General features: G+C 39.0%; 4 protein-coding genes across 6 annotated transcripts in view; 2 read left to right on the top strand and 2 right to left on the bottom strand.

Moving 5' to 3' along the window:
• The window catches only part of LOC5502890 (THO complex subunit 6 homolog), a 12,974-nt gene extending 4,105 nt beyond the window's left edge, over positions 1-8,869 (bottom strand). Inside the window, exons 1-10 of one of the 2 annotated variants that reach the window (XM_032371186.2) lie at positions 8,777-8,869; positions 8,407-8,478; positions 8,181-8,296; positions 5,834-5,898; positions 5,352-5,403; positions 4,901-4,955; positions 3,808-3,845; positions 3,446-3,494; positions 2,968-3,039; positions 2,396-2,522 (exon numbers count right to left, since the gene is read on the bottom strand). In XM_032371186.2, coding sequence (XP_032227077.1) covers positions 2,396-2,522; positions 2,968-3,039; positions 3,446-3,494; positions 3,808-3,845; positions 4,901-4,955; positions 5,352-5,403; positions 5,834-5,898; positions 8,181-8,296; positions 8,407-8,424 — 592 coding nt within the window. In that variant the 5' untranslated portion in view covers positions 8,425-8,478; positions 8,777-8,869. The remainder of the gene's footprint in view (positions 1-2,395; positions 2,523-2,967; positions 3,040-3,445; positions 3,495-3,807; positions 3,846-4,900; positions 4,956-5,351; positions 5,404-5,833; positions 5,899-8,180; positions 8,297-8,406; positions 8,479-8,776) is intronic. The other variant, XM_032371187.2, reaches the window with a different exon arrangement.
• On the top strand, positions 8,479-11,423 carry LOC116610350 (transmembrane inner ear expressed protein). The gene is made up of 3 exons (XM_032371188.2): positions 8,479-8,669; positions 9,261-9,435; positions 10,500-11,423. Exons 1-3 carry the CDS (start codon positions 8,607-8,609, stop codon positions 10,706-10,708), a joined length of 447 nt encoding a protein of 148 aa, XP_032227079.1. The 5' UTR covers positions 8,479-8,606; the 3' UTR covers positions 10,709-11,423.
• A 10,296-nt stretch (positions 11,424-21,719) lies between these two features.
• Positions 21,720-63,800, top strand: LOC5502884 (centrosomal protein of 112 kDa). The gene is made up of 26 exons (XM_032371183.2): positions 21,720-22,114; positions 27,104-27,170; positions 27,367-27,484; positions 29,831-29,890; positions 30,167-30,221; positions 30,717-30,762; positions 30,910-31,195; positions 31,661-31,709; positions 33,345-33,403; positions 33,549-33,635; positions 36,259-36,358; positions 38,466-38,584; positions 39,263-39,406; positions 40,433-40,528; positions 43,468-43,526; positions 43,598-43,727; positions 44,682-44,774; positions 46,433-46,492; positions 48,332-48,411; positions 50,343-50,478; positions 51,044-51,151; positions 52,049-52,276; positions 60,361-60,609; positions 61,063-61,212; positions 61,949-62,104; positions 62,865-63,800. The coding sequence occupies exons 1-26, from the start codon at positions 21,985-21,987 to the stop codon at positions 63,015-63,017; spliced, it is 3,018 nt and encodes a 1,005-aa protein (XP_032227074.1). The 5' UTR covers positions 21,720-21,984; the 3' UTR covers positions 63,018-63,800.
• LOC5502885 (PHD finger-like domain-containing protein 5A) lies at positions 63,641-71,269 on the bottom strand. 2 transcript variants are annotated; one of them, XM_001623972.3, is made up of 4 exons: positions 71,184-71,269; positions 71,078-71,101; positions 65,710-65,876; positions 63,641-64,654 (listed from the first exon to the last, which is right to left on the bottom strand). In XM_001623972.3, the coding sequence occupies exons 1-4, from the start codon at positions 71,233-71,235 to the stop codon at positions 64,565-64,567; spliced, it is 333 nt and encodes a 110-aa protein (XP_001624022.1). In that variant the 5' UTR covers positions 71,236-71,269; the 3' UTR covers positions 63,641-64,564. The 2 variants fall into 2 exon arrangements, with proteins under 2 accessions (XP_001624022.1, XP_032227075.1); XM_032371184.2 differs by lacking the exons at positions 71,078-71,101; positions 71,184-71,269 and adding an exon at positions 66,765-68,005.
• Between the last annotated feature and the right edge of the window lie 820 nt (positions 71,270-72,089).

Below are 72,089 nucleotides of genomic sequence, written 5' to 3'. Positions count from 1 at the left end.
TGCCGGCTTTTATGTAAATAATATCGCACTCTCGAGCGAAAAAGACCCCACTATTCGAAAGCGCCAGGCGTTCCTCGTTGATTCAGGAATCCTGAAGGGCACATTTTCTATTATTTTCGGGCATTGTTTTACCCTGTTACCAGAGCAATATCATTATTTTTTTCTTATTCAAAATGATCATCTGTATAATTATAAATTAAATATTTCTTACATAGGAATTAAATTGTGTGTGTTTTTTAATTACGGCATTTCTAAGGAAAAATGTTCGTGAAAATGTGTGGTCTCTAGCGGGAAAAAAAGAACAATGCATATGCAATGCCCTGATATATTGAACCGTGTTCGCTCACCCAACCTAATATTACTCGTAGTCGCGATTTTATTTCCTCGGTGATCATGGTATTACAAAGTTAGAGCATGGCATATCGGGGAATTTAGTGATTAAACGTCCCCTCAACCTCGGGATAACTAGTTAAAGTCTACTTCTTAAAACTTCAACTAATCATCCCTCGGTTGCGGGGACATTTAATCGCTAAATTCCCCTCGTGTCATGCTATAACTTATAATAATCAACCGCAAACATTAATCTATCTAATTTGAAATTTAGAGTTCTTTTGCTCAGCGCCATAAAAAAATGACCCACTTTCAAAAATGAGCATTCTATTTTGTTCGCGTCGAATCAAATACTTTTTTATCGCTGTGTATACTTGCACGGCTTCCGGTAAAGGAGGAAATCAAAGGCTCTTTGAGCAAACTCGTGAATGCAAATTTATTTTCTTAGTTATTTTCTTGTGTGCATAAAAGATATACACGATACTGAACAAAGCATGAACACATCCAAGATGCTGAGAGTACATAAAAAATGTCCTTTTTGGGGGGGAATCAAACCCCGTTCGCTGCGGTCGGAGACAAGTGTCCGCTGGACTAACGTGGCATTGCTGAGTCGACATGTAACTCAAATTAATTTTAATACTATTAGTCTCGTACCGTCCGAAAAGTTTTTGCTAGCATGTCAAATTTCAGCGTATTCTTTCCGGAAACTAATTAAAATACCCGCAATAATTGATCACACTACTGCCATACGATGTGTTTTATGCATGTTAACATTCTAGAAAGGCGCAAAATCTTTATTCGATGAACAAGCGAGGGCCATGTATGTTTGTAGGAGTTTTGTTTGATATTTAGTTTAGCGGGAAGAATTGTAAAAAATAAATTTGTGGAAATATATCCTCTTCTATTTTGTCCTTCTAACAGACGCTTTTTTACCCTAAAAACAAAGACCCCGCTAACACAGGTGTTTCTCGGACTTTAAAGTCGCAGTTTTGGCTAGTCGCTCTTTCAGCACAAACTTAAACAAACAACGCAAAAACCCAGAGACGCTATTCGGCATGTACTAAAACAAAGAGAATTAAAAGGTTTGCTACTATTTTACTTGTTTTGTTTGCAAACTAACAGCTTGAATTGGACTGAACCGTAGAAGACCGATTGACGTCAGTGACAAAGGCCACGCCCCTACTGGTCATTTCTTATACTAAATAAAATGCAGTGCACTTGCTTGATTGTTCGACTTATGTTAGGGATGGCACTTTTCTAGCTTGCATGAATTGTTTACCACCAATGACCAAAGATATGCGGACTCTGGGGACGAGATTGTCATCAATGTTGCATTCTGATCGACTAAGCTCCATACAATTTGGAAATAATGTAATACTGTCAAGTGCCAACATTGTACTCGCGCCAATTTCTAGAAAGTTTCTCTCTTGTACTGTAGGTCACATGTATTTTATGGGTACCTATTTTTTTCAATTGAGTTCCGTCTTTTTACGAATTTCCGAATCGCTGCTTCAATTACACCAGGTACCGAATAAATACCTTATTTTTTTCTCTGAAGTTTCCCATTTGCATCGAAGGCCCATTGGATAGCGCGCCTGAATTCGAATCCCTAGATCTGCAGTTCGAGTCTTACCCGCAATGTTTAACTTTTTTTTTTCGTTTTCCTTATTTCCTTATCCCTCTCCTTTTCTAGTTCTTTTCTTTCACAGCGAAGGGCTTGTTCGAATATTTTTTTATTGCTAACATACCCTAAAAAGCGTTTATTTATTTAAAACAATGCAAAACGTTATTTTCCCTTCTTGATAAAAAGTAGCAACACAGCGACAGCAGTTTTTCCCTGTAATGTTTTAGCGGCAAAAAAGGAATAGCGTTTTAAACTTAACATCTTAGGCCTCTTCAAAATGAAATAGTAATTAATAAGCTAATCGATTAGAAAATTTCTTGTAAATTTTAGCTTGATGCAAGGACCCGCTTCTCTCACTGCGCGCAGGCTCGTTTTATGGGGTCAACTTGTGAAAAGAAAGAGCGGTTTTTAAACGCTTGTGTCTTTGCCCACATGTCTTACCCCAAAAGCGCACCGTCCCATCCTCGGCGCCACTCATACATTGATTATGTTGCTGTCGAAGAGCCAAGCACTGCACGTAGTCTGTATGCCCTGACATGGTACTCTGCGACAATGGTAAACAGCCAAACTAAACCCGTCAAGTTAGAGCTCTTACTAACCGCTCAAATTGTACGTACACCTACTAAGGCTTGCAAACACAAACGGTGAATGCCAATTGTCAATTGGAAGCTCTGCTATCGAAAGATACCAGATGTCGTTATACTAAAAGAAAATCTAGAAATGATTTATAATGAATTAAGGAGGCTAAAACTGGAAACCTTCTCTACTAAAGCCAGGATAATCAATACTCATAAGCAGTGGCCTAGTCTTAGTACTACTATTTGCCATATGTATGTACTGACCCATTTTTCAATAGGTGTACGGTAAATAAAGTAACTGCAGAGATAATAAAGTAAGAGACTCTAAATGAAGATGCTTATCTTTCTCCCAAATAGACTGTTGTAATTTCAGATGTAAAGAATAACATAGGAGTGGCTTATCGGCATTCTTTAAACACTAACAGGCTTCCTCACCTTGCATGTGCCAGCTTCAAGGTCCCAACTGTAGATATTGTTATCCCCACAGCCTGTGAGTAGCACATTATCCTACGAGGCAGAAGACATGATACTACCTATGTCTGGACCAGGAATGAAACCTGTTTAAGCAGAGCTGAGAGGCCCTATAAACACAGTGACACAATAGGACAACTACTTATGGGTTCCACACGATCAATGGGTGTCATGCGAGCAGGAGCATTGGTGGGCCATCTTTTGAAGAAAGAGGGTGTGTTTCACAGGCAGAACACCATACAACAACTATATTATAGTATGAAAATTTCCCAAAACACAGGTGTGGATAAACTATTAGCCTACCAAAAGGACAGGAGTGGATAAACTATTAGCCTACCAAAAGGACAAGACTAGATAAATTATAAGCCTCCCAAAACGACAAGTGTGCATAAACTATTTGTCCTCCAAAAGCACAAGGATGAAAAATCACGAGTTATTATACCTGTTCACTGAAGGCAAGAGCATTGGTTTCTCCGATATCCATTGGGTTACTACAAAAAACAATATGTTATGGCTTAGTCAGACGAGAGTATTTAAATCATTGACGTTCTATGGCATCGAACGAAGAAGAAATCGGCCTGTCCAAAAGGAAAAGCTCAGATTTTCAAGAACATTTTCAGAATGATCAAGAAATTTCTTTAATATGCAAGAACTAGATTGGCACACTAGGCCAATCAAGGCAGTTTCATTGAAGCGACCTACCACCAACTTTGCAAATGTCAATCAAACTGAGAGTTATGTGATCTGATTGGCTAATTTTCTTGAAACATTTCCTAGTTACTACGGTTGTGACAGTTGCTGTACCTGGATGGAGGATTCAAGGTCCAAGCAGGAACTGTTTGCTATTGTAAAAAAAAATACTCAGGTAAGCTTTGCAAACTGTACACAATTTTATGTGCCTCAAAAGTGCCATATTAAAGTGAATATTAAACAAATGGTAATCTGAATTCCGGGTGTGGGGGGGATCTCCATGAAAGTAGACACATTCTAGCAATTGCTATTCCTTAGAAAGTGTTAACAGATTCTTTCAAATCTGCTATCAAACAAATATCTGTTGGCCACACCTAAATTGCTATCCCTTAGACTTAAAACTGATTTTGGTTACCTGTACCACAAGTCTCCGTGCGCGCTAGGATCTTGAGGGTACAAGCCACTGTGGCTAATTTAAACCAAAGGAATAAGCCTCTGATGGGGAATTAGCCACACCGAGAAGCTATAGCAAACAATTTAATCAAAATGCCTTATTGGTCTCTTTAATTTTGCGCCATTTAAGCCCCATGAAATCCTGTCCCTACGAACTTTAATATAGCAAAATTCAATACCCTCATAAATATGTTAGCATCAAGCACAATATGTTCTCTACAGTTTGGTTTTGTTGTAATGTTTAATCAAATTTTTGGAGAAATGCATTTATAACATATTTTTGCACCCAAATCACAAAATCTAACGAAATATGCCGACCTTTTATCTTGCAAAATAGTGCCCGCGAATTATAGTACCAAAATGGTAACTGGTGATTGTCAAGAATTATCCTCTTCGTGAAAATATTATGCTACCTGGAACTAGGAAACGCCGCAAAAAGAGAGAGAGAGTTTGTTTTTTGGCAGGTGTTTTTCCGATTTGCGATTTTAATCAGTACGTCATTTTTTAGAACGTTATCTTGATATATTAGAAACATGATTTAGAGGTGAAAGATTGTAATTCAATATTCAAGAGGAAACAGGCATTCACCACAATAGCGAACTAAGTTAGCAATAGAATTTGCCACATGGGGAAGGAATTCGTATTCTGTGAAGTGGCAACACTACCACTCACGGAGCAAGTACCCCCTATCCACCCTGGTCTGAAGTAAACAGAATGCAATTGAATATCTTCAGTACAGAAACAAATAACTTACCAACTGCTCCATGAGATCTGTCCATCTCCAGCCAGAAATCTCTGTAGATCCTCCACTAGTGAAAAATAAGATGTTTTGTTTTACACACACATATTTCAGGTGACTTGACCTTAAGGTGCTTGAAACATGACCAAAGTTTTTCTATGACGGCTGTAAGTTTTGTAGTAGAGCGTTTATAGTCAAACTCTCTGCAACAACTCACAACCTTGTTGCTGCCTGATACTATCCAATAATGCTGAGTAAATTTTATTTTACTGAGCAATCCCACCATACACTATAGTAGGAAAAAATTCAATTTCCATCAAACCCCTACAGCAGTATTTTTAGTATCGTACAGTAATAGACATAGAGTAATATCTGATCACTCTCAAAGGAAACACTAGATTCTGAGTAGTGGCAAGATTAATACACCTACTGTACATGTTTTGTATAATATTGCTGATTTGTTTACCTGATCAGAAATGTCTTGGTGGAAAGAAGACTGTAAATTGGACCCTTATGACCTGATAAATAAGAATCAAAATAAAACAAAAGATACAAACCATACAATGAGATCTAAGGAAATAATACAATCAAATAAGGTCAAAAGAAAAGATACCAAACAATAAGATTAAAGGAAAAAATACCAAACAAGGGGATAAAAGGAAATGCAAAGTTCTTTAAACTGTTGATTTTATATATTTTACTCTGCTTTATAGTAAGATATAACATATTATAGTGAATACCGTTTGACCCCCAGGTACTTTGATATAGCTCACTCAGCATAATGCCCTAAATAATCCATATTAAGAGATGTTGTGTCACTCGTTCAAGGCTTTTTGGAGATGTGTGAGTGTGGTTAATGTTTTACTTCCACTTGTGTTAAAAATGGCCATGAAACAAATGCAGCTCATAAATAATTTGCTGGCACTAAAAACATCATCTAACCTGTACCTTTGAATGTTAGAAGTGGTTTTCTACTTTCTGGGGGAGCATCTGGTACAAGTGCTGCAGACAGACTAGTGTATGAGATGTTAGTTAGAAGTACAGTGATACAGAGTTTCTACTAAGAGTATAAGAGATAGGTTAGGAGTACAGTGATACAGAGTTTCTACTAAGAGTATAAGAGATAGGTTAGGAGTACAGTGATACAGAGTTTCTACTAAGAGTATAAGAGATAGGTTAGGAGTACAGAGTCCATACTAGTGTATAAGAGATAGGCAGGAGTACAGTGATAAGTACAGAGTTCATACTAGTGTATAAGAGATAGGTAGGAGTACAGTGATAAGTACAGAGTTCATACTAGTGTATAAGAGATAGGTTAGGAGTACAGTGATACAGAGTTTCTACTAAGAGTAAAAGAGATAGGTTAGGAGTACAGTGGTAAGTACAGAGTTCATACTAGTGTATAAGAGATAGGTTAGGAGTACAGTGATAAGTACAGAGTTCATACTAGTGTATAAGAGATAGGTTAGGAGTACAGTGGTAAGTACAGAGTTCATACTAGTGTATAAGAGATAGGTTAGGAGTACAGTGGTAAGTACAGAGTTCATACTAGTGTATAAGAGATAGGTTAGGAGTACAGTAATAAGTACAGAGCTCATACTAGTGTATAAGAGATAGGTTAGGAGTACAGTAATAAGTACAGAGTTCATACAAGTGTATAAGAGATAGGTTAGGAGTACAGTGATAAGTACAGAGTTCATACTAGTGTATAAGAGATAGGTTAGGAGTACAGTGATAAGTACAGAGTCCATACTAGTGTATAAGAGATAGGTTAGGAGTACAGTGATAAGTACAGAGTCCATACTAGTGTATAAGAGATAGGTTAGGAGTACAGTGATAAGTACAGAGTTCATACTAGTGTATAAGAGATAGGTTAGGAGTACAGAGATAAGTACAGAGTTCATACTAGTGTATAAGAGATAGGTAGGAGTACAGTGATGAGTATAGAGTTCATACTAGTGTATAAGAGATAGGTTAGGAGTACAGTGATAAGTACAGAGTTCATACTAGTGTATAAGAGATAGGTAGGAGTACAGTGATAAGTACAGAGTTCATACTAGTGTATAAGAGATAGGTTAGGAGTACAGTGGTAAGTACAGAGTTCATACTAGTGTATAAGAGATAGGTTAGGAGTACAGAGATAATTACAGAGTTCATACTAGTGTATAAGAGATAGGTTAGGAGTACAGTGATAAGTACAGAGTTCATACTAGTGTATAAGAGATAGGTTAGGAGTACAGAGATAATTACAGAGTTCATACTAGTGTATAAGAGATAGGTTAGGAGTACAGTGATAAGTACAGAGTTCATACTAGTGTATAAGAGATAGGTTAGGAGTACAGAGATAATTACAGAGTTAATACTAGTGTATAAGAGATAGGTTAGGAGTACAGTGATAAGTACAGAGTTCATACTAGTGTATAAGAGATAGGTTAGGAGTACAGAGATAAGTACAGAGTTCATACTAGTGTATAAGAGATAGGTAGGAGTACAGTGATGAGTATAGAGTTCATACTAGTGTATAAGAGATAGGTTAGGAGTACAGTGATAAGTACAGAGTTCATACTAGTGTATAAGAGATAGGTAGGAGTACAGTGATAAGTACAGAGTTCATACTAGCGTATAAGAGATAGGTAGGAGTACAGTGATAAGTACAGAGCTCATACTAGTTTATAAGAGATAGGTTAGGAGTACAGAGATGAGTACAGAGTTAATAACTTACTAGTGTATAAGAGATAGGTAGGAGTACAGTGATAAGTACAGAGTTCATACTAGTGTATAAGAGATAGGTTAGGAGTACAGTGATAAGTACATAGTTCATACTAGTGTATAAGAGATAGGTTAGGAGTACAGTGGTAAGTACAGAGTTCATACTAGTGTATAAGAGATAGGTTAGGAGTACAGTGATAAGTACAGAGTTCATACAAGTGTATAAGAGATAGGTTAGGAGTACAGTGATAAGTACAGAGCTCATACTAGTGTATAAGAGATAGGTTAGGAGTACAGTGATAAGTACAGAGTTCATACAAGTGTATAAGAGATAGGTTAGGAGTACAGTGATAAGTACAGAGTTCATACTAGTGTATAAGAGATAGGTTAGGAGTACAGTGATAAGTACAGAGTCCATACTAGTGTATAAGAGATAGGTAGGAGTACAGTGATAATTACAGAGTTCATACTAGTGTATAAGAGATAGGTTAGGAGTACAGTGATACAATAAATAATACAATAAATAGATAAAAGTACAATTATCATGGAAAATTACAAACGGAATTGAATTACAAATGCGCGTTACCTGAATAGGGAAATGTCGCCGAAGTTATTCGCTGAAGCAAAGAAGTTGCCGCATGGCGAGAAAGCGACGTCAAAAACAGTCGTGTGGATTCGCTTGCGTTCGGCTAAAATTCGTTCCTTAATCATAAACACAGAAGAGACATTTATCTCATCTAACCATTCAACCACACTATGTCGTTTGAACGAGTAAACTATACAATATAGCAATCAAACTTCACAAACTTTACCTCATAACTTGCAGCCATTTTGAATTCTAGCTACAATGGGTAAATCCGCTGGTAACACAGGAACCCCGTCAACTGTTAAAAAAAAAAAAACCGCAAGATGGAAGTTTTGAATAATTGATCATGCAGTACATAAAGAAACTTCACCGAGAAAGATACTGTTTGAAAGAGTTTGCTAATTAGTGCAGTTTCTTTTATACACGATGCCTCCGAAGCTGACGGGAGAGCAATCTAGGGCTTGGGCTCTCTGTCTGTTCGTTATGTTGGTAAGTAGTAAGTACTTCTATGAGATAAACGACTTCTATGTGATATAAACGAAGGACTTAAAGTAAACCGGATCCTGTTTCACACGGATGATAGACACCTTACATACCTAGTTCTACCACTGTCACGCAGAGAAATCAGACAAAAGTAATCTCTTATTCACCATTTCGGCTCTCGTCCAGATAACATGGGGTTTTCATGCCAAGGCTATCCTTATCTAAAGGATGGAGGGGGGTGGGGGTGGGGGCCATCACAGGTATTATCATTGATATTATGGAAAAAATGAATTTTTTTTATAATCCTTTGATAAGATGTTACGCCATGTAGCAACTTTACGCGCGTGTATCTCTCTTTCCGAACCCTTAAAAATCCCCCCGCCCACAGTAGAGCAAGATTTAATTAAAGAATGATTGACCCTTCCCCCACGCCAAAACCACCAAAAATATTGTTACCATGGTTACTGTATATGCCCGCTCCTGCTAAAAAGACCCGTATGACGTCAAGCCCGGCCCAGGCCTTATCTCTTATATTGGAGATACGGTGCTCAGGAGGACAACGGAATGTTAAACCAGACTCTTTGCTTTTTGAGGCAGCTCTGGTCATCTGTGCTGGGAGTGGACGATTCTGCATATCTGCCAGTACTAAAGACGAAGATCGTAGGACCAATAGACCCCACTCCTACTCCGTTACCAGCGACCGAGCAAGCCATGTGGGGCCTGCGAATGTGGCAAGTCCTAGGCTTACTTTTGACAGGCACCGTTGTCATGGGTATGGGAATGATATAACTACGAGTTCGGGTTTTCTATGAGTCAATAGACAGCCAACGAGGCGCGTAGCGTCGTAGTGACGATTAAATAACCTCTTTTGTCGCGAAAAGCAACACGCGTGATGCACAATCGGCACGTGACTATCGCTGCTCATTATCTATGGCTCAATAGATAGGAGCCAATCAAATTGCGAGATTAAAAATAGAAATAAACTGTCAGCACGATAAAACCATTTACCGCTACATCACACCTCCTCAAAACCATTCACCGCTACATTACACCTCCTCAAAACCATTCACCGCTACATTACACCTCCTCAAAACCATTCACCGCAACATTACCCTCCTCAGAACCATTCACCACTTCCATACACCGCCTCAAAACCATTTACCGCTACATAACACCTCCTCAAAACCATTCACCGCTACATTACACCTCTACAAAACCATTCACCGCTACATTACACCTCCTCAAAACCATTCACCGCTACATTAAGCCTCCTCAGAACCATTCACCGCTACATTACGCCTACTCAAAACCATTCACCGCTACATTACTACATTACACCTCCTCAAAACCATTCACCGCTACATTACACCTCCTCAAATCCATTCACCGCTACATTACTACATTACACCTCCTCAAAACCATATACCGCTGCATTACAAATCCTCTAAACTGGAATGGTTAGCCCATATTTAGTTCGCTACATTATACCTCCTCAAAACCATTCACCGCTACATTACACCTCCTCAAATCCATTCACCGCTACATTACTACATTACACCTGCTCAAAACCTTTCACCGCTACATTACACCTCCTCAAAACTGGAATGGTTAGCCGATATTTAGTTTGCACACTTTTTCCTAACTATTGAATTTTATCTTATTTTTATTTAACAGATTTATTGGTAACTACTAGTAAGTTACAAGAAAACAAATAAATTATAAATGAATGTTACTATGGAAATTCTAGACAAATCGATGATAATGTAACAACAAGTTTACTGCACTAAACAAGTACTGTAACTCGTCATCTATTTTTTTTTTTTTATCTGCCACCAGTTGTCATTTGCTGTTGCCTTTGTGATTGTCGTGTCCCGAAAAAGAAAAAATTCGACCAGCAACCGCAGCTTGGATACGAAGATGATAGCGACGAATCGGCGAGTCCTCGGAAACAGTCGATAATCAGTCGAGATTCTTCATTCAGTAACGCAGGTCATGACAGGAAGCACAATAAAGAATTTTCAGTTTCTGATGCTAGCAACCATTGACTGATTTCGAAAAAAACATTATTCGCATAGAAGAAAACAACATTGAACTAACTTTTGTATGAAAGATCCGTCACAAATGTCAGGGTGGTAAAGAGGGAAGGATCACGTTTCACGAACCCGAAAAATGTATACGACAATACATATCTATCTATTTTGGAAAGGTCACATGATTCTCTATTCAACACACAACAAAACTAAATCTCGATTCACGGAGACTTGAAACTTCTAAATCACGTTTCACGGGAGAGTTAAATCACGTTTCACGGACGTCAAAATGGACGATTTCACGTTTCTCGACAGTCAAAAATGGCCAAATCTCGTTTCACGAATAAAACCTTTACCGCCCTGAAATTTATGAATTCACACAATGGTGGCTTTCACTCGCCTTACCAAAGCCACTAGTGTAGAGAATAACTTATCCAACATCGCCCGAATCTCGAAGCCGGTATCACAGTGATAAGGATGAAAAGAAACTGCGTTTTTAAAGCTTCCAATCCATATGCGAATTTGTGTGGGTTTGGATCAGAATGATTTTAAAGACTCGTCACAAAATGCAAGCGTTAGCACTAAGAATTGCACACTTACAATAATGGCGGCTCTCTTGTTCACTAAACCATGTAGCGACTAAATTAATCAAACTTCGCGCGCATTTTTAAAAACTTGTCAAGATAATTCGCATTATTAAAAAAACTACGTTTGCTGAGCTTTCAATCCATGTGCGATCCTTGTGGATTTTGGTTAGAATGATTTCAAAGACCCGTCACAAAATGTGAGAGTTCACACAAAGAACGGTTCTTCTCTATATTCGGTGGTTTCTGCTCCAAAGCCACCACAAGGCCCCCCCCCCCCCCCCCCCCCCCCCGTCACACACACTCTGGTATGTCATTAGTCAGACTTTATTTGTAGCCAAATCCGACAATAGACGTCCCGTGGAGATACTTATTTATGCAAAGGCATAAAAAAAACCCTCTTTGTTCAGATTTTTGTCCGAAAATTAACTCCCTTCTCCCCCCTCCCCAAGAAAAATTAGGTCCACTTTGTCGGATTTCGCCTCCCCCCCCCCTCCCCCCAAGAAAAATCCTGGGTATGGGCCTGACTACTGTGAATAACAATTTTTCAAACATCGCTCGCTTTATATCGCTCGCTTGTTAGCATCAAAATAACCTGCATTTTACAGGTTTCAATCCATGTGCGAAATGTTTGTCGTTTTGATCTAATGAATCGAAAGACCTATCACAGAATATCTTAATTCACACTTCAATAATGGGGGCTTTCTTGTTCACTAAACTACGAATCGAGCAAGGTATTCGATCTTCACGCGCATTTTTAAATACGTGTTTGTATAATTCGCATGAAAAGAAACTACGTTTTACAAGATTAAAATCCATATATGTTTTGTGTTGTGGCTATTATCAGAATGAATTCAAAGATCCGTCACAAAATGTAAGAGTTCACACTTACAATGGCGGCTTTCTGCTTATTAGCCTTACAAAAGACGCAAGTGTGGTGAATAATTTCTCAAACATCCCCCGCATGTCAAATCTCGCATCACAGTTATAATCATTTAAACGAAGTATGCTTTACAAGCTTTCAATCCATGTTGGATATGTTTGACGTGTTCTTCAAAATAACCTCAAAAAGACCCGGTTTACGCCTGTTCCCTTGCATGGCGTATCAAATACGTTTTAGTACTCATCTTTCTTGGGAGTTTATTATCAGACCGCACCATGACATTTGGAAACCTTTAAGTCGAATTTAAAGGATAATAGTTTCTTATTAAAAGAGAACACCATGTGCTGGAAATTATTCGCAATTCTAATACGCGATGCCGCGGGTTGTCAAAATCTTTTGAGATATGTAAGAAGCGTGTTTATTACACGCCCTCTCCGAACCTAACTATGTATTTAGGTTCTATATAAAATAGGAAGGCAGTGAAACAACGCTCGATTCCATTGTTCAAAAACCTGCCTAGTTACGAACAAATTTAAAATGTTGGTATGGGACATGATTGTTGAGTTGACGGTTCACTTTCTCTTGGCACTTATACCTCGACGGTATAAGTAGCGGTAATATATGGATGGAGGCATCGCCTGAAAGCGGGGCTCCAAACGACCAAATCTTTTCTTATCTTCCCTTATTAATTTAATAAGCTAATTCTAATTAATTTAAAAGATAATATATAGATTTAAGCATTGCCTAAAGGCTGAGCCAGCGCATTTGTATTCCAAATATTATTCATTGTTTTTTTAATTATAACAATAATAATAATAATAATGATGATGATGATGATGATGATGATGATGATACTAATAATACTAATTTTACTACTACTACTACTACTACTACTACCTACTACTCTCACTACTACTACTACTACTACTCTCACTACTACTACTACTACTACTACTACTACTACTACTACTACTACTACTAATAATAATAATAATAATAATAATAAAGTTCCTATCTAATTGCTCCTTCGGCTGTCTCGACATCTACATCAGAATTCCTTAAATCCCAGGACACTTTTCTAACGGATCTTGACCCTCGCAGACAGATCAACGCCGATCTCAGCAGTGCAAATGATACCCTTGCGCGGATCCAGGCGATTGTCCTAGAGTAGTCCTCTCCTTTCTTGATTGCTATTAGTTCGGCTAGGCGACTGTGGAACATCAGACATTCCTTCCCCATTCCTCCTGTGGTCGTAATTACCAGGGGTGTTAATGATCCCTGCTCGATATTAAGAACTCTACTTGTGTATTGCCGCTTATTCTCATTCTCATGCATTCGGTAGATCTGTTGTGGTTCCAGGTCCCTGTAGCTTTTAGCATTTGGGTGACAAACACTGACATCGAAAAAGGCTGATTGCTGTGGCTCCCAAAATCCACGTGCGTGTATATCCAGTCTGGCGTCTCTCGCTGTGTTAGACCCCCTTGTTAACTGCTCCCCTGATATATCTTGGAGCACTGGTTCAGTAACGACATCTTTACAAACTATGCTCACAAGCTCCGCCTCCAGATCCCTCAGTTCATTATGTCTCAGAATGACAAATCCGCCCCTCTTACAGATCATGGCGTGGTCAACATTGAACACTTCTCCGCACACACAGCTGGAAGGAATATCTTCGATTGGCCACCCATGGCGCAGCTTGATTCCGTCCTTGAATCGCCGTTTGTTGAGATTAAAGCCCAACTCTTCAAGAGGCAGCACTGTCAGCCACTTCGAAGATCCTTTTTCTGTGGCCAACTCTAGTGCGCGCCGAGTCTTCTATAGCGCGGCCTCCTTTATACTATTCGCCTTCTTTTCAAGATCGTTTGTTCGTCCTTCTCTCACCTCTTGCTGTGCTGATGTTGTCAGGGAGGGATCTGGTAGCTGATGTGTCTGTGACACAATCTGTGCCACAAGGGGGCGTTGTTACTTTGACTGATGACGTATGTTCACGATGTGCATCTTCACACGGGTTCTCCAGACCTAATCCTCTCAAGCGTACTGGTAACGTTAGTATTTCTCTGTCCAACTGGCTACATTGTCGATCCGTTAAAGCGGGAATGAGAACATGTGATATTGCGTTCTCTAGTGGCTCAAGCAGGTCCTGAATATCTGGGAGGGTTCTGAGGAAATACGTCCATCGATGTTTTAAGCCAAATGTGTAAGCAGCATAGCACGCTTGGGGCTGAACCGCAGCAAACTCGGCTAGTCTTGTCACTTCACTGACCCAGTTGGACACTTTATCACTCACATAGTCCTCCATATATTCTCGTGAACCTATCGCAGCTCCCAGATGTTTCTGCCCTTGTGTTGTGACTTTCACATCTGTTTCCTTGAACGTATCCTTCACGATACTCTCCTTGTCTGGCTTGTTTATAATCCAGCATTTCTTTGCGTTTGGGTAGTAACCGAAGTCCGGACCAAGCACGGTCATCGTGTCCCACCACCTCTTTATTTCTGAAACAGAGCCGGCTCCACTGGCATCATCCGCAAACCAGCACTGCTTGATGTTACATGCCCCCTGAAGGCTGGTAAGTAAGGGCTGCATACTTAAGGCATATAGACCCATTGCGAGGGGGTCACCCTGTGTTGTTCCTTCAGCTGTCAGAATCTCCTGGCCTCCAGTGATAAACAAACGTGACGGCAGTTTATAGGTGTTGATTGCATAGACGGCAACGAATGGACACAGAACCCGAATGTTGTGCAGTGACGCCGCTCGATTGAGTGAATTGAATGCATTAGACGCATTAATTAGCAGCACTGCATCGGTTTCGTCACACTCAAAGATGGCATGTATGGCGGATTCACTCCCGGATTTCTGTCCCACACATAGCTAGAGAGACCCGCTGGCTCCTGCAACATCCTTCTTGGCGATTTTCATTACGCACTTTCCTATGATGCGCCGGATCACCTCACCAACTCCTATCGGTCTGACTGCTCCTTCGTCTTTATGGAGGGGGATTAACCGGCTTGCCACAATTTTCATTTAATGGTACTTGGATCGATAAACTGTGTACACAGAATCCTCGTCATAGTGGCTATCGCATCACACAATCTTGAAGATGACTGAAACATTTGCTAGCCAGCATTCTTCTAAAACCGTTCGCATCAATTCCCGATGGACCCCCTGATCCCTTGGTTCGCAACGCAGCTTGTCTGACCATATCACTGTTAATTTCTGAATACAGTGTGTCTGGTATGGCATCGTCGATTGGCCCAAAAAGCAGTGAGCCCAATTTCGCTGGTTGAGGATCTGAATGTTTTTCCTTGAGTTGTGTCATTACGTCATCCGTCAGGCCTAGCACCCCACCACTAGATGTCTCACTCACAAAACGCAACGCTGCATTGATCTGACCCTCGAGAACGAGATTTGCAAAAACTCTAGATTTATCTGGCGGGTTTGACATTTTCGATTTTCCGATGCAACCTTGAATAACTCTCCCTTTTACTGACTAGTTTACTGATTTCCCCCTCTTTCCAGAGGGCAAGGCGCTTAGACAATGTATCTGTTATGGTTCTGGTAACTCAACCTTTTTAATAGAGCTTCTGGCTTTGTGTGTACCATTCAAGATGGCGGGTTCTAGCACATGTGTTTATGCTAATTAATGGATACCACAGGGATACCAGTACATCCCCCTTTTTCCTAAGAAAACTATTACAATCAATGTTCAGTGTCTCTAAACTGATAATGCTAATCAGGTATAGCAATGTCCAAGGTTAACAGTGTATCAAACAGTAGCAAGACAAAATAAGTGTTGTGAAATCATGCTTGCTTAAACATATCAAGTGTTCTACCGTTTAGTTTGCGGACCAATGGAAACTTGCTGTAGTAATCTGCGACGAGCAAGTACCATGCGTTGTTCCAGAAGAACAAATCCGAGCCAAGGGTGTGCCACGGCTTGGACGGCACGTCGTGCGGTGTCAATGGCTCTTTGGTGTTCATCCTTGCGTTTCTCTTACAAGGGGCGCAACTCTTCACCATGTCTTCGATGTCCGTGTTGATGTTTGTCCAGAAGACGGAGCCCTTTGCGCGTAGCTTGCATTTTTCAGAACCTTGGTGGGCGTAGTGGAGTTGCTTGAGGACGTCAGCCTGTAGGGTCTTTGGAATAATTATGCGGGTGCCCTTGAGGATCAGACCATCGGAGACTGTGATCTCATCACGATAGTTTCAATAGCCGTGAAGGTGGGGCGGACACTCTGATCTCTTCTCAGGCCAACCATTGCTGACGATCGATCGGAGTGAGGTTAGGGCTGGACCCTTCGCGGTCTCTGCCTGGATTTGTCGCAATCTATTGGGACTTGCGTTCAGATGCAAATGGAGCTCATGTACTGAGACATCGAGGTCGGGAATGGTGTCGGCAGGACAAGGATTCAGGCGTGAAAGCGCGTCGGCCAATGGTATCTCCAATTCTTTTATTATCGCTTGCGAATTTCTGACCGCCATAACTGCTGCTTGGGGCTCAAGTCGAGGGATACTTAGTGGCTTGAGGGGTGCTAGTCTGGCTTTTCCAAGAACAAATGAACATTCAATGTTACCACGGTAGAGCCTGTGTCGAAGGTATGCTACTGCTCCAAAGGCTGCTTCTGACGCATCTGCAAAAATGTGGATCTGAGTGCTAGTTGACTTGAGATAACACCGGGGAACAGAGAAGTTTCGTAGATCGGTCATCTCATGCTTCCAATTTTCCCAAGCATCGAGAAGTGGTCTGGTTATGCCATCATCCCAATCGCACTGCTGTCTCCAGAGCTGTTGCAGGATTAACTTAGCTCTCAGCACGAATAGAGACGCTAGTCCCTGCGGGTCGAACACTGACGCGACTTGCTTGAGGATGTTTCTCTTTGTCGGTTTGCTGTCTTTGGGGTCTACCTTTATCTCTAGCGTATCACTTTCCAAAGAACTCCGAGAGCTCTTCCGACCGAGAATTCTCCAAGCTTGCGCAATCTCGTGACTAGGTAGGGCATCGAGGACCTCGCTATTGCTCATGAACTTAGTTAAGTGGAAGCCACCTCTTGACAGGAGGTTGATAAGCTGCTTGGCGATTTGGATTGCTTCGTCTTTGGTAGGTACGGATTTAACCAGATCATCCATGTAAAAGTCTCTCAGGACGGCCTGAGTTGTTAAAAAACAACTTCAAACAAGTGTTCATTGTCAATAGCTGTCTGCCGCAAGCAGTATGACGCGCAAGTAGGACTGCACTTAGCACCGAAAATTATCGCTTCCATTTGATATGTGTCTGAAGGACGGTCTCTGTCGGCTCCTCTCCAAAGAAAGCGCAGGTATGCTTTGTCGCGTTTTATCACACGCATATCTGCGGAGACGGCTATGACGTGTAGGCGAAAGCGCATGATAGTAACAATAAGATTATTGAGTAAGTCCGGACCGGTTACTAAATTGTCATTCAAAGATGTTCCTTTATGGCGTGCAGCTGAATCAAATACAACCCGACATTTACCCGGTTTGTTTGGGTTTGTTACACCGTGACATGGTAAGTACCAAGTTTTTTTCGGTTCATTGTTCGCTTCATCCTCACTGAGCTTTCTCGCATATCCTTTCTCTATATATGAATCCATCGTGCGGTAATGCGCTCTTGACCTGGCATCATTCTTATCGATAGCTCGTTCAGTTTGTTCCAGACGACGCTCCGCAAGAGGTTTGTTGCTAGGTAACCGTACATCCTTTTCTTTCCAGAGGAGGTCTGGAAAGGTCTGGTCACTTCTGAACTTCGTATTGTGCCGTAGGTCGTCTAACGCTCGTTCGTCTTCGAATGAAATATTTTCAGCCTTGTTGAACTTGGTACCGATTCTGTTTTCCACCAGTGTTCCATCTGGGAGTGCAGGGCATCGTCCTCTACACTGGCATGGTCGACATGTGGCTGACCATCTTCGAATGGCGCCGACCCTTTCGCTGCACCTGCAACATCCAAAATCTGTTCTGACTGCATATAAATGACCCTTAAGGCCTTTCCTCCCTTCGTGTTGCAGCATGGCTTCGAAAAAATTGACACCAATGAGGAGTCCGATTTCGACTGTAGAGACAGCTGGTATCTCCAGGTCATGCAAATGCTTCCATTTCTTCTTATCTTGTTATCTCTCAAGTCGCCTGGGAGGCAAATTAAGCCGGGGAACTGACCACACGTTGCCAGCGCTTATCGGTTTACGGGTGGCACCCTTACCGGTGCTTGTCTCTTGGATATCAACTAACTTTGAAATTTGTGTTGTGCCACGGTTCTCAATTTTACTTATGGTGAGTTTCTTGGTTTCACCTTCAAGCTTTAAATAGTCAATGACATCTCGCCTGATGAGAGAATCCATACTTCCATCGTCTAATATGGCGTATGTATCTACTGGGGTCACCCCATTAGACCCTTCAATACGGACGGGGACAACTTGAAAGAACACTGTTCTTGTTGTTTTGGGAGAGTGGTTTACATTTGCTGAGCCGACATGTGTGTCAGGACTTGTTTCATTATTGGGAGATGATACATTAGTGTTCGAGCTCTGTTGATTGCGTTTTCTGACGGTAGGCTTAGCCCCGTGTAAGAGGGTGTGGTGCAATCGACCACATTTTTCGATTTTACATCTACTTTTTGATTCACAGACATGGCTTTAGTGACCTCTCTTTTAACAGTTAAAGCAAAGTTTGAGTTCATAGGACACATTAAAATGTTCACTTGGTGTTTTTCCTTTAAATTTGTCACAGTGATAAATAGCATGTTTACCATAGCAACACAGACATGAATTCTCCGGAAGACCATTAGACATGTTTTCTTGGGCTTCGGCCAAGAGAGTAGATTCTTTGTTGACCTGCTCACTTTTCCCCTGGGTGTTGGGGGGTCTCGAGGTTTCTTCCTGGGTTTAATTCTGTCTGCATCTAACTTGCTCTGACAGCCACCTGTCAAGGTCAAACAGGGTGGGTCTGCCCTGGGATTCATGTCTCTGGACATGCATGGCCCACTTGACTGCAAGAGTGTCTGGTTGTTGTTTTACTACGATAGAGAGATTTGTTTCACTTAGTAAGTCAGGAACAAACCTGTGTCTATGTAATGTCACAACGGTTGATCGGACTGCTTGGTACAATCTTGTGAGACCATTGTGATCATTATTTTACTTTGGCAATGAGAGTCCAAGAGCAGAAAAATTGCATGCATGAATTTGGGGGTTCAGGGCCCCTGACACATACGTGAGCTATTTAGATCATCAATCCAGAGGAGTAACCTAGGTCTGGCTTCTTATAGGGAGTGGAACACATTGCTTGCTCGGGTACACTCCACTCTCCGTTCCAAGGGGACCTGGGGGAGAGATGAGTTCTGGGTGCTAATTCCGGATGTGGGTTACCCCCCTGCATTGGTGTATGATACACTGGCTGGCTAGCGGTGAGACTTGAAGTCAGGTTTTGGATGGGGGCTGGGCTTGGATGGGCATTTTGATTGGTAATATCTGAAAAAGTGACTGTAGACTGGTTTTGGGTTTGATGCACATTGGGAATTGAGGGCTCAGAATGATTGTCAGGATGACTTGAGGTCGCAGGATGAACTGAAGGTCCATCTTTAGAGGGACTTGGGACATTCTGTTCGGGAACTGGGGGTCCATAAGTCGAGGGACTTTGCAATGTAAACTCCTCTGTTCAGGATTAAGTTGATTTTTGACAGTTTACCTTCTCCAATCAATGTGAAAGTGAGAACAAAAAAAACAGAAAATAAGATTGTAGAATAACTTACATTTTCCTGATCCACTGGGCATCTCACAACTTTCTTGCAAAAAACACCAAAAACGGAATGATATGTAGGACCAAGAGAGCATAAGATGCTCTCTTGGTAGGCCCCATGTGTTGCATTGGGTGCATGATCTGAGGCTCTATTCCAAGGGGCGACCTGCACCTGACTTTTTGGGTATCAAACCGCTCTAGCGGCAAAATATCAAACGGCTATAGGGGCAAAATAAAACAAAAAGCAACTTATATATATGAAGTGCTTATGAAAGTTTTATACCAAAGTTTTATAAGAAAAAGAGCTTATTCTAATTGCATTGCAATTGTGAATTTTTTTTTGCCTATTGTCTAACAACTGGAGGCTGGGTTTAGTCAGTTCCACTACTCGATTTCTTGATAGGAGATGCCCCACCACCAAGGTTTTCCCAATTGTTTCTTGTACCCTGTTAGCCCTGATATTCATCTAAGATCAGCAATCGTATCGCCGTACCCATTCGATTGCGCCACTTCTGTATACAACATTTGCAGTACGAATGGCCACACGATGTAAGGATGGGATCCTTGACCACAATGTGACATATAGCGCACATCGAGTCGTCGCTTGGTGGAGATAGGAACAGGGGCTCGTTTCTCAAAACACCCGAAAATTCTCGGGACCGAAAACGATTTATTCCTTAAACTTGAAAAGCTGGCTAATTTCTATAAAATTTATGGTTTCTAAATGTGTTGAAATAATGTCAAACATCGTATTTCAAAACAAAGATTCATGTAAAGGATGATTCTCTTTATAGATTTAGATCTTTCCCGAACTTCACGGGCTCGATATTTACATGGCTAAAAAGAAAGTTCTCGGGACCTTGCAGTAACCCGAAACTTTTCGGGTAACTTTAGCCCTATTTAGCGTAATCGTTTGAAATATGAACTAAATATGAATTTATAACTTTCTTAAGCCACATTTGTAAATTGTTTTTTCTAATATTTATTGTACATATATTTTTCTGAATTTTATTATTATTATTATTATTATTATTATTATTATTATTATTATTATTATTATTATTATTATTATTATTATTATTATTATTATTATTATTATTATTATTATTATATAAGATCAGCCTTTGGCTGCCTTCGTGGATCACGAACTGTCAAGAGGGTATCATGGGACTTAAAGAACTTTGACATTGACGTTTAAGTAGGCGAGGGAGCAATTACATAGATTAGAGCAATCAGATTGATTTTATTGTTGACTCTGATTTTTACTAAATGAGCGCCACTAGGATAATATATTATCTATTGGAATTTTTCTTATTATTATGTTAGCAATTAGTAGTACTTTTTCACATATCACTTGAAAATATACATGTAAATATTAAGTAATTTTAGGATGTTTCTAATTCACAATTGTTGCAAATGTATTATTATAGTGGTAATTAAAATTATTATTTTTATTAAAAAATTTTTATGTTATCATTTTTATTATTCAATTTTTATTATTTTTGTTATATTATTTCATCGTTCTCTTTTGTTTTGCTGTTTTTGTTTCTATTACGTTTGTTTTAAAGCCGCATTGCCACCAGTTTACTTCCGGAGGTCCGACGGAAACCTCAACCGTTAAAAGACAAAACAATCCATTAAAATCCGAGATATTCCACTCTAACTTATCTTTAGACAAGGGAGGGGAGGGTGCTCGTCATTTTTGACGGTTCCCAATTGACTGATCAAAATCTAAATTCTTGTATATTATATTAAAGCTTTTATCTCGATTGGTTAAGGAGAATAGACAGTTCAATCACTCTAGTCAATGACCCCTGGGGGAACATTTACAGTTTGTGTTTGTTCAAACCGTTGGCGGTTCTTTACAAATTCCATATATAATTTATAGTTCTTTTGCCAGGTGTTTTTACAGACTAACTCCTGTGAATTGTCAATGCATTCGCTTGTTTATATCCCGCTGTGGTCTCACCGCTAATTCACCAATCGCCGAAGGTGAGCGAGAGGGGAAAGAAAGAAACTTCTTCCTAAATTACTTGAACTCTGTGGCCGATCCGCCAAAAAAGTCTGCGAAGTTCCTTGAAAGATGTCAGCTTATCGTTATAAGAACAGCTATAGTGATGATCAAATGAGTCTAAGCGAGAAACAAGACGCGAAGTTTGACCGTTTCATCGCGGATATGAAGCCATTTGTGCTACGACTACCTCACAAACTCGGTAAGTCTTGAATTACTACACACATTCTTGTATCAAAGAGTGTTGGAATTGGTCATTGTAGCCTACAGTTGTCACCAAAAATGTTCATTTAGAGTTATCTGTTACTGCTTTATTTATTTCACAACATTTTTCTCGATGACGGACCATTAGTTTGACGTCGTGTATAAAATATCTCAACTCACGTCTTGTGTGAGAAAAGCTGTGATTTGTTTTGACGATGATCATAATATTGTGGTTTCTCTTTTTCGTTCTTATCATCCAGGGCGGGTTGAGTGAGTTCAGGTCCCACCTGTAACAACTAAAATTCAAGAAAAAGCATACATTTTTAATGCCCCAATATAATGATAATAATAATAATAATAATAATAATAATAATAATAAAAAAAACGACTTGTCTTACAACAAAATCAAAAAGTCTTAATATTAATCTTCCCGTAAATTTCAATTATTGAATAAACTTTCGACAGTGAATCTAGTAGATAAACAAATAAAGACGGACCTGTCCACTACTTTCACTAATTTTCAATCATTTACTTTTGCCCTTGTCAATTTAAGTAGACGTGCAGCACTAAGCGGAAGTTCAAGGTTTTGCAGTTTAAAAAAAACAAACAACCAGTCTTTTTACCAATTACCAGTCTTTTTACCAATTACCAAAAGATAATATCTTGATTTATTAAATTTGATGAGAGTCACTTAGAGTTCCGCTCTTTCTAGCTCTCACAGGTTGCGATGAAATAGCCTTTGAAAGTTAATGAGTGCAGGATTCCAATCTGAAACATTGAATTTCACGTTTTGTGAAAGATGCCGAAATACATGCTCTGTACTGTAGCTCTCATTCAAGCATTCAAATGGTGACAACTCTTATCTTGAATTTGTAGTTGTTCAAAGTTAATGAGAGTCGATGAGCCTATATAAGCTTAAAGTGAAGTAGTAGTATATACATATATATATATATATAGAATCAAAAAGCCCAAACTGTCGCGATCTTGTACCAGAACAATGAATACAATACTCCAAAAACTGGAAATCGACTCTGCCAAATTTTCTGTCCTGAAGAAGTCTTATTAAAGACGAAAATTTGGCAGAGTCGATTTCCAGTTTTTGTGTATTATATATATATATAATATATATATATATATATATATAATATATATAAAATGATGGTTGAAGGCTTTCATAGAAAGTGCTCAATACTCGAAAGTAGAGCGGTGTATAGTGTTGGTTTGAGAAAAATACAAACTACATAGGTTTCCCTACAGGTCTGTTTCGTGGTTGCCCACTCATCAGGGGATTTAATGAGAATATTCCTACCATCGTATATATACTATTAACATTGAAATTTACATAATAATAGACTGATAGTTTTAGCTAAGGCGGTAAGAGGAACAATAGCGAGTTACATTAAATATGCGGGGCGAAAACTAACAGTGCGGAACGTGTGAAAAATTGATAGCGCGAAAATTTAACGGTGACGGGATTAACAGTTCTAATTGTTTCGTAGCAGGGCTTTGTTTCTGTGGCGGCACGAGGACACGAGTTCATTGCGTTTATCTAGAGTTGATAGTTTGGGTTGGCAGATGATCGTCAGCTTTTCCTTGAGGCAGAGGTTGCAACGCTTAGTGGTACTGTTGTAGGCGGAGTGGGAAGAAAGAATGCGCCATGAAATAAAGTACTCAATCATGTTGTCCTTGAGAGTCCAGACGTGTTTGCTGAGTATATATATATATATATATATATAGTGTTGGTTTGAGAAAAATACAAACTACATAGGTTTCCCTACAGGTCTGTTTCGTGGTTGCCCACTCATCAGGGGATGAGTGGGCAACCACAATATATATATATATATATATATATATATATATATATATATATATAGAAAAGGGTTGTTGATAAGGTAAAACAAGGAATTTCCTAAAACATAGGGGAAAGCCAAACTTTTCCAAGGCTGTGCACTCAATTTCTAGCTTGAAAGGGAAGGAAAAAGGGATTAAGAAAGGCAAAGAAGTAAGTCATACTTAATAATGAGTTGATGTTTTGTCAATAGGAAGTCCTTTTTCAAAGTTTTGATAAAAGTCTGCAACTTAATATACTGTATTTCACCAGAATAACCACACACAAAAGTGTGATATTTTTCTTCACACAAATAAAATGGCTCTTTTTTACCAACTTCTAATTCATTTTACTGGCTATTTTAGTATTTTGAGTTATTGTAAGGTCGCATTTTTATGTTATTTTGGACTGGTGATTATTATTCTTTGATAATACGGAGTCTTTTTGTGTTTTTTTTTTCATTTAGTTTGAGAGAGAAAACTAAAAATAATATTTGTGTTAATGTTAGAGGAACTGCACGTTGATGGTTGCTTGTATTTTTCATCAAAAATACAGCTATGAGCATATTAGGAGAGTGTCTCAGGACATCATGAAGTCTTTTGGGGCATAATTGAGTGCTTTGCTTATGGATATTTGCAAGCAAAGGTGGATTCATGATGATTTTTTCTTGTTTTGCTTTGCCTGGATGAGAAAATAATTTTCTAATGAATCACCACAGCTCTCCTAAATGCTGTCTTTTCTGAAACCAAATTGATTCCAAAATTGTTTACACTGCTATTCTAGGTCTGTATGACCTGGAATTGATTTGTTTGGCTTCGGGGTGAAAAGACTTATAAAAAAACATCTGACTTTGGGGAGGGGAGTGTTGACTGGCCCTCCCCTCGTGAATTTTCCCTGGATCTCCCAGAATGCTTTTCAATCCGTAAAGGCATCTTCGTGGTTTTACAAGCCTTCAAGGAGTGGACATTGTGTTTTGAGGCCATGGAAATGAACCTGGAGGATCAGAATAAAGGTATCTATTTGTGTCTTGAGCTGTGTTTGCTGATCTCTCTCTCTTGTGTTGTATTTTGAGCATTTTATTGAGAGGGGTGATTCTGCTTTTCTTTCCTTGTTGGATTTGGAATTTGTCAAAGAACCTGTGCAATTATTTGGCTTAAGAGTAGTTGCCAACACCTTGGTTGGATGCATATCTTCAAGACCATTTATCCCTTAGACTAATGCCTGAGTATCTTCATCTTTTTGTGTTTATTTTGCATTTATGAATTTTTTGGGTTGTGGGTACAGTACTTCCCAAAGCCGGTACAGGCCGGTTGAGGGGTCAATGTGTTAAGTTTATTCAACTAATTTTCCATGTCCTTATCCTGAACTATTAGCAAAAATGCCCCCCTGGCACTCAACACAACCTATAAAATAGTGAACACCTATTGATCATGTGTGAAATGTTTTTCGATCTCTATCAAATAGTAAGTGAGAATTTAGATACTAAAACTTGAAGACAGGCTCTCCTTATTAACTTTTATGTGGCTTGTTACGTGAAATATTCCTTACCATTCCTTTTTTTCTCTATGAACATAGTTTGACTGTATTTTGCTGCAACCAGGGTTGTGTCAAGATTGCAAAACAAAAACCCTTTTCAAATAAATCCTGGGCATTTACTTAGATTTCAACATCAATTACAATGTGTTCTTGGTAGGGAAGTTTGTCCCTGTATACAGTCATTTAACAAAAGGTTGTCATCAACCGGCTTTGTGACTACTCGACAAGCCTGCATGTAAGCATGTGTAAAAACCACTGAAGCGCCTAGCTGCATATATAAGCCACCGCATAACTTCAGGCTTAGACGGTGTATAGAGACGGTGTAGCAGTGGCTAATATATGCAGTTTGGCGCTTCAGTGGTTTTTAGCCATGCTAACATGCGGGTTTGTCGAGTAGTCGCAAAGCCAGTTGATGCAGCTTTTGTCAAATGACTGTATATTAAAATGTTTTCTGTGGTCTATAGTTGCTATAAACATGTAACATATTAACCAATCTGCCAATACAGGAGAAAGAATGACTGAAGGATCACACATGAATTTTGTTGTTCTTATGGTCAACAACCTGATCATTTGGGAAAAAAAATGATAAGTTTATTGTTTTATAATGTGCTTTTCTCAAAATTTGGATTTAGGACTTTATATGAAAAGATGAGAAGATGATTTTGCCCCTTTAAACAGCATGTGCAAAGTTATGCAGAGTTAATGGCATAGTCCTTTTAAATGCTTTTCTTTTCATTACCATGTAATACCTCTGTCGACACATACATGGTGATACCTCACACATACATGGTTATACCTCACACATACATGGTAATACCTCACACATACATGGTAATACCTCACACATACATGGTTATGCCTCACATACATGGTAATACCTCACACATACATGGTGATACCTCACATACACATGGTAATACCTCACACATACATGGTAATACCTCACACATACATGGTAATATCTCACACATACATGGTTATGCCTCACATACATGGTAATACCTCATACATACATGGTGATACCTCACATACACAAGGTAATACCTCACACATACATGGTAATACCTCACACATACATGGTAATATCTCACACATACATGGTAATACCTCACACATACATGGTAATACCTCACACATACATGGTAATACCTCACATACACATGGTAATACCTCACACATACATGGTAATACCTCGCACATACATGGTAATATCTCACACATACATGGTAATACCTCACACATACATGGTAATACCTCACACACATGGTAATACCTCACACATACATGGTAATACCTCACACATACATGGTAATACCTCACACATACATGGTAATACCTCACACATACATGGTAATACCTCACACATACATGGTTATGCCTCACATACATGGTAATACCTCACACATACATGGTTATACCTCACACATACATGGTAATATGTCACACATACTTGGTAATACCTCACATATAATATACATGGTAATATCTCACACATACATGGTAATACCTCACACATACATGGTAATGATGATGAGATGAGAAGATGATTTTGCCCCTTTAAACAGCATGTGCAAAGTTATGCAGAGTTAATGGCATAGTCCTTTTAAATGTTTTTCTTTTCAGAGCGACAGAGGGTGGGTTTGTGGATCAAGAAGTTATGCGAAGCTCCAGGCCCCTCGCCATCAGCAAGGTAGAGCTTCATAATAATTTAATTTTATGGAGTCAACTTTGCTGCCTGTACTAACTTGTTCAAGCCTTTCCTAAATGCTATGTAGGAGAGCCCCAAAAATGTGCAAGGGGAGGAGGGGCTCTGATATCTTAGATAATTGATATTTGTAACTTCTGAGCTTCTATTTGTAACTTGAGAATGTTTTTTTGTTTTTCAGGAAAAACAGGAATCTCTATGCTCAACTTCTTCTGCACATGTTGAAGCGTGGCTTACTGGAGGATCCATTTACAAGGCGACCAGAATCAGGCAACCTACAGCCACTTCCATCATACATGGTAATACCTCCACATACATGGGAATACCTCACACATACATGGTAATACCTCCACATACATGGTAATACCTCACACATACATGGTAATACCTCACACATACATGGTAATACCTCACACATACATGGTAATACCTCACACATACATGGTAATACCTCACACATACATGGTAATACCTCCACATACATGGTAATACCCCACACATACATGGTAATACCTCACACATACATGGTAATACCTCACACATACATGGTAATACCTCACACATACATGGTAATACCTCACACACACATGGTAATACCTCACACACACATGGTAATACCTCACACATACATGGTAATACCTCACACATACATGGTAATACCTCACACATACATGGTAATACCTCACACATACATGGTAATACCTCACACATACATGGTAATACCTCCACATACATGGGAATACCTCACACATACATGGTAATACCTCCACATACATGGGAATACCTCACACATACATGGTAATACCTCACACATACATGGTAATACCTCACACATACATGGTAATACCTCACACATACATGGTAATACCTCACACATACATGGTAATACCTCACACATACATGGTAATACCTCACACATACATGGGAATACCTCACACATACATGGTAATACCTCACACATACATGGTAATACCTCACACATACATGGTAATACCTCACACATACATGGTAATACCTCACACATACATGGTAATACCTCACACATACATGGTAATATGTCACACATACATGGTAATACCTCACACATACATGGTAATACCTCCACATACATGGGAATACCTCACACATACATGGTAATACCTCACACATACATGGTAATACCTCACACATACATGGTAATACCTCACACATACATGGTAATATCTCACACATACATGGTAATACCTCGCAGATACATGGTAATACCTCACATACACATGGTAATACCTCACACATACATGGTAATACCTCACACATACATGGTAATACCTCACACATACATGGTAATACCTCACACATACATGGTAATTCCTCACATACATGGTAATACCTCACACATACATGGTAATACCTCACACATACATGGTAATACCTCACACATACATGGTAATACCTCACACATACATGGTAATATCTCACACATACATGGTAATACCCCGCACATACATGGTAATACCTCACACATACATGGTAATACCTCACACATACATGGTAATATGTCACACATACATGGTAATATGTCACACATACATGGTAATACCTCACACATACATGGTAATACCTCCACATACATGGGAATACCTCACACATACATGGTAATACCTCACACATACATGGTAATACCTCACACATACATGGTAATACCTCACACATACATGGTAATACCTCACACATACATGGTAATACCTCACACACACATGGTAATACCTCACACATACATGGTAATACCTCACACATACATGGTAATACCTCACACACACATGGTAATACCTCACACATACATGGTAATATCTCACACATACATGGTTATACCTCACACATACATGGTAATACCTCACACACACATGGTAATACCTCACACACACATGGTAATACCTCACACATACATGGTAATACCTCACACATACATGGTAATACCTCACACACACATGGTAATACCTCACACACACATGGTAATACCTCACACATACATGGTAATACCTCACACATACATGGTAATACCTCACACATACATGGTAATACCTCACACATACATGGTAATACCTCACACATACATGGTAATACCTCACACATACATGGTAATACCTCACACATACATGGTAATACCTGACACATACATGGTAATACCTTACACATACATGGTGATACCTCACACATACATGGGAATACCTCACACATACATGGTAATACCTCACACATACATGGTAATACCTCATACATACATGGTTATACCTCACACATACATGGTAATACCTCACACATACATGGTAATATCTCACACATACATGGTATTACCTCACACATACATGGTTATACCTCACACATACGTGGTAATACCTCACACATACGTGGTAATACCTCACACATACATGGTAATACCTCACACATACATGGTAATACCTCACACATACATGGTAATACCTCACACATACATGGTAATACTTCACACATACATGGTAATACTTCACACATACATGGTAATACCTTACACATACATGGTAATACCTTACACATACATGGTGATACCTCACACTCAGAACACTCTTTGTTGTTGGCATCATGAATTATGTGGCAAGAAATACATTTTGTGACCCATATTTTTTCAGTCTATCTACTTGGATGAACCAATTACAAACAAGAGTCCAAGTTACCATGACGATGAGAGTGTGAGTATTAGATGATGAGAGTGTGTGTACTAGATGATGAGAGTGTGAGGATTAGATGATGAGAGTGTGAGTATTAGGTGATGAGAGTGTGAGAACTATGGATGATTAGAGTGTGAGTATAAGATGATGAGAGTGTGAGTATTAGATGATGAAAGTGAGTATTAGTTGATCCACCCAGTAGTAAACTAAACGTCTGTATTAGACTAATATCCTGCCACTCCTATCTATTATTGATCAGCCCCTGCTATTTCTTTAATTTTCTCCTGTTATATGTAGGATGTGGGGAGTAGAGAACCTCCTGACTGGGTCAGAGACCTTGGCAGTTCCATAGGTGAGAGTTTACATCTACCTACCTACCTACCTACCTACCTACCTACCTACCTACCTACCTACCTACCTACCTACCTACCTACCTACCTACCTACCTACCTACCTACCTACCTACCTACCTACCTACCTACCTACCTACCTACCTACCTACCTACCCACCTACCCACCTACCCACCTACCCACCTACCCACCTACCTACCTACCTACCCACCCACCCACCCACCCACCCACCCACCCACCCACCCACCCACCCAGTAGCCAAGGGTCCAGTAAGATGGTACAGTTAGAATGTTTGATGTTGAGATAGCAACAGATGTTAAGAATGTGTGGTGTTGAGGTATAGAAGCATAACAGATGGTAATAGTATCTAATGTGTGGTGTTGAGGTATAGAAGCATAAAGGATGGTAATAGTATCTAATGTGTGGTGTTGAGGTATAGAAGCATAAAGGATGGTAATAGTATCTAATGTTTTTGTCTGTGTTTTTGTTTCTGCAGCTAGTAGTATGATGTCAGACAGCAGCGTTGCTCCACGTCCACGCAGGTATGGTATGTAGGATAAAAGAAGTAGTTTTAGGTAAGAAAGTCAATTAGTATGGTTGTTGCAATTCTGTTAATTTTGTTGGGATCAGTTTAGTAACGAACAATTACAGTAATCAAACTGTATACATAAACAATTGATTGTCAAAAGGGAACTACCTTCCACAAATGGTGTCCACCCGATCCCCTCTGCGCGATCCAACACCTACAGCACCTCCACCCGAGACCGCAGTAATTATGAGCCTTCCATGCCAAAGTTTGACCATGGAGTAAATGGCGAGGGTGACTATGGGGCACGCAACTCCTCAGGGGGGTTCCCTGAGGATGATGCTAGGACTTATGATGATGAACACCCGTACACACCTCCTGGGCGTCGTCAGGTGCCATCTGAGCCGTGGTATCACCACCCAGACTCTGGTTATCCATCAAGTTCACCGGTAAGCCCCGCCCCCTGCTGATATGGTTTGTCATAGCTGGCACATACATACGGCCCTGTGGCTGCCAAAAATGGGTAATTTTTTATTGAAGGATTGTCAGATGCTCTCCTTTTTCCATATGGTACTTATAACCAAAGCAAATTCTAGGTACATGCCTGTGTATTGGACAGCCCTTCTAGTCTAAGAATGAACACGTCAGCCATTCAATTGCACTTACAGTATTAACAATTATGCTTGATTAACATATCATGTTAGCTTGGTTATCCTTGAGCATGCTGAGGCATGTCCTTGCTATACTCACTGGATGTAAGTGAAGTGGATTGTGGATTGGCTAAGTTTCTTTTTTTCTTTGGCTAACTCTCTTTGTGGGTACCATCGTGCATGTCACGCAATAAAATTCATCAATATAAGGACAGTGAAGCGATCCTTGTGGCAAGTAACTGAATTAATTTTGTTTTTTAACAGACATCGAAATCCAACCATTATAATGGCTACTTGCCCAATTATTCCCGAGGTATGTCAGGTCATTAATGGATAATACTGAGGTATGTAATGGATAATACCGAGGTATGTCAGGTCATTAATGGATAATACTCAGGTATGTAATGGATAATACCGAGGTATGTCAGGTCATTAATGGATAATACTCAGGTATGTAATGGATAATACCGAGGTATGTCAGGTCATTAATGGATAATACTCAGGTATGTAATGGATAATACCGAGGTATGTCAGGTTATTATTGGTTAATGCTGAGGTATGTCAGGTCAATAATTGATAATACCGAAGTATGTCAGGTAATAATGGATAATTTTGAGGTATGTCAGGTCATTAATGGAAAATACTGAGGTATGTCATGTCAATAATGGATAATCCTGAGGTATGTCAGGTCAATAATGGATAATCCTGAGGTATGTCAGGTAATTAATGGATAGTCCTGAGGTATGTAAGGTAAAAAATGGATAGTCATGGTGTATGTCAGGTCATTAATGGATAGTCCTGAGGTATGTCAGGTCAAAAATGGATAGTCCTGAGGTATGTCAGGTCATTAATGGATAGTCTATAGGTATGTAAATTCATTAATGGATAGTCCTGAGGTATGTAAGGTAAAAAATGGATAGTCCTGGTGTATGTCAGGTCATTAATGGATAGTCCTGAGGTATGTCAGGTCAAAAATGGATAGTCCTGAGGTATGTCAGGTCATTAATGGATAGTCTATAGGTATGTAAATTCATTAATGGATAGTCCTGAGGTGTGTTGGTCATTAATGGAATGTTTTGAGGTGTGTAGTTCATTGATGGATAGTCCTGAGGTGTGTTAGGTCATTAATGGATAGTTCTGAGTTGTGTAGGTCATTAATGGATAGTTCTGAGGTATGTAAGGTCATTAATGGATAGTTCTGAGTTGTGTAGGTCATTAATGAATAATACTGGGGTATGTCAGGTCATTAATGGATACTCCTGAGTTATGTCAGGTCAATAATGGATAATACCGAGGTATGTCATGTCAATAATGGATAATCCTCAGGTATGTCATGTCAATAATGGATAATACTGAGGTATGTCAGGTCAATAATGGATAATACCGAAGTATGTCATGTCAATGATGGATAGTCCTGAGGTATGTCAGGTCAAAAATGGATAGTACTGAGGTATGTCAGGTCATTAATGGATAGTCTTGAGGTATGTAAGTTCATTAATGGATAGTCTTGAGGTGTGTTGGTCCATTAATGGAAAGTTTTGAGGTATGTAGTTCATTGTAGGATAGTCCTGAGGTGTGTTAGGTGATTAATTGATAGTTCTGAGGTACTGTATTTCAGGTCATTAATGAATAATCCTGAGGTGTGTAGGTCATTAATGGATAGTTCTGAGGTGTGTAGGTCATTAATGGATAATCCTGAGGTGTGTAGGTCATTAATGGATAGTTCTGAGGTGTGTAGGTCAATAATGGATAATCCTGAGGTGTGTAGGTCATTAATGGATAATCCTGAGGTGTGTATGTCAATAATGGATAATCCTGAGGTGTGTAGGTCATTAATGGATAGCTCTGAAGTGTGTAGGTTATTAATGGATAGTCCTGAGGTGTGTAGGTCATTAATGGATAGTAAGACCCCCAACTTTTCTAAAGGGTATCTTTCTTTTGATCCTAGGTGTGAATATGGCATTACAAGAAGATGCAAGCTTAACAAACAAGGTCAATGAGCGTGAGGTGGGTACCAATACTTAACAAAAGTAAAAAAGTTGAATGTCTGAATTAGTCTCCTTTGTAGGGCTGAAAAAGGCTGCACGGGAGCCTATGAATGTAGATGACTGATTTATATTGATGATCTTGTTTTAAAACTCTCATATTTTAGGTAGAGTTGAAAGTTAAAATGGTTGAAGCGAAATTCCATGAGGAGAAGCTCAAGCTTCAACAGCAGCATGACGTGGCTGTACAAAAGGTGGGAGTATTATGCACTTTTGTTACCCTATATTTAGCACAGTATTGATAAAACCTTCACAGTAACAGCGAAAACGGCCCTTTCATTGATGAATGTCGAAAAGGGGCATGTGTATGCTTGTACTTGTAAATGTAATAGAATTTGAAAAAGGTGTGTAAAAAAAAAACTTAAAATATTCCTGTTTCTCCGTGAAATGAATTGTTGTTTGTGGACCATCTAGTGGTTTTCGTGCAATTTCAAAGTTTGAAATGTACAGCCTGCACCAAAACCTTAAAGTACCATCTTCAATCTATTTCAATCTGCAGAGATGCAAACTACCATATTGTATCTGAAAGATTAAAGGTATTTTTTTAATAAACCTGGATGGTTATTTTTGTTTTATTTTCCAACATTGCTAGCAACACCTTGTTTAGCTGGCGCTGACATGATGCTTGAGATATGGTATTTGTCTCTATTCTGAGACATGGTATTTATCTCTATCTTGAGACATGGTATTTATCTCTATCTTGAGACATGGTATTTATCTCTATCTTGAGACATGGTATTTATCTCTATCTTGAGACATGGTATTTATCTCTATGTTGAGACATGGTATTTATCTCTATCTTGAGACATGGTATTTATCTCTATGTTGAGACATGGTATTTATCTCTATCTTGAGACATGGTATTTATCTCTATCTTGAGACATGGTATTTATCTCTATCTTGAGACATGGTATTTATCTCTATCTTGAGACATGGTATTTATCTCTATGTTGAGACATGGTATTTATCTCTATCTTGAGACATGGTATTTATCTCTATGTTGAGACATGGTATTTATCTCTATCTTGAGACATGGTATTTATCTCTATCTTGAGACATGGTATTTATCTCTATCTTGAGACATGGTATTTATCTCTATCTTTAGGCATGGTATTTATCTCTATATTGAGACATGGTATTTATCTCTATGTTGAGACATGGTATTTATCTCTATGTTGAGACATGGTATTTATCTCTATCTTGAGACATGGTATTTATCTCTATATTGAGACATGGTATTTATCTCTATATTGAGACATGGTATTTATCTCTATCTTGAGACATGGTAATTATCTCTATCTTGAGACATGGTATTTGTCTCTATCTTGAGACATGGTATTTTTCTCTATCTTGAGATATGGTATTTGTCTCTATTCTGAGACATGGTATTTATCTCTATATTGAGACATGGTATTTATCTCTATCTTGAGACATGGTATTTATCTCTATCTTGAGACATGGTATTTATCTCTATTCTGAGACATGGTATTTATCTCTATTCTGAGACATGGTATTTATCTCTATCTTGAGATATGGTATTTGTCTCTATTCTGAGACATGGTATTTATCTCTATCTTGAGACATGGTATTTATCTCTATCTTGAGACATGGTAATTATCTCTATCTTGAGACATGGTATTTGTCTCTATCTTGAGACATGGTATTTTTCTCTATCTTGAGATATGGTATTTGTCTCTATTCTGAGACATGGTATTTATCTCTATATTGAGACATGGTATTTATCTCTATCTTGAGACATGGTATTTATCTCTATCTTGAGACATGGTATTTATCTCTATCTTGAGACATGGTATTTATCTCTATCTTGAGACATGGTATTTATCTCTATCTTTAGGCATGGTATTTATCTCTATCTTTAGGCATGGTATTTATCTCTATATTGAGACATGGTATTTATCTCTATGTTGAGACATGGTATTTATCTCTATCTTGAGACATGGTATTTATCTCTATCTTGAGACATGGTATTTATCTCTATATTGAGACATGGTATTTATCTCTATATTGAGACATGGTATTTATCTCTATCTTGAGACATGGTATTTATCTCTATCTTGAGACATGGTATTTATCTCTATTCTGAGACATGGTATTTATATCTATCTTGAGACATGGTATTTATCTCTATCTTGAGACATGGTATTTGTCTCTATTCTGAGACATGGTATTTATCTCTATCTTGAGACATGGTATTTATCTCTATCTTGAGACATGGTATTTATCTCTATCTTGAGACATGGTATTTATCTCTATTCTGAGACATGGTATTTATCTCTATCTTGAGACATGGTATTTATCTCTATCTTGAGACATGGTATTTGTCTCTATCTTGAGACATGGTATTTATCTCTATATTGAGACATGGTATTTATCTCTATCTTGAGACATGGTATTTATCTCTATCTTGAGACATGGTATTTATCTCTATTCTGAGACATGGTATTTATCTCTATCTTGAGACATGGTATTTATCTCTATCTTGAGACATGGTATTTGTCTCTATCTTGAGACATGGTATTTATCTCTATATTGAGACATGGTATTTATCTCTATGTTGAGACATGGTATTTATCTCTATCTTGAGACATGGTATTTATCTCTATTCTGAGACATGGTATTTATCTCTATCTTGAGACATGGTATTTATCTCTATTCTGAGACATGGTATTTATCTCTATCTTGAGAAATGGTATTTGTCTCTATTTTGAGACATGGTATTTATCTCTATTCTGAGACATGGTATTTATCTCAGCTATGATGAAACATAAAGACCATTTTTTGTTATTCCGCTTCTAGATTCTGGACCGGAAGAACATGGAGCTTGAAGAGATCAAGGCACATTATCGAAACAAAGTCACAGAGATGGAGACGACCATTAAGAAACACGAACGAAAAAGTGAGTTGGTCTAGACAATGACTATGAGAAATCTCAATAACTTTCACATTTTCCAACATTGCTAGCAACACCTCACTTAGCTGTCAGTGACAACAAATGGTGTAGGTCTCTATCATGAGACATGGTATTTATCTCTATGTTGAGACATGGTACTATCACTATGTTGAGACATGGTATTTATCTCTATCTCGAGACATGGTATTAATCTCTATCTTAAGACATGGTACTTATCTCTGTCTTGAGACATGCTGGTATTTTTCTTTACCTTGGGACAAGAAAAATGCTTTAATTTTTTTTGGCAACAACATGTTTATGGAGAAAAACATGTACCAAAGGCTCCAAACGTCACTCATTCACTCATTCAGTCGAAGGTTAACAGGACAAAAGTTGTTGTCGCCACTTCGTAGTGAAGCTTGGAACTGTTTGTACCTAGGGGACACAAGGGTACACCAGGCATTATTTACCTAGGGTACACAAGGGTACACCAGGCATTATTTACCTAGGGGACACAAGGGTACACCAGGCATTATTTACCTAGGGTACACAAGGGTACACCAGGCATTATTTACCTAGGGTACACAAGGGTACACCAGGCATTATTTACCTAGGGTACACCAGGCATTATTTACCTAGGGTACACAAGGGTACACCAGGCATTATTTACCTAGGGGACACAAGGGTACACCAGGCATTATTTACCTAGGGGACACAAGGGTACACCAGGCATTATTTACCTAGGGGACACAAGGGTACACCAGGCATTATTTACCTAGGGGACACAAGGGTACACCAGGCATTATTTACCTAGGGGACACAAGGGTACACCAGGCATTATTTACCTAGGGTACACAAGGGTACACCAGGCATTATTTACCTAGGGGACACAAGGGTACACCAGGCATTATTTACCTAGGGTACACAAGGGTAGACTAGGCATTATTTACCCAGGGGACACAAGGGGACACCAGGCATTATTTACCTAGGGGACACAAGGGTACACCAGGCATTATTTACCTAGGGGACACAAGGGTACACCAGGCATTATTTACCTAGGGGACACAAGGGTACACCAGGCATTATTTACCTAGGGGACACAAGGGTACACCAGGCATTATTTACCTAGGGGACACAAGGGTACACCAGGCATTATTTACCTAGGGGACACAAGGGTACACCAGGCATTATTTACCTAGGGGACACAAGGGTAGACCAGGCATTATTTACCTAGGGTACACAAGGGTACACCAGTCATTATTTACCTAGGGTACACCAGGCATTATTTACCTAGGGGACACAAGGGTACACCAGGCATTATTTACCTAGGGGACACAAGGGTACACCAGGCATTATTTACCTAGGGTACACAAGGGTACACCAGGCATTATTTACCTAGGGGACACAAGGGTACACCAGGCATTATTTACCTAGGGTACACAAGGGTACACCAGGCATTATTTACCTAGGGGACACAACGGTACACCAGGCATTATTTACCTAGGGGACACAAGGGTAGACCAGGCATTATTTACCTAGGGTACACAAGGGTACACCAGGCATTATTTACCTAGGGTACACCAGGCATTATTTACCTAGGGGACACAAGGGTACACCAGGCATTATTTACCTAGGGGACACCAGGCATTATTTACCTAGAAGACACAAGGGTACACCAGGCAGTATTTATCTAGGATACACAAGGGTACACCAGGCATTATTTACCTAGGGGACACAAGGGTACACCAGGCATTATTTACCTAGGGGACACAAGGGTACACCAGGCATTATTTACCTAGGGGACACAAGGGTACACCAGGCATTATTTACCTAGGGGACACAAGGGTACACCAGGCATTATTTACCTAGGGGACACAAGGGTACACCAGGCATTATTTACCTAGGGGACACAAGGGTACACCAGGCATTATTTACCTAGGGGACACAAGGGTACACCAGGCATTATTTACCTAGGGGACACAAGGTATTATTTACCTAGGGGACACAAGTTGTTATGTACCTACTGGACACAAGGTGTTATGTAACTAGGGGACACAAGATACTTACACAGATGTGTTGGATAAAAGGTATTATATATCTTCTGTTCTCATAGTCTCTTCAATGACAAGAGAATCCAGCACTTTAAAGGAACAGAAAGACAAGCAGATCAACGAGCTAAAAAGTCTGGTGGAGCAATCTGGAGAGAACGCTCAGCACGACTATGAGAAGAAGGTAAAAAGGCCAATCCAGAACATTCACAAACCCTTTGAGTTTTTTAAGCTGCAAGTACAAATTAATTGTAAAGTATAAAGATATTCACCACGAAATCAGAGAAAACCTCTTGAAATGCTGCAAACCCTTGATGGGGCTTGCAATTGAATACAGGGTTAAGCATGTTTGTCCCAAGGCATCGGCTTAGTTGCAGGCTAAATTATGGCTGGTGAACACAAGTACTTATTCATAAACAAGTAGACTGCTAGCAGAGCTTTCTTCCCGTTTGTCTCCAACATCTAGCATCCATGTGAGATGGGAAGCCGCCATGGAATCCCAAGGAGCATGCGCACTAGCTACCCTTCAGTTTGTTTAATGTAGTCACATGGCTTGGCTGGTTAAGAACCGGTTAGGAATGTTGACAATTCCTATGGTCAAAATTATCTTGCGCAAGTTCAACGGGATTCAAGAGTGGCTTTCCATTGATGTTTCTCCTGGAGACACAAATGAGGACGCGAAAGAACAGATATCGTGCAAGGCTAAGTGAACTAATATAAACAAACAGGAAGAAAAGTCTGCTAGCAGGGAACCATTGCTAGATAACTCCCTTCTATACATAACTACTCAAGGCAATTATCTATTCAAAGCGATTTTACATTACTGTGGTGATGAGAAAAGCTTCATTTCATGCAACAACAGCTGAATGACAAGATCGCCGAATTCGAGCAGGAAAAATTTGAGATGCAGAAACAGCATACCAACAACATCCAGGAATTACTGGACGAAACCAACCAGAGATTACAAAAAATGGAGACAGAGTACAACCAGCAGACGACTGCCACAGTAAGGATCTCCCTGCCTTTCTAACAAAGCAACTGGGTACAATAAACAGACATGTGCTACACTAAAGAATTGGGTCAACTTGCCCCATCTCTCCCTTCTCCTCCTCCCTTTTTCCCCCGCATTTTTTTACCACGCCCCATAGCACAATCTGTCAGACATCATTACAGTAAAATGGGCCATTTTTCCTTCTCCTACACTCAGCTTTGACCTTTTCCGCACCCCCTTCCCTTCTGCATCCTCCTCTTTCTCCCTGCCTTCCTGACAAAGCAACGGTACAATAAGCAGACATGTTCCTCAGTAAAAATGAACTTAATCCTATACCTTTTTCTACCCTGCCTCTTCTGGTTCTCCCTCCGAGTAAGTACGCAGCTGCTTTGTCTCCTATTATCTTTGCTCTACAACGGAGTTCTTTTGTCTATATTCTTCTTGTTCTTTGTGCGGATATTGTTCATTTGCCCAATCATCGAACGAAACAAACCTTTACCTTTCTAGTGCGGAAGGCACGATAGACCTAGACTCCAAACGTTTACCTTTCTAGTGGAGAAGTCACGATAGACCTAGACACCAAACCTTTACCTTTCTAGTGCGGAAGGCACCATAGACATAGACTCCAAACCTTCACCTTTCTAGTGCGGAAGGCACAATAGATCTAGACTCCAAACCTTTACCTTTCTAGTGCGGAAGGCACGATAGACCTAGACTTCAAACCTTTACCTTTCAAGTGCGGAAGGCACGATAGACCTAGACTCCAAACCTTTACCTTTCTAGTGTGGAAGGCACAATAGACCTAGACTTCAAACCTTTACCTTTCAAGTGCGGAAGGCACGATAGACCTAGACTCCAAATTAAGTGCCCCTGTGTGTTTATTGTTAGTAAGCCTTGTCATTGAGGGTGGTCACTGCCAGAGGGTTTATTCCATCCCCACTGGCTCTTTTATGTAGCATCAATTTAGGGTAGTGCAGCCTGAAAAGATGGGGCTTATTGTCCTGATCAGAGAAGACAACCTTATGCCTTTGCGTCTTCTAGGGTCTTGTTATTCGTGAGCTTGAAGGACGAGTTCATCAGCTAACTCAGGAATCTGAGGCTCTTCAAGAGTCCAGGACGAAACTCGCCAAAGAGAAGGTGAGCCTTGTGCGTTTTTGGGAAAACCATGTAGCCACTAGTGTATAAATCCTCTGAGACTAGTATAAACCAAGTAGCCACTAGTGTATAAATCCTGTGAGACTGGTATAAACCAAGTAGCCACTAGTGTATAAATCCTGTGAGACTAGTATAAACCACGTAGCCACTAGTGTATAAATCCTGTGAGACTAGTATAAACCAAGTAGCCACTAGTGTATAAATCCTGTGAGACTAGAATAAACCACGTAACCACTAGTGTATAAATCCTCTGAGACTAGTATAAACCGCATAGCCACTAGTGTATAAATCCTCGGAGACTAGCATAAACCACGTAGCCACTAGTGTATAAATCCTCTGAGACTAGTATAAACCACGTAGCCACTAGTGTATAAATCCTCTGAGACTAGTATAAACCACATAGCCACTAGTGTATAAATCCTCTGAGACAAGTATAAACCACATAGCCACTAGTGTATAAATCCTCTGAGACTAGTATAAACCACATAGCCACTAGTGTATAAATCCTCTGAGACTAGTATAAACCACGTAGCCACTAGTGTATTAATCCTCTGAGACTAGTGTAAACCACATAGCCACTAGTGTATAAATCCTCTGAGACTAGTATAAACCACGTAGCCACTAGTGTATAAATCATCTGAGACTAGTATAAACCACGTAGCCACTAGTGTATAAATCCTCTGAGACTTGTATAACCACGTAGCTACTAGTGTATAAATCCTCTGAGACTAGTATAAACGATGTAGCCACTATGTATAACTCCTCTGAGACTAGTATAAACCACATAGCCACTAGTGTATAAATCCTCTGAGACAAGTATAAACCACATAGCCACTAGTGTATAAATCCTCTGAGACTAGTATAAACCACATAGCCACTAGTGTATAAATCCTCTGAGACTAGTATAAACCACGTAGCCACTAGTGTATTAATCCTCTGAGACTAGTGTAAACCACATAGCCACTAGTGTATAAATCCTCTGAGACTAGTATAAACCACGTAGCCACTAGTGTATAAATCATCTGAGACTAGTATAAACCACGTAGCCACTAGTGTATAAATCCTCTGAGACTTGTATAACCACATAGGCACTAGTGTATAAATCCTCTGAGACTAGTATAAACCATGTAGCCACTAGTGTATAAATCCTCTGAGACTAGTATAAACCATGTAGCCACTATGTATAACTCCTCTGAGACTAGTATAAACCACATAGCCACTAGTGTATAAATCCTCTGAGACCAGTATATACCGCATAGCCACTAGTGTATAAATCCTCTGAGACTTGTATAAACCATGCAGCCACTAGTGTATAAATCCTCTGAGACAAGTATAAACCATGTAGCCACTAATCTATAAATTCTCTGAGACTAGTATAAACCGCATAGCCACTAGTGTATAAATCCTCTGAGACTAGTGTAAACCACATAGCCACTAGTGTATAAATCCTGAGACTAGTATAAACCATGTAGCCTCTAGTGTATAACTCCTCTGAGACTAGTATATACCGCATAGCCACTAGTGTATAAATCCTCTGAGACTAGTATAAACCACATAGCCACTAGTGTATAAATCCTCTGAGACTAGTGTAAACCACGTAGCCACTAGTGTATAAATCCTCTGAGACTAGTATATACCGCATAGCCACTAGTGTATAAATCCTCTGAGACTAGTATATACCGCATAGCCACTAGTGTATAAATCCTCTGAGACTAGTGTAAACCACATAGCCACTAGTGTATAAATCCTCTGAGACAAGTATAGACCACATAGCCACTAGTGTATAAATCCTCTAAAACTAGTATAAACCACGTAGCCACTAGTGTATAAATCCTCTGAGACTAGTATAAACCACATAGCCACTAGTGTATAAATCCTCTGAGACTAGTATAAACCACATAGCCACTAGTGTATAAATCCTCTGAGATTAGTATAAACCATGTAGCCACTATGTATAACTCCTCTGAGACTAGTATAAACCACATAGCCACTAGTGTATAAATCCTCTGAGACTAGTATATACCGCATAGCCACTAGTGTATAAATCCTCTGAGACAAGTATAAACGATGTAGCTACTAGTGTATAAATCCTCTGAGACAAGTATTAACCACGTAGCCACTAGTGTATAAATCCTCTGAGACTTGTATAAACCATGCAGCCACTAGTGTATAAATCCTCTGAGACAAGTATAAACCATGTAGCCACTAATCTATAAATTCTCTGAGACTAGTATAAAGCAATATTATGTTTATTTATATAGCGCTTTTACAGAATCAATCTTTTGTAAGCGCTTCACATTTTGAGTCCGAATAGTCATTATGAATTGTCCATCCTTGGGCTGAGGAAGACAAGCTTTTAGTAAGCACACATACGAACAACAAGTCAAATTCTGGGCCGAGAAACAGATAGTTGCTCCCTGTGTTGCGACCAAGAATAAAATCTATGCCAGCAGAGGTGAGAGGCCTCATGTGCTGACACACTGGGCCACCTGTGGTGAGAGGCCTCATACCCTGATAGGCTAACACACTAGGCCACCTGTGGTGAGAGGCCTCATACCTGGATAGGCTAACACACTGGGCCACCTGTGGTGAGAGGCCCCATACCTGGATAGTCTAACACACTGGGCCACCTGTGGCGAGAGGCCTCATACCCTGATAGGCTAAAACACTGGGCCACCTGTGTTGAGAGGCTTCATACCCTGATAGGCTAACACACTGGGCCACCTGTGGTGAGAGGCCTCATACCCTGATAGGCTAACACACTGGGCCACCTGTGGTGAGAGGCTTCATACCTGGATAGGCTAACACACTGGGCCACCTGTGGTGAGAGGCCTCATACCCAGATAGGCTAACACCTGTGATATCCTGAAGATAGTATTTCCTGACGATTGTCTTCTCTGTTTCTGTTCCCCTTCTTTCAGGAAGAACTTACCGATAAGCTAGCCTATCACACCAAAGAGTTACAGAGTGCAAGATCTACGTGAGTTATTTTCCATTGAAAAGATTTGATGCAATTAGGTTCTAGTAGTTTAATGCACTGTTTCACCCCAGGTTGTCGAAGCTAGAACGTGACCATGGTCGCTTGATGAACGATCACCAGTCATCAATACAGCAGCTTCAGAAAAAAACAGACTCCACCATTGAACTTATGAAACAGGAGCACTCAGCCGCAGCATCTCGGGTAAGATAATGTAATGGTAAGGATTGTAATGACATCTCTTGCAAGATAATGTAATGGTAAGGATTGTAATGACATCTCTTGCAAGATAATTTAAAGGTAAGTAATGTAAAGACATCTCTTTCAAGATAATGTAATGGTAAGGATTGTAATGACATCTCTTGCAAGAGAATGTGATGGTAAGGATTGTAATGACATCTCTTGCAAGATAATTTAAAGGAAGTAATGTAAAGACATCTCTTCCAAGATAATGTAATGGTAAGGATTGTAATGACATCTCTTGCAAGATAATGTAAAGGTAAGTATTGTTATGACATCTCTTGCAAGATAATGTAATGGTAAGGATTGTAATGACATCTCTTGCAAGATAATGTAAAGGTAAGTATTGTAATGACATCTCTTGCAAGATAATGTGATGGTAAGGATTGTAATGACATCTCTTGCAAGATAATGTAATGGTAAGGATTGTAATGACATCTCTTGCAAGATAATGTAATGGTAGGGATTGTAAGACATCTCTTGCAAGAAAATGTAATGGTAAGGATTGTAAGACATTTCTTGCAAGATAATGTAATGGTAAGGGTTGTCATGACATCTCTTGCAAGATAATGTTATGGTAAGGATTGTAATGACATCTCTTGCAAAATAATGTAGTGGTAGTGTTATGGCATGAAAAGTATTATGGTGGTATTTGTTTTGTGAATTATGATAATGATGAGACAAGAGCATGAGCTAGGTGGTAATGATGATTACGATAGAGGTAGAATGCTGTTGAGGGTCATAATGTTGTTCATGAATATGGTGATTATGATGAATATGATTATAGTGATGACGTAAATGATGATGATGCCATTGTTAAGAAAGATTATTACGATGCTTTATATGCTGATAAAGAAGCCTGCTTATATTGCCTCACCAAATGTAGAGATTACTATTGTTAAGCTGTGGTCTTGTCAGTCTTCAGATACTATCTCAGAGCTGGAGGCCCAAGTGAGTCAACTGAAGCAGGCACTGCAGGACTCGGAATATCAGCGACAGAAGCAGGCCCGGGTATGTCTCTGTGCTGGTGGGATTAGCTTGCCATGCTTTGGCCAAGTAGTCCCTGTATAGCTTGGGTGGCGCTTAGGGTATAGGGGTAGTTGAGCACCCATGCTTGGTGTAATAGGGATAAAGTCCCTGAGCTCCTTGAGTAACGCTAATGTCACCTATGGTGGGGGTAATGGATTTGCCCTTATGGGAGCAGGTACTAACTAGATCTTTCCCCATTGTTGGTGTAGCGGGAGCAGGTACTAACTAGATCTTTCCCCATTGTTGGTGTAGCGGGAGCAGGTACTAACTAGATCTTTCCCCATTGTTGGTGTAGCGGGAGCAGGTACTAACTAGATCTTTTCCCATTGTTGGTGTAACGGGAACAGTTACTAACTAGATCTTTCCCCATTGTTGGTGTAGCGGGAGCAGGTACTAACTAGATCTTTCCCCATTGTTGGTGTTACGGGAACAGTTACTAACTAGATCTTTCCCCATTGTTGGTGTAACGGGAACAGTTACTAACTAGATCTTTCCCCATTGTTGGTGTAGCGGGAGCAGGTACTAACTAGATCTTTTCCCATTAATGGTGTAACGGGAACAGTTACTAACTAGATCTTTCCCCATTGTTGGTGTAACGGGAACAGTTACTAACTAGATCTTTCCCCATTGTTGGTGTAGCGGGAGCAGGTACTAACTAGATCTTTCCCCATTGTTGGTGTTACGGGAACAGTTACTAACTAGATCTTTCCCCATTGTTGGTGTAACGGGAACAGTTACTAACTAGATCTTTCCCCATTGTTGGTGTAGCGGGAGCAGGTACTAACTAGATCCCATTGTTGGTTTATCGAGAGGAAAAACTAATTAGATATTTCCGCATTGTCAGTGTAATGGGAGAACGTATTTATTGGTTAGGCCACACACTGTTGGTGTAATGGGAGTACAAAGTAATAAGCCATTTTGTTCTCATGGTTGGCGCAATGGGAGTACAAAGTAATAAGCCATTTTGTTCTCATGGTTGGTGTAATGGGAGGACGTACTAATTGGATTGGTCACCTATCTTTGGTGTAACGGGAGGAGGTCTATCTTGTTGTAACGGGAGGGGGTCTATCTTGGTGTAACGGGAGGAGGTCTATTTTGGTGTAACGGGAGGGGGTCTATCTTGGTGTAACGGGAGGAGGTCTATCTTGGTGTAACGGGAGGGGGTCTATCTTGGTGTAACGGGAGGGGGTCTATCTTGGTGTAACGGGAGGGGGTCTATCTTGGTGTAACGGGAGGGGGTCTATCTTGGTGTAACGGGAGGGGGTCTATCTTGGTGTAACGGGAGGAGGTCTATCTTGGTGTAACGGGAGGAGGTCTATCTTGAAGCCTTAGTGTGATGGTGGCATGATGTCTCGTTTCGATTGTTGTCACCATGAACTATAAAATTTTAGGCATTGTAGCGTAAACAGGAATTATTATTATTATTATTATTATTATTATTATTATTATTATTATTATTATTATTATTATTATTATATACTGTTACTGTTATTGTTATTGTTATTATTATTGTTACTGTTACTGTTATTGTTATTGTTATTATTTTGCACTTCTACCATCAATTCGAGGGACTTTCAGGGCAGAATCAAGAATTTTTATAAAATTGTGCATTTAGGAAGGTTATCTTGGTTCATTTGCAGGACATGGAATCAAGCGGTCAGCAGGAGAAGCTGAGCCTCGAGCACCTCTATGATAAAAAGGTGCATATCGTCAAAATCCTTTTCAATGGCGATCAAGCGAGTTACCGAGACACTTTCAATAGAATAATGATAACGTATTTGACTTCATTCGTGGATGGCAATTTGATAAAAAGTGGTGTATTTTCAAATATAACTAATAGTGACTGATCGACAGTTTAATACAATCTTCGTCTATAGAGGGTCACAATATAACATATCACAATCCATTACAATCTTCGTCTATGGAGGGTCACAATATAACATATCACAATCCATTACAATCTTCGTCTATGGAGGGTCACAATATAACATATCACAATCCATTACAATCTTCGTCTATGGAGGGTCACAATATAACATATCACAATCCATTACAATCTTCGTCTATGGAGGGTCACAATATAACATATCACAATCCATTACAATCTTCGTCTATGGAGGGTCACAATATAACATATCAAAATCCATTACAATCTTCGTCTATGGAGGGTCACAATATAACATATCACAATCCATTACAATCTTCGTCTATGGAGGGTCACAATATAACATATCACAATCCATTACAATCTTCGTCTATGGAGGGTCACAATATAACATATCAAAATCCATTACAATCTCCGTCTATAGAGGGTCACAATATAACATCAAAATACATTACAATCTTCGTCTACGGAGGGTCACAATATAACATATCACAATCCATTACAATCTTCGTCTATGGAGAGTCACAATATAACATATCACAATCCATTACAATCTTCGTCTATGGAGGGTCACAATATAACATATCAAAATCCATTACAATCTTCGTCTATGGAGGGTCACAATATAACATATCACAATCCATTACAATCTTCGTCTATGGAGGGTCACAATATAACATATCACAATCCATTACAATCTTCGTCTATGGAGGGTCACAATATAACATATCACAATCCATTACAATCTTCGTCTTTGGAGGGTCACAATATAACATATCACAATCCATTACAATCTTCGTCTATGGAGGGTCACAATATAACATATCAAAATCCATTACAATTTCCGTCTATGGAGGGTCACAATATAACATATCACAATCCATTACAATCTTCGTCTATGGAGGGTCACAATATAACATATCACAATCCATTACAATCTTCGTCTATGGAGGGTCACAATATAACATATCACAATCCATTACAATCTTCGTCTATGGAGGGTCACAATATAACATACACAATTCATTACAATCTTCGTCTATGGAGGGTCACAATATAACATATCACAATCCATTACAATCTTCGTCTATGGAGGGTCACAATATAACATATCAAAATCCATTACAATCTTCGTCTATGGAGGGTCACAATATAACATATCACAATCCATTACAATCTTCGTCTATGGAGGGTCACAATATAACATATCACAATCCATTACAATCTTCGTCTATGGAGGGTCACAATATAACATATCACAATCCATTACAATCTTCGTCTATGGAGGGTCACAATATAACATATCAAAATCCATTACAATCTTCGTCTATAGAGGGTCACAATATAACATATCAAAATCCATTACAATCTTCGTCTATGGAGGGTCACAATATAACATATCACAATCCATTACAATCTCCGTCTATAGAGGGTCCAATATAACATATCAAAATCCATTACAATCTTCGTCTATGGAGGGTCCAATATAACATATCATAATCCATTACAATCTCCGTCTATAGAGGGTCCAATATAACATATCATAATCCATTACAATCTCCGTCTATAGAGAGTCACAATATAACATATCACAATCCATTACAATCTCCGTCTATTCGTTACACTGTCCCTTTAACTCGAGGTCATTTCTCAGGTGCGGGGGATGCAAGCGGAGATAGACCAACAGGAGCTCGAGTTCCAGAAGCGCATCCGGAAACTTGAGGCAACTCTAAAGTATGTATTACTGACCTCTTATTGGTCACCATTGCCATGTGATCAGTCACGATTGTAATGTGACTAGTCACGATTGCTGTGGAATTATATTAGTCACGATTGCCCTGTGATTAGTCACGATTGCCCTGTGATTAGTCACGATTGCCATTTGAATATATTAGTCACGATTGCCATGTGATTATATAAGTCACGATTGCCATGTGATTAGTCACGATTGCCATGTGATTAGTGATGCGACTTGTGGAAGTGATTCGGGGTTTAACTTATCAAGCTAGAGGGTAGAGGCGTTTCCGACAGTGCCCTGACTATCTGTTTTTGGAGCCATTGAAGCTTTTCTCTCTACATTTGAATCCACTGGGAACTCTTCTCTCTACATTTAAAACCATTGAATCTCCTCTCTACATTTGAAGCCATCGAAACTTTGAAACTCTTCTCTCTACATTTGAATCTATTGAATCTTTTCTCTCTACATTCGAAACCATTAAAACTCTTTTCTCTACATTTGAATCCACTGAAACTCTTCTCTTTGGATTTGAGGACATTGAAAACTTTTCTCTACGTTTGAATCGATTGAAACTTTTCTCTATAAATTTAAATCTATTTGAAACTCTTCTCTCTACATTTGAAGCCATTGCAACTTTTCTCTATACATTTAAATCCATTGGAAACTCTTCTCTCTACATTTGAATCCATTTGAAACTCTTCTCTCTACATTAGAATCCATTGAAATCTCTTATCTACATTTGAATCCATTGGAAACTCTTCTCTCTACATTAGAATCCATTGAAATCTCTTATCTACATTTGAATCCATTGAAAACTCTTCTCTCTACATTTGAATCCATTGGAAGCTCTTCTTTCGACATTTGACTACATTGAAATCTCTTATCTACATTTGACTACATTGGAAACTTTTCTCTCTACATTTGAATCCATTGGAAACTCTTTTCTCTACATTTAAAGCCATTGAATCTCTGTTCACTACATTTGAAGCCATTGGGAACTCTTCTTTCTACAGTTGAATCCATTGGGAAGCAACCGGAGTATTCTTCTTGCACTACATCTGTAGATGTAGTCCATCTTACTGGGCATAAACCAGGGAAGTGTAAGATTCTATAATTGCTCGGAGTGAGCGCAGTTTAATCTTGGTATCGCATATGATTTTTCGTGTCCACACCACAGGCTTTCCAGTCGGTTGATTCGTATTTTTATTTCATGCAGATCAGTGGTCTTTTAAGCGCATGCGCGAGTTTCAGATAGTGGATGCGATATTTCGTGTCACATCACAGGTTTCCCAGTCGGCTGATTTGTATTTTGATTTCATGCTGATCAGCGGTCTTTTTAGCACATGCGCGTGTTTCATATAATGGATGCGATTTTTCGTGTCCACATCACAGGTTCCCCAGTCGGCTGATTTGTGTTTTGATTTTATGCTGAACTGTGTTTTTTAGCGCATGCGCGAGTTTCATATAGTCCATTTTTCGTGCCCACACCATAGGCTTCCCAGTCAGCTGATTTGTTTATTGATTTCATATCGATCAGCAGTGTTTCAGCGCATGCGCGAGTTTCATATAGTGGATGCAATTTTTGTGTCCACACCACAGGCTTCTCAGTCGGCTGATTTGTATTTTGATTTCATGCTGATCAGCAGTCTTTTTCGAGAACTCCTGTACTGAAACATGTTCGTCCCGTCCTCCGAGCATTCACTTTCTATTAGAAACTTTTAGTATAGACAAGTAGTCATAGGTATCATATGAAAAAAGCATAGTATCTGAAGATTCCTTAATAGGAAATTTCCAACTTTTTGGCCGCCAAGGAGGGCGCACCCCTCTGTGTGCGCGCCTGGTGTTCATACTTAATTGTTTTCAGTAACACATACTTTGCATAGACATGTTTATTTGATGGTTTGTTTGGTGTTGTCATGGTAACCAGGGAGCGTGACGAGCAGATTCAGCGTCTGACAGAGGCTCAAAAGCAGCAGGCGGCACAAGCTGAGCATGCACTTGAAGACTTCAAGAACCAAGTGGAGCGCAACTCCGGGCGCATGTTTGACGAGATGAAGACACAGGTAACCCACACAACGAAACCACACAGGTAACCCACAAACGTAACCACACAGGTAACCCAAACAACGAAACTACACATGTGATCCGCCACACAATGAAAACACACAGGTAACCTACATAATGAAACCACACAGGTAACCCACACAACGAAGCCACACAGGTAACCCACACAACGAAACCACACAGGTAATCCACACAGAGAAACCACACAGGTAACCCACACAACGAATCCAAGCAGGTAACCCACACAAGAAACCACACAGGTAACCCACACAACGAAACCACACAGGTTACCCACACAACGAAACCACACTGCACATGGCCATGGCACGCACCTAACAGTTTCCTGTGTTTTGTTAAGTTCGTGCATTTTGTTGTTGTTGTTGTGTTCCAGTGCCTCATAAGCTGAAACAAATATGTGTAAAATACTTATTGAGGGGGGGAATCCAGCAAGCCGATCTATCCGACCTTTTCCCTGATCCCCACACTTTGCCATTGGATAAGGTGATGGGGAACATCGCAAAGAATGTATAGAATAAGTATTGTCTCGGGTTTTGTAATTCTTAGATGGAGAAGGTCGAGGAAGATCTTGCCAGATCAAAAAATCTGCGCGAGAAACAAGCGAAAGAGTTCAGCCGCCAGATGGATGACATGAAGCTCAAGTATGATAAACAGGTGAGACATCCAGACTTGTGCAAGTATGATAAACAGGTGAGACATCCAGACTTGTACAAGTACGACAAACAGGTGAGACATCCAGACTTGTGCAAGTACGACAAACAGGTGAGACATCCAGACATGTGCAAGTATGATAAACAGGTGCGACATCCAGACATGTGCAAGTATGATAAACAGGTGCGACATCCAGACTTGTACAAGTACGACAAACAGGCGAGACATCCAGACTTGTGCAAGTACGACAAACAGGTGAGACATCCAGACATGTACAAGTACGACAAACAGGTGAGACATCCAGACATGTGCAAGTATGATATACAGGTGAGACATCCAGACATGTACAAGTACGACAAACAGGTGAGACATCCAGACATGTGCAAGTATGATATACAGGTGAGACATCCAGACATGTACAAGTACGACAAACAGGTGAGACATCCAGACATGTACAAGTACGACAAACAGGTGAGACATCCAGACACGTACAGGTTTGATATTCTTGATTTGCTTATTTTAATCGTGAAGTTGTAGTTTGCTGTATCTGCTGTAATTGTTGTCATCGTTATCCTAATTGGAAGCAGGGGTTTCAACTTGTTTATCTGATATTGCGTTTGTTGGTGGTGAGATTGCTTTAGCTGTGCTGTATTTTTTACATTTCAGATGGGTGTACATTTGTAGTTGTTTCACATAAGGCACTCTTGTTGCAGGGGGCATTTCGCATGTTGTTGCGTACAGGTTGCACGTGCTATTGCGTATGTTGGTACATACAAGTTGACGTTGCGTGTGTTGTTGCGTACAAGTTTTGCAACTGATGTTGCGTGTGTTGGTACATACAAGTTGACATTGCGTGTGTTGTTGCGTACAAGTTGCAAGTGACGTTGCTGTTGCGTACAGGTCGCGGAGATCAAGATAACTCACGAGCAGGAGAAAGCTCAGCTGATGCGAAGTTTTCAGGGTGATCGGGACTCGCTACTCCGCGAGCAGGAGCAAGAGCGAGAAATGCAAGCAGAGAAACTTCAGCAGAAGCTAAGCGAGCTTGAGAACCACAGCCGAGAGCGTGCCGCCCGAGATGCCAAGATACAGGCGGAGCTGGAGCAACAAGTACGGGAGCTACGGGAGGAGGTGAGCCCATGAGTATCACACTGGGAGCTAGGGATGGGGGGGGGGGGTATATGACCGGAGGAGTTGAGTTGAAATTATAGACCATATGATACGTACCAATCGGAAGTTGACGATGTCGGACGATGTTGCGATGGAGTGCTTGCGTAAGATGCGATAGAGGCGGAAATGCAGGAACACCATGATGACGCAGAGGAACAAAAGATACAGGTATCACAGGGTTACCACAGCATGTAGATAAGGCGTCAAGAACACGCGTACCAGGGAGAGCAATGCTCGAGAGTACGATAGCGGCGTAGGTCTTGCTCATGGTGACCAGCGTGACGTAGCGAAGAGGGCTCGTGATTGCATTAAAACGATCTATAGTCGCCATACAAAGTGTTGAAAAGCCGGATTGTATAGAGAAAGTTCCAGCTATGTCTAGCAGCAGTCTAAATTCTGACTGACAAAGTTGACCATGCGGTTCTAACAGAACTCGCATGATTAATTGAGCGTGTGCCGTCTGAGTCACGATTCCCGTGAGGTCATCGTTGGCAGCAAAGCAGACAGAAGGAAATTAGCGGGGACTCGTAGCTCACGGACAAGGCCGAGTGTTAACATTACCAGCGCGTTAGCTCTTATGGAGAGAACAGGGAACGCGGTGTTCACAGCGGCCAGGAACGACGCGAACTAGCGGCTGCTCCTGGCGAACTCCTGATACTCTGTTGTTATCAGAATGTATACAAACAATGCTTGACCCGTCACTGGAATTTCCGTCAAATTGTGATGTGAAATTCATGTTGGAGACGATTCGAGTTCGGGTAACGAAACGCTCTAATAGCATTCCTTGATGGTTAGCATTTTACTTTGTGTTTTATAAGCTTGTTTACAGCTTACTATTATTCCGGAACAAAAGTAGCGGAGGTTCCCGCTCTCTTCTCTAACCACTAATTAAGAGCAATACAAGTATCTGTGAGCAATACAAGTATCTGTGAGCAATACAAGTATCTGTGAGCAATACAAGAATCTGTGAGCAATACAAGAATCTGTGAGCAGTACAAGAATCTGTGAGCAGTACAAGAATCTGTGAGCAATACAAGTATCTGTGAGCAATGCACGTATCTGTGAGCAGTACAAGTATCTGTGAGCAATACAAGTATCTGTGAGCAATACAAGCATCTGTGAGCAATACAAGTATCTGTGAGCAATACAAGTATCTGTGAGCAATACCATTATCTGTGAGCAATACAAGAATCTGTGAGCAGTACAAGTATCTGTGAGCAATACAAGTATCTGTGAGCAATACAAGTATCTGTGAGCAATACAAGCATCTGTGAGCAATACAAGTATCTGTGAGCAATACAAGTATCTGTGAGCAATACAAGTATCTGTGAGCAATACAAGAATCTGTGAGCAATACAAGCATCTGTGAGCAGTACAAGTATCTGTGAGCAGTACAAGAATCTGTGAGCAACACAAGTATCTGTGAGCAATACAAGTAACTGTGAGCAATACAAGTATCTGTGAGCAATACAAGTATCTGTGAGCAATACAATTATCTGTGAGCAATACAAGTATCTGTGAGCAATACAAGTATCTGTGAGCAGTACAAGAATCTGTGAGCAATACAAGAATCTGTGAGCAATACAAGAATCTGTGATCAATACAAGTATCTGTGAGCAGTACAAGTATCTGTGAGCAGTACAAGAATCTGTGAGCAGTACAAGAATCTGTGAGCAATACAAGTATCTGTGAGCAATACAAGTATCTGTGAGCAATACCATTATCTGTGAGCAATACAAGTATCTGTGAGCAATACAAATATCTGTGAGCAATACAAGAATCTGTGAGCAATACAAGCATCTGTGAGCAATACAAGTAAGTGTGAGCAGTACAAGAATCTGTGAGCAATACACGAGTCTGTGAGCAATACAAGTATCTGTGAGCAGTACAAGTATCTGTGAGCAATACAAATATCTGTGAGCAATACAAGTATCTGTGATCAATACAAGTATCTGTGAGCAATACAAGTATCTGTGAGCAATACAAGTATCTGTGAGCAGTACAAGTATCTGTGAGCAGTACAAGAATCTGTGAGCAGTACAAGAATCTGTGAGCAATACAAGTATCTGTGAGCAATACAAGTATCTGTGAGCAATACAAGTATCTGTGAGCAGTACAAGTATCTGTGAGCAGTACAAGAATCTGTGAGCAATACAAGTATCTGTGAGCAATACAAGTATCTGTGAGCAATACAAGTATCTGTGAGCAGTACAAGTATCTGTGAGCAGTACAAGAATCTGTGAGCAGTACAAGAATCTGTGAGCAATACAAGTATCTGTGAGCAATACAAGTATCTGTGAGCAATACAAGTATCTGTGAGCAGTACAAGTATCTGTGAGCAATACAAGTATCTGTGAGCAATACAAGTATCTGTGAGCAATACAAGTATCTGTGAGCAATACAAGTATCTGTGAGCAGTACAAGAATCTGTGAGCAATACAAGTATCTGTGAGCAATACAAGTATCTGTGAGCAATACAAGAATCTGTGAGCAGTACAAGTATCTGTAAGCAGTACAAGTATCTGTGAGCAATACAAGTATCTGTGAGTAATACAAGTATCTGTGAGCAATACAAGTATCTGTGAGCAATACAAGAATCTGTGAGCAGTACAAGTATCTGTGAGCAGTACAAGTATCTGTGAGCAGTACAAGTATCTGTGAGCAATACAAGTATCTGTGAGCAATACCATTATCTGTGAGCAATACCATTATCTGTGAGCAATACAAGTATCTGTGAGCAATACAAATATCTGTGAGCAATACAAGAATCTGTGAGCAATACAAGCATCTGTGAGCAATACAAGTAAGTGTGAGCAGTACAAGAATCTGTGAGCAATACAAGAGTCTGTGAGCAATACAAGTATCTGTGAGCAGTACAAGTATCTGTGAGCAATACAAATATCTGTGAGCAATACAAGTATCTGTGAGCAATACAAATATCTGTGAGCAGTACAAGTATCTGTGAGCAGTACAAGAATCTGTGAGCAGTACAAGAATCTGTGAGCAATACAAGTATCTGTGAGCAATACCATTATCTGTGAGCAATACCATTATCTGTGAGCAATACAAGTATCTGTGAGCAATACAAATATCTGTGAGCAATACAAGAATCTGTGAGCAATACAAGCATCTGTGAGCAATACAAGTAAGTGTGAGCAGTACAAGAATCTGTGAGCAATACAAGAGTCTGTGAGCAATACAAGTATCTGTGAGCAGTACAAGTATCTGTGAGCAATACAAATATCTGTGAGCAATACAAGTATCTGTGATCAATACAAGTATCTGTGAGCAATACAAGTATCTGTGAGCAATACAAGTATCTGTGAGCAATACAAGTATCTGTGAGCAGTACAAGTATCTGTGAGCAGTACAAGAATCTGTGAGCAGTACAAGAATCTGTGAGCAATACAAGTATCTGTGAGCAATACAAGTATCTGTGAGCAATACAAGTATCTGTGAGCAGTACAAGTATCTGTGAGCAATACAAGTATCTGTGAGCAATACAAGTATCTGTGAGCAATACAAGTATCTGTGAGCAATACAAGTATCTGTGAGCAGTACAAGAATCTGTGAGCAATACAAGTATCTGTGAGCAATACAAGTATCTGTGAGCAATACAAGAATCTGTGAGCAGTACAAGTATCTGTAAGCAGTACAAGTATCTGTGAGCAATACAAGTATCTGTGAGCAATACAAGTATCTGTGAGCAGTACAAGAATCTGTGAGCAATACAAGTATCTGTGAGCAATACAAGTATCTGTGAGCAATACAAGAATCTGTGAGCAGTACAAGTATCTGTGAGCAGTACAAGTATCTGTGAGCAATACAAGTATCTGTGAGCAATACAAGTGTCTGTGAGCAATACAAGTATCTGTGAGCAGTACAAGCATCTGTGAGCAATACAAGAATCTGTGAGCAGTACAAGTATCTGTGAGCAATACAATTATCTGTGAGCAGTACAAGTATCTGTGAGCAATACAAGAATCTGTGAGCAATACAAGTATCTGTGAGCAGTACAAGTATCTGTGAGCAATACAAGCATCTGTGAGCAGTACAAGTATCTGTGAGCAGTACAAGAATCTGTGAGCAGTACAAGTATCTGTAAGCAGTACAAGTATCTGTGAGCAATACAAGTATCTGTGAGCAATACAAGAATCTGTGAGCAGTACAAGTAACTGTGAGCAATACAAGTATCTGTGAGCAGTACAAGTATCTGTGAGCAATACAAGCATCTGTGAGCAGTACAAGTATCTGTGAGCAGTACAAGTATCTGTGAGCAGTACAAGTATCTGTAAGCAGTACAAGTATCTGTGAGCAATACAAGTATCTGTGAGCAATACAAGAATCTGTGAGCAGTACAAGTAACTGTGAGCAATACAAGTATCTGTGAGCAGTACAAGTATCTGTGAGCAATACAAGTATCTGTGAGCAGTACAAGTATCTGTAAGCAGTACAAGTATCTGTGAGCAATACAAGAATCTGTGAGCAATACAAGTATCTGTGAGCAGTACAAGAATCTGTGAGCAGTACAAGTATCTGTGAGTAGTACAAGAATCTGTGAGCAGTACAAGAATCTGTGAGCAATACAAGTATCTGTGAGCAATACAAGTATCTGTGAGCAATACAAGTATCTGTGAGCAGTACAAGAATCTGTGAGCAATACAAGAATCTGTGAGCAGTACAAGTATCTGTGAGCAGTACAAGTATCTGTGAGCAGTACAAGAATCTGTGAGCAGTACAAGAATCTGTGAGCAATACAAGTATCTGTGAGCAATACAAGTATCTGTGAGCAATACAAGTATCTGTGAGCAGTACAAGTATCTGTGAGCAGTACAAGAATCTGTGAGCAATACAAGTATCTGTGAGCAATACAAGTATCTGTCAGCAATACAAGTATCTGTGAGCAGTACAAGTATCTGTGAGCAGTACAAGAATCTGTGAGCAGTACAAGAATCTGTGAGCAATACAAGTATCTGTGAGCAGTACAAGTGTCTGTGAGCAATACAAGTATCTGTGAGCAGTACAAGTATCTGTGAGCAATACAAGTATCTGTGAGCAATACAAGTGTCTGTGAGCAATACAAGTATCTGTGAGCAGTACAAGCATCTGTGAGCAATACAAGAATCTGTGAGCAGTACAAGTATCTGTGAGCAATACAATTATCTGTGAGCAGTACAAGTATCTGTGAGCAATACAAGAATCTGTGAGCAATACAAGTATCTGTGAGCAGTACAAGTATCTGTGAGCAATACAAGTATCTGTGAGCAATACAAGTATCTGTGAGCAATACAAGTATCTGTGAGCAGTACAAGAATCTGTGAGCAATACAAGAATCTGTGAGCAATACAAGTATCTGTGAGCAATACAAGTATCTGTGAGCAATACAAGAATCTGTGAGCAGTACAAGTATCTGTAAGCAGTACAAGTATCTGTGAGCAATACAAGAATCTGTGAGCAATACAAGTATCTGTGAGCAATACAAGAATCTGTGAGCAATACAAGTATCTGTGAGCAGTACAAGAATCTGTGAGCAATACAAGCATCTGTGAGCAGTACAAGTATCTGTGAGCAGTACAAGAATCTGTGAGCAGTACAAGTATCTGTAAGCAGTACAAGTATCTGTGAGCAATACAAGTATCTGTGAGCAATACAAGAATCTGTGAGCAGTACAAGTATCTGTAAGCAGTACAAGTATCTGTGAGCAATACAAGAATCTGTGAGCAATACAAGTATCTGTGAGCAATACAAGCATCTGTGAGCAATACAAGTATCTGTGAGCAATACAAGAATCTGTGAGCAGTACAAGTATCTGTGAGCAGTACAAGTATCTGTGAGCAGTACAAGTATCTGTGAGCAATACAAGTATCTGTGAGCAATACAAGTATCTGTGAGCAATACAAGTATCTGTGAGCAATACAAGAATCTGTGAGCAATACAAGAATCTGTGAGCAGTACAAGTATCTGTGAGCAGTACAAGTATCTGTGAGCAGTACAAGTATCTGTGAGCAATACAAGTATCTGTGAGCAATACAAGTATCTGTGAGCAATACAAGTATCTGTGAGCAATACAAGTATCTGTGAGCAGTACAAGAATCTGTGAGCAATACAAGTATCTGTGAGCAATACAAGTATCTGTGAGCAATACAAGAATCTGTGAGCAGTACAAGTATCTGTCAGCAGTACAAGTATCTGTGAGCAGTACAAGTATCTGTGAGCAGTACAAGAATCTGTGAGCAATACAAGTATCTGTGAGCAGTACAAGTATCTGTAAGCAGTACAAGAATCTGTGAGCAGTACAAGAATCTGTGAGCAATACAAGTATCTGTGAGCAATACAAGTATCTGTGAGCAATACAAGAATCTGTGAGCAGTACAAGTATCTGTGAGCAGTACAAGAATCTGTGAGCAGTACAAGTATCTGTGAGCAATACAATTATCTGTGAGCAGTACAAGTATCTGTGAGCAATACAAGCATCTGTGAGCAATACAAGTATCTGTGAGCAATACAAGTATCTGTGAGCAATACAAGCATCTGTGAGCAATACAAGTATCTGTGAGCAGTACAAGAATCTTTGAGAATGAGGACGTTAGGGTCTCCCTTCTTATGTTTTCCTGCAAATTCATAAGGGGATGGCGTTAACATGAATCATCAAACATTAGCAGAAGTCTTTTCGTCCTCGTGGAGCACTCGACCAAATGGGTGTATTGTGTTTTCCCCTTCAAGTTTTCCTCTCTTTTCTTTCTGCGATAATTGAGTAAATTGCATCTCGCTCTCTGGAGGCCATGCTGTGAACTACTTGTTTTTTCTTTGTTACTTTTTGGTAAATTTCAAATCATTGTCGGTAGCAAAACATCTTCGGTAATGGACTCTCAATAAACAAGATTAAGGGACACGGAAAAATTATAAATGATTAAAAACGAAATAAAAAATCGAATAAGGATGTCTTTGGAAAAAAAGCTTTAAATTGAAATAGGAAATTGAATATAACGTATAAAAAATATTTTACGCGTTTTTGCTGTCAGGATATAACTCGTCGAGTTGTGTGGTGACGAGGCGAGTAAAACCTTTTTTTTGTAAAACTGTTGCTTTGCATCATCTTATCAATGCCTTATTTTTTGTCATCTGCTAGTAATGCATCTGTTGTATTTCGCATTTCGGGAGTAAATGAACTTAACTGTTTGCTGCCCAACCGACGATCACGAAATTGGTAAAATACTCGACCATGCTTTTCCCATAAGCGTCATGGGGAATGATCAAGGCTTGCGAATTTCACTTCCCCCTCAAATTTTAAATGAAACAACAACAACAAAAAAGAATAAAATAAGACTGCAATAAAATAGGGTTTTTCGAGTTGCCTTTTTTAGGAGGGCATCACTTGAAAGTTTGTTCTCTCCTTCCTTTCGACGCCAACTAATATCTAAATGGAAAAAGAAGGGAATATAACAGTAATGTATTTAGCTTTTATTTACATAACTCCGTTAGAAACCTGAATTTTCCCTCATGTATGACGTATCTGATGTGTATATTACTGAGATTACTACATCTGTCCCAACAACGTCAAAGTTTTAGAGCACATACTTTTTTCCATCCTTACCCGAATAGAGCCTGTGTTGCCTACTAATATAGTCGCAGAGCAAACTGGTTATTTTCTATTTCTCAGGTATAGAATGTTTACGTTACAGGAGATAAAAATGCGTTAATACAGAAAATTCAGCAAATCCAAGGGGCATTGAATTTGGTTAGCCAGGGTATGCGTAGTGGTAGAGCTCCAGTACAGAATATACGTGGAGAAGTTGAGACCATATATACACTGGAAATAAGTATGTCGGCGAAATGACCATATATACACTTGAAATAAGTATGTCGGCGCAATGACCATATATACAATTGAAATAAGTATGTCGGCGAAATGACCATTTCTAACTGGTTGGATTATCTGATGTCAAATTAAACATTTCTGGGGTAATCCGCTGAGCACTTTGTGCAGGTCGTAACAGTTTGACCCTTTCAGTAATTGGCCAGACACGTCTTTTACTGCTTTCCAGGTAGTAGAGGCAAATTCTTTGCGCAAGACTCAGCTGATGGAGGCGAACATGCTCCGCGAGGAGGACAGACACAACTTCAAGCGTCAGGAGGAGAACCTTGTGTCTAAGTCTAAGAGCCAACTGGAACAGCAACGCCTTCAGCTCCAGAGGGAGCACAGTAACGAGATGGAGAAGATGCTGGACAAGACGAACAGTAGACTAAAGCACATGGAGGACGAGTACGCTACACGCTCAGCCACGGCCCAAGAGGTACACCGTCAGCCTTTTTCCTTGAGTTTGCTTGGTTTTCCAGTAATTGTCCAAAAAAGTATATCGAGTAAAAAGGTTTTTGTGATAAAGGTCCTGGAGGGACTGCGGTGGAAGGGGAGGGGATGGCGTTTAATTGAAAACATTTTTAACAAACCATGAAAGTCGATATCAGTTCACCCTTTTCAGATCACATTGTATCCTTGTTGTCATCAATAAATACTGATATTCCAAAATATCAAAAACTAAATGTTCTGTATAACTATAAAAATTATGGAAATGATAGCCTGCTAAGAATTGTATCATTGGTAAAAGGTTGTTTATTTACTCAAAGTTTGATTCCCGAATAGTGCGCGTTGCATGGGTTGTTGCTGAAAGTCTGTCTTTGAAATAAGCTCAGCTTATGAAAGCATTTAAATTCCCCAACCTCCTTAATGACTGCGTATTTTTACCTAGACTGTTCGCACGCTTGAAGGCGAGATAAAAAAATTGAAGGAGGAAAATTTACGTATGCGCCTAAGCTCCGAGAAGAAAATCGGCTCAGTCAGTGAAAAGCACAATGAAGAGAAAAACACAATGAAGCGACACCACACCAGTATAGTTAATGTGAGTATGATAATGGAATACTTAACGTAAGTATGAACCACACCAGTATATTGAACGATGTTGTTTGAAACTTGATCTTACTCGGCACGTGGCCTGCGCGCGCAGTGACATGTGTATTTCGTCACACGTTTATAAAAATAAAATCTTTTTTTTAATCCTGGCTCGTATGTTCATTTTATATTTTTCTATGGAATACTGACTAGTGAAATTATACTAAAACAATTAGTCTAGACTATTGTTAAATAGTGACTTTGCATTTATGATGATGTTCAGTTCAGTTCAGTTTATTGTTTTGTCACTTAATACATTTTTTTAAATAAAGATAATAATATAATAATTTACATAGTGTGACAAGTAGGACCGTAAGAAACCGCAAGGCTTATACGAGACGGACCTCCTAAATCTTAACAGAAAATACATATTTGATAGTTCGGACGATCGGATGATGGCGATAGTGGTGATGGCAATGGTAACGATGATAGTTATGGTGATGGTAGTGATGGTGATTAGGATGGTGGTGGTAGTGATGGTGATTAGGATGGTGGTGGTCGTGATGGTGATTAGGATTGTGGTGGTAGTGATGGTGATAATAATAATGATGACGATGATGTTAATTGCGATGGCAGTGATGATGATTACAATGAAAAAAGTGGTGAAAAAGTTATGTTAAGTCATAACTGTTGCTGTCTTGTCTTATTTGTTGTTTGAATTTACATGAAGTTTGTCTCCCCCACAGTCTTTAGAGCAAGACGTAGAATCACAGAAGTCAATGGTGAGGCACCTTGAAAAGCGCTGTAAGCAGATTGAGCTTGATGCGCAGGAGCGTGTGTCGCGCATGCGCTTACAGTACGAGGAAAAGATGAAAGGGCTACTGCCTGCTGACCTCAGAGATGTATGTTTTGATTGATCACTGAATGTCGTAAGGCTGAGTTAGACAGCACGATTTAACTGTGTGACCTGCTTACGACACGTCTTAGCCCTGAACTACACACTACGACTTTCACAGTCGAGCATCGTAGCGGAGACGTAGGCTGATTTACACTGTACGACTTTAGTTTAGAGGTGTCGCATACAACTAAATTGTGTTGTCTAAATCAGCCTTTATAATAATAACAATAATGATAATAATAATATATTTATTTATAAAGCGCTAAAACTATATCTGTATACCAATTTATGTCACTGAATGTTTTATATTACTAAGTCATTATACCAACTTATGTCATCGAATGTCTTTTATATTACTAAGTCAAGTCTATATACTGTCTTATATCACTGAATGTCTTATATTACTAAGTCAAGTCTATATACTATCTTATATCACTGAATGTCTTATATTACTAAGTCAAGTCTATATACTGTCTTATATCACTGAATGTCTTATATTACTAAGTCAAGTCTATATACCGACTTATGTCATTGAATGTGTTACTACGTCTGTATACCAACTTATGTCACTATATGTCTTATAATAATTCTTATACTTATTCTATTGTACAGTGGGTCGTTGTGCTGGTCAACTTGTATTTTCCCTTATATTTGTATTCAAATTGTCTTAGAAAAGGGCAGTCACGGCTTATTCAGCCCCACCCCCTAGACATGCCAGAAACTGATATTTATCTGGAGTTGTTGTCTTGTTGTTTTGCCCTCAGGAACTGGAAGACACAATAGAGTCACTACGGCAACAAATCTCAGTTTTACAATCACGGGCCAACATCCTACAGGAGGAGATAGACACAAGAAATAAGCTTTCGACAAACAGCTCCTCATTCAACCTGTCACTCAAAGATGATCATGAACACTAACTTTTAAGTAAACTGTGAGAAATAAGCTTGTCAATCAAGCTGTAGATGGTTGTAACCATGGCAAACTGGGGCACGTTTGGCCATAATTTTTAGAGTTCTTTTATGAAGACTTTGCAAACTCAAGACATGAAAAAGATGTTTATTCACAGGTCCACTGTGATATAATTCCCCTGTATTTAGTTTGGATTGAACTTGTTCTATTCTGTAAGGCCTGATAATATGATACAAAAGTTGGCTGTAATGTATTCATACTTTGGAGGCAGGCAAGCTACCCTGCAAACAGAGTGTATTTTATTTTTACATCTTCCACTAGGTGATAAAAAGCATTGTGAAATACAAACATGATGGGAATTTAGAGTCACTATTTGAAGGGTAGAAAAAAACCCAGCAAGAACGTAGTGCATTTATTGCTACGTACGCTCAAGACCCACCCACAAGGCACACAACATTTGGACAACTACTTGCATGGCGTAGTGAATCTGAGAGCACGAAAACCATGACTAGATTCAGTACCAAGAGAAACATTCCATGGGAACAGAAAGAAAGAAAATCAATAAGTGCAGACTACCAGCTGTAAATTATTTTTCTTACTGTTTTTATGAGCAAATAGAGTGAAACTCAAGTAAAACTTGATGTTTTATTATACAAAATAAAATGGCATAATCTTGTACATTTTCTCTTCAGTTGTTAAAGCATGTTTTGTTTGCAACAGAAGAAAATAGTTTTTATCCTTATATACATATATAGTTAGCAGTGTATTAAAGTATAACCATTTTGTGAAAATCTTTCAGTTGATTTTTCCCCTTTACAAGACAAGTTTGCTAGATCCTGAATCAGCCCTGAGAAATCTTTCTGCCAGTAAGCTAGGAAATTGAGCTGCCTAAAGAGAACTTCTAAATTCAAAAAATTTGTCATACAACAGCAAGGGAATTACCCTTTTCCTAGCTGGATAAATTCACCAGTGGCTCACAATACGAATTTGTTGTTTATTTATCAATACTTGTCAATCCCTCTAAACCAGATATTTGTCATACATCAGCAAGGTAATTTGCATTTTCCTAACTGAGTCAACAAGGAATTTGCCCTTTTCCTTGCTGGAGAAATTCACCAGCAGCTCACAATACGAATTTGTTGTTTATTTATCAATACTTGTCAATCCCTCTAAACCAGATATTTGTCATACATCAGCAAGGGAATTTGCATTTTCCTAACTGAGGCAACAAGGAATTTGCCCTTTTCCTTGCTGGAGAAATTCACCAGCGGCTCACAATACGAATTTGTTGTTTATTTATCAATACTTGTCAATCCCTCTAAACCAGCACTGATCTAAGGAATACAGTCAATATGGAAAACACCACAAAAAGGAACACAAAAAATCCACTAAACTGATGCAAAGACCCTCCCTGACTAAACAAGTTGCAGATAATAACTATGATGACAAGGGGTGGGGGGGGGGGGTGTAAGTAAAAAGGGAAGAGGGCGCGCTGGTATTGAGAACTTTTTAAACCACGACTAGGCTCTGACGTTTGAGCTTTCTCCATCTCCAACTATCTCTTTTTGAATCCATACTTCTTTCTTTCATAAAACAGATCAGTCTTAGAGCTTCCCAAGTTAACAATCTTGGGGCATCCATCCCTCTGTGTATACAAAGTAGATTATTAGTTCAAATCGAATAACTCATCAGATACTACCAAAAGAGTACAGTAGATGGTTGGTTGAGGGTGAAAATTAAGTTCAGATATCTTGTAAAGTATAATACAAGTTAAGTTAAGTATAAAATAAGTTAAGGGATCTTGTTAAGTATAAAATAGGTTAAGGGATCATGTAAAGTATAAAATAAGTTAAGGGATTTTGTTAAGTGTAAAATAAGTAAAGGGATCTTGTAAAGTATAAAATAAGTTTAGGGATCTTGTAAAGTATAAAATAAGTTAAGGGATCTTGTAAAGTATAAAATATTTCCAAAATCTGTGAAAACTGCAAAAGGGGGAGAAGTGAAGGGCCGACTTGGAAAATTGAAATAAAAAGATGATTAATGCATTTTTCTTGAACGTTTTGTGCCAAAATATAAGAATAAAAGCTGTGAATATCAATTATATTGTGCAGAGACCTGTCTATACATGCATGGTCATTCCTAAAAAAAATGGGCAGGATGAGGTCACCATCCAGTTTTTCATCAGATTTTTAAAAATCTGTTAATCAGAATATCAAGCAGCTTTTCTTAATAGGCTAAAAGCCTGCTATTTTGGTTTTGGTGTCTTTTTAGTGGTATAGATGTCAGAAGTCATGACCAAACATGGAAACAGCATGACCAAAAATGGAAACAGCATGACCAAACATGAAAACAGAATGACCAAACATGGAATTAGAATGACCAAACATGGAATTAGCATGACCTAACATGGAATTAGCATGACCAAACATGGAAACAGCATGACCAAACATGGAAACAGCATGACCAAACATGGAAACAGCATGACCAAACATGGAAACAGCATGACCAAACATGGAAACAGCATGACCAAACATGGAAACAGAATGACCAAACTGGAAACAGAATGACCAAATATGGAAACAGAATGACCAAACATGGAAACAGAATGACCAAATATGGAATTAGCATGACCAAACATGGAAACAGCATTACCAAACATGGAAACAATGCAATGCAAGCGCTGTTTGAATTCTGACTTACATCTTTCTCCTGAACAGTGCATTCCTTGCAGTAATAAGCATCTGAGACACCAGGCCCCCCGCATATAACACAGCGGCCTTGGTATGAGCCATAGTTACACTCGTCACATATCCTTACTAAAGTACAGGGTCGTACATATGAGTCACAGATGACACATTTACCATCACCTAAACAGAAATAAACAGTGAGATATATCTCTGCTTTTCATACTACATTATAAAGACACAAGTATTCAATAACAACAACAAATACATGTGTTGGGAATATGCAGCCCATCTCAAACAGCAGCCTCGATGAACAAACTTTGCAGTGAAATAATTATAATAGCTATAAAAGATGAAATCTATTGATTGGTTTAGATAGTTGGCTGACTACCAGACAAAACATTCTGGACTTTTTAACACTAATCCAGCTGATATGGCATCCTAGGAATGATATTATTAGCCCATGCCCTACAGTCCACCTCTAGCCAGCAGAGTGAGTGATAGCGTGTCTGATTCTGTGCTGAAAATGCAAGTTACAGTGTGTTGCCCCAATTACAGACGGTTTTTGCATTTAGCACCATAGCTTTTTAGGAATAAAAAGAACACTTCATATTATGCCAGTAACAAGATTGGACCTTAACCTAATAAAATACTTATAATATATGCATATATTTTAGGGTGTCAATTAAGTTTAGGACGCCGTGCTCGAACAGTATGTGTCACTGATTTGCCCTAATCCCGGTCAACTGGCCCCAATTCCGGGCACAAACTTCAAGAACGATTTTCGTAACTTCTCCCATATATTTCCAATGCTTATAAAAATAAAATATGAATTTATCTTATTTAGCAAAGCCAACTTTAATTATGTGGATCTACAAAGAGCATTTTAGCATTTGTTTACTTGATAATTGCGTGCTCTCAGAATCACAAATTCATCCGTTTGAATCATAGACTTTCGTAAAATAAATAATCATAAATTTGGCATATTACAATCTTATTAAGTTTAACTGGTTCGACAGACGGCTTTGTATCAATATCTTTCAAATGTAGCAGCAATTGTACTTTACTTACTTCTGAATGGGTTCCCCCAAAGAAATGACTCTAAAAAGACACATTCAAAATAATTACTGTAACCTGATGGTAAAAGCATAGAAAAAGCTGAAGCGCTGTGGCGTGTCTACTGATGACATTATAGTGATTTATCGCTCCCTTGTGCAATCCACGCTCGAGTACCCAAGCGTTGTTTTCGCAGACCTGCCACACTACCTTTCTGATTCCTTGGAGAGAGTCCAGAAACACGCCCTCGCCATTATCTATCCGGGCTTGGATTACAAGGAAGCTCTAACTAGGGCAAACCTAGCCACCCTTGAAGATCGTCGGACTGATGCCTGCTGCAGGTTTATCTCTTGTTTGATGCCACAAAAACCAGTGTACCGGCTTGTGCAAGACCGCATTGAGGCTACTACCCATAGCTACCAGTTAAGAACTCGCACTGGTAATCACATCAAACCCTTTGTGACCAAAAGATTTGGCAACTTTGTCACATACAAACATGCGTTGGCCTTGGCTATCTGATTGTCCATACTACCTTTATATTTATTATATTGTATCAATTAATCATTATTTATTATATTATTTGTTATTGGAATCCTGTAATTTAGCTTTTAAGGCTACGAGAGGACAAATATACGAGTATTATTATTATGTACCTAAATCCCTCCAAAATATAGTTTAAATGCAAAAACTAATTCCCATTATCTATTTAAACATATTTCCAATAAGCAGTCTATTTGTGTCCGTGTTTAGGCACACTTCATGAACAAGCATTGTAAATTTTCAAAATGCTTTGATTTTTTAAAATTAGTAGCCAGATCAAAGAGCTTCTATTCTATTGTAAAAGTATTTTACAGTGCTTCATTCCCACCCCAAAATTTTGTATTTTCTTTTTTTAACTCTAATTTACAGCACAGCACATGTGAGTATGAGAGTTAGTTACTAATTAGCTTAGTTACTAAAATTCGCTTTCGTATATTTTAAACAGGCTTTGATGCAAACTGTCCGTAATTGGGGCAACATACTGTACCAAAACTGTGGCTTTTGACTCCAAGAGACATGAGGAAAAAGCCTCTGTTAGCAGCCTCTGTCACCAGTCGTTTTACCATGCTTAAGTTTTAATAAGTACTAAAAGTATTTCATGCCTGGCATTTGGTACAGAACTATGATTGTTTTCAATGCTGAATAGGAAAAACTGAAAGACAATGACTTTGCTTTTTTTCAACTTTTCCCAGTTGAAATCTTTTACTTTTGATTAAGATTCATGCACTTTAATTTAAAGCTTTTAGTATTTTTTCTTTCACATCTGAATAAGATTTATTGAGTTCAAGGCTTAGATAATAGTGTTTGACAGCTATATTGAAGTTTATTTTAGACAAAACATTCTTCCAAACAACCGCTCGATCCATTATAAACTTTTAACATTTGAAACCGTTTTGTCAAATATTCTCTTTAATTATACAAATACAATTCAATAGTTATGATAATCACTAGGTATGATCAAACCTAACATTTTGGTATTTTGGAAATCCAAGTGATTTCGTAAACCTTGGTTGGGTGATGGAAAAACATTATTTGGATAAATAATAAAGATTGCATCTTCTGATTATAATATATCTATTTTATGTACTATGGAAAATACAATCATTTGGCCAATGACCTGAATAGTGTTTTGAATTTGGAGAATCTTTAATAGCATGATCATCATTTTTAAAGCGCATTTTTTATTCTTTATTCTTATTATCTGTATTATATAATTAACTATTCTGTTAAATTTTACTCAATGTAAATTGTGCAATCTAGCCTTTTCCATGCAATGCAATAGTTTTGAAATAAACTACTTATCTATCACACTCGTATAACAGATAACAAAATGTATAACAGCTCTTGGATATCTAACAATGCTGCATTCAGGAGTTATAGAACAAGTGTTGGGCTAAATATTATACTCATACTATTGGCCACTTTAGGTTTATGCTAAAATATCTCTCAGATTCAGATTTCAATATTTATAACAATAAATATTTGACAATTTGTCATAATCATTCAGCCTAGATTAAATTACCTTGATGTCTACAATTAAGATAAAATGCCTTTTAGCGAAGAGTGGTTTGTTGTCCTATTATCAGGCATGCTGTCTTATTATCAGCCACTAACTATCTCCAGGAAAAATAGTTCAGAAAAGTTGTTTCATTTTAGCTAAAATACCATTGACAATAATCTCTGATAAATGTAGTTTGCAAAAGTGCTATTCAGTTCTACTTTAAGCTTCATTTGGCTCAGTACTAAGCAATTGAAACTGACATTACATGACATAATAGGATGTGGTTGATAATAGGTACAAGTACAGTACCTTATTGCATGACATAATAAGATGTTGATGATAATAGGTACACCTTATATCTAGTAATAGGTACACCTTATATCTAGTAAGAAGTTAAATAAAATTAAGACCTTTTAAATGTGTTACAGTAAAATAATGAAAAAAGATTTGAGTAGAAATTTTAAATTCAGTTATATGTGAGAATACACATTGGCATACAGGGTGGTGAAGAGAACACGAAGCCCAACACTAATGACAAAGTTATTTTTCAGTCTTTTATGAATAATGAATTTAAAAAAAGAAGCTTTCACGAATCACAGGTTTAACTTTTGCTTTGCTCATGAATATTATGATTTAATATACAATCACTTGGAGACTCAGTACATTCAATGCAGTTTAACCGACAAATCTATTTTATTGATCAACAATCTATATAAGGTCATGTTTATTCGAAAATCTATTACATTTATTCAGGTTTAAGTTATTCTCGGCATCTATGGTCGAGTTTTACTAATTTAGCAAAACCACGAGTCACGAAAGTAAACATACCCCAATCATGAATTTAATTTGGGGCCTTTTCGAAAATACTCTTTACCACCATGGGAGTTTCGTTTCGTTGGGTGAACGTGAGACAGACTCATCCAGATGAAATCGTCAAGAGAGATAGGCGCGATATCGAACATTATCACATTGTTTTCCTCTTATTACATGCTATTAGATAGTGGTAAGACCCCTTTCCTCTCCTCTCCTTGATTTTGTGATATTATCAGAGTTTATCATATTATCATCTACTAGATGTCTATTTAGAAACCCCCCTTTTCTTCTGCTGAACCCTTGATATTGTGATATTATTGGAGATTACCTTATTAGAATCTACTAGATGTCTATTTAGATCCTCTCCTTCCATCTGCTTTACCCCTTTATATTGTGATATTATCAGAGATTATCTTATTAGAATCTACTAGATGTCTTTTTAGATCCTCTCCTTCCATCTGCTTTACCCCTTGATATTGCAATATTATCAGAGATTATCTTATTATAATCTACTAGATATCTATAGAGATTCCTACGTCCTCTCTGCTAGACCCTCGATATTGTGTTATTATTGGAGATTATCTTATTAAAATCTACTAGATGTCTATTTAGAAACCCCCCTTCCCTTCTGCTGAACCCTTGATATTGTGATATCATCGGAGATTATCTTATTAGAATCTACTAGATGTCTATTTAGATACCCTCCTTTCCTCTGCTGGACCCTGGATATTGTGACACTATCGGAGATTATCTTATTAGAATCTACTAGATGTCTATTTAGAAACCCCCCTTTCCTTCTGCTGAACCCTTGATGTTGCAATATTATCAGAGATGATCTTATTAGAATCTACTAGATATCTATAGAGATTCCTTCCTCCTTTCTGCTGAACCCTCGATATTATCGGATATTCGACTACAAAATCTACTGTGACTGTCACGTTTGTAGAGCGAGTCTATATGTGATATTTATGATATTATCAAGTCGTGAGATGCAATAATCAAGGTTCAACACAGCAGTTCTTAAGTTTAGTATCTGATATATATCAGTAATTAGATGGACTTTCTATGTGTAAATCTTGTGATATTATCTGATATTATCAAGTCATGAGATGCAATTATCTAGGTTCAACATGGCAGTTCTAAGGGTATAAGATCTGATAAGTATCAGAAATTAGATTTGTGAGCTTTGTTATAATATCGACTAAATATTTGATACTAGAACTCTGTGAAAGAATATATTATTTAAGTATATCCGATTTTAGATGAGTGATAAATATCGTATAAATATCAAAGTGCCAGAAAAGTTCGATATCGCGCCTTTATGCGTCTAGAAGTGACTTATAGACCTGAACTCAAAACCTCCATCAGAAATTACCAAAGTAAACCTATATCCACCTGATTTAGAACATTTTAACATTTCCGAACTCGAGTCGAAGTAAGCTTAACTAAAAGCTTTGGTACTATCACAACTTACATTTTTCGCACAGGCGTCCTATAGCTGAAAAAAATAGGACATGTCTATTGTTAGTATTGTGTTGATATCCACGGTGAAAAAGAGTTAAAGAGAGTCGCTTTCTTACCCACGCCGGGTTGTTTTCTGCACATAATCAGATCGGGGTGATGCTTCGCCATCTTGAAAACGTGCTAAAGCCTTCCCGGGATACATTGCAATCCCATGAAACGCGCCAAAGCACAGGTATCCCAAGGCCTTACCAATCTCCCTCCCAATCATAGTCTCCAGTCAGTCTCAGTACTTAGCTCGAAACATTCGAATATTTTCACGATTGATCATCTCGTATGAATGCTTTTTAATTGTCTTAAATCCTAGAATAAAGGTCACAGGGAACTAATTTTTGTGATTTATATTTATTCAGAATAAGCGGTATTTCTAATGGTCTCGATGGGGGGTGAGGGGGGGGGGGGGGGAGGAGGGCTGCGTAGCGGCTCAAGGGAAGGGGAGGGGGGAAGGGAGGAGGGGAAGAAAGGAGATCCTGCCGGTAGACCATTGTTCTAGTATAGCCACGCCGCCCCTAAGCGTGTGTACTCAAGTAGCTGTCAAAATTAACCAATCACATGAACTGTGTACATTGTAATTTTACTTCAGTTTCTAATTAAAATAAACGCGCTACATGAAAATTGTCTTGTTTTTTTGCACTTTGTGTTCTCCGGTATGTCCACGTGAAAGAAAAAAACAAAAACACTTAAATCCAGTCAACAGATCCAGGAACGAGTACTGTCGTTATTGCAACAAAAATCTTCGAAATTCAATACGGAAACAAGCTGACTTATCATTTGTTCGCCAATATTTTTAAAGAGAGCAAAATAGCTGAGAGTTTTGGTGTTGTTATCGCTAAAGACATGAGATCGATGCCCTTGGTCTGTACGACATGAGTTACAATACAATACAATACAATACAATACAATACAATACAATACAATACAATACAATACAATACAATACAATACAATACAATACAATACAATAC

This window comes from Nematostella vectensis, chromosome 12 (genome assembly GCF_932526225.1).
Source record: "Nematostella vectensis chromosome 12, jaNemVect1.1, whole genome shotgun sequence".
NCBI lineage: Eukaryota > Metazoa > Cnidaria > Anthozoa > Actiniaria > Edwardsiidae > Nematostella > Nematostella vectensis.
This window is presented reverse-complemented; position numbering and strand designations above follow the sequence as displayed.

Excerpts from the sequence above, each read along its gene's own strand:
- LOC116610350 (XM_032371188.2), top strand. The coding sequence starts at position 8,607 with ATGCCTCCGAAGCTGACGGGAGAGCAATCTAGGGCTTGGGCTCTCTGT. Across the intron at positions 8,670-9,260 it reads TCTGTCTGTTCGTTATGTTG|CTCTGGTCATCTGTGCTGGG; the intron begins GTAAGTAGTAAG and ends TTTTTGAGGCAG. Across the intron at positions 9,436-10,499 it reads GACAGGCACCGTTGTCATGG|TTGTCATTTGCTGTTGCCTT; the intron begins GTATGGGAATGA and ends ATCTGCCACCAG.
- LOC5502885 (XM_032371184.2), bottom strand. The coding sequence starts at position 66,843 with ATGCTTTTACCATCAGGTTACAGTAATTATTTTGAATGTGTCTTTTTA. Across the intron at positions 65,877-66,764 it reads TTGGGGGAACCCATTCAGAA|GTGATGGTAAATGTGTCATC; the intron begins GTAAGTAAAGTA and ends ATTTCTGTTTAG. Across the intron at positions 64,655-65,709 it reads GCACTGTTCAGGAGAAAGAT|AGGGATGGATGCCCCAAGAT; the intron begins GTAAGTCAGAAT and ends TTGTATACACAG.
- LOC5502884 (XM_032371183.2), top strand. The coding sequence starts at position 21,985 with ATGTCAGCTTATCGTTATAAGAACAGCTATAGTGATGATCAAATGAGT. Across the intron at positions 27,171-27,366 it reads GGCCCCTCGCCATCAGCAAG|GAAAAACAGGAATCTCTATG; the intron begins GTAGAGCTTCAT and ends TTTGTTTTTCAG. Across the intron at positions 60,610-61,062 it reads GCTCAGCCACGGCCCAAGAG|ACTGTTCGCACGCTTGAAGG; the intron begins GTACACCGTCAG and ends ATTTTTACCTAG.